This window comes from Mirounga angustirostris, unplaced genomic scaffold (assembly GCF_029215605.1).
Source record: "Mirounga angustirostris isolate CCGP_5_RB_7025 unplaced genomic scaffold, mMirAng1.0.hap1 SCAF_17, whole genome shotgun sequence".
Lineage (NCBI taxonomy): Eukaryota > Metazoa > Chordata > Mammalia > Carnivora > Phocidae > Mirounga > Mirounga angustirostris.
The window spans coordinates 22,278,564-22,348,350 of NW_026991725.1; the positions used below are offsets into that span (position 1 = coordinate 22,278,564).

At 56.1% G+C, this 69,787-nt stretch overlaps 1 protein-coding gene across 1 annotated transcript; it reads right to left on the reverse strand.

Annotated features, from left to right (window-relative positions):
- Positions 1–1,136: 1,136 nt before the first annotated feature.
- NGFR (nerve growth factor receptor) lies at positions 1,137–20,864 on the reverse strand. The gene is made up of 6 exons (XM_045889097.3): positions 20,689–20,864; positions 13,763–13,904; positions 9,750–10,109; positions 5,922–6,174; positions 4,099–4,259; positions 1,137–3,428 (listed from the first exon to the last, which is right to left on the reverse strand). Exons 1-6 carry the CDS (start codon positions 20,725–20,727, stop codon positions 3,127–3,129), a joined length of 1,257 nt encoding a protein of 418 aa, XP_045745053.1. The 5' UTR covers positions 20,728–20,864; the 3' UTR covers positions 1,137–3,126.
- Positions 20,865–69,787: the final 48,923 nt, after the last annotated feature.

The following is a 69,787-nucleotide window of genomic DNA, read 5'->3' on the forward strand; positions in this document are numbered from 1 at the left end:
GGGCCCCCCTTGGGATCGCTGGAGTGTGTCTCCCTTATTCCCACAAGCAGCATCTGGCTCTCCCCCACCAAATTAGAGGCATTTCCCCCATCAGAATGGGGGCTATCTTAGGGCGGGAATTGTACCTCCCTCATCAGATTAGAGGTACCCAAAGTCTGGGACTGTGTTTTCTCCAGCAGACAGGAGGCTCCCTCAAGACAGACAGAGCTCCCTCCCTCGTTACACTGGGGGTTATCCAAGTACCAGATCTCTGAATCACCCCCCTCCACATAAGCTCCTCACAGCCCTCACAGACGGACATGGGGGGTGGGAGATGGCAGACAGCTCCCCCTCTGCCTCATGCCTAACCCTTGGCTGGGGCCCGGCTGACCCCTGCCATGATCCTGAGACCAGGAAGGTTTGTTTGCTGTTCTTTCCGGGAAGAGCAAGCCTCCCATGACCTTCCGCAGCAGCCACGAGCCAGCCCCACCAGAAGACCTGGCCGAGTGACCAGCAGAGGCTGAGCTGCTCTGGACCAGCAGCCGGACCAGCCTTGGAGACGGGCACAGGCCTGGGGCCGGAAACCCTGCGGCTCCTGGGCCAGGCGGGGCTCAAAGCCAGGCTGCCAGGAGCCGGGGTTGGGACCTGCCCCAGAGAGCCGCCAGGGAGGGGCCTGCCTCACTGCAGGCCAAGCAGCCAGGCTCCTGCCAGGCCATCTGGAGCCAGCCCCCGTGTGTGTGCATGTGTGTGGGTGTGAGTGCGCATCTCCCAGGCCATGTGGGTGGCTGGGAGCTGCGGGGTTGCGACCCGGCCCTCCTAGCAAGCCTCTGGCTCCCCTGTGGTCAGTTTCACTTCTGACATCTGGTCAAGTTCACAGCTGGCCGGCTTCCTGCGCGGTCATTTTCACTTTTCCTCTCCAAAACCTGGGGGCAGAGGGCCCCCACTCCTTCCCTATCCCACTTAACTTCATGGCTACACATGTGGATTTGCTCGATTTCTGTGAACACTCCCCATTTTGTGGGGGGCGGGTGGAGAAACAATAGGACAGGAACTCACCAAATTAGAAATTATACCTGCCCCCCCCGCCCCCCGCCACACACAGCCCCCACTGGCTCCAATCATGTGCGTTTCCAGAAAATCTCTTTGCACTGGTTTTCTTTCTTTGCTATTATAATATTCGTCATTTATGTTTTATGTGTAGGTTTTAGGAAGGCCCAAGAAATGATTACACAGGATGCAAAGGGGAGGTGACAGGGAGTCTGGAGCTCACAGCCCCCAGCTGGGGGGCCGAAAGAGTTTCATCTCGGCCCAAAGGGAGGCGGAGGGGGCCCCAGAACCAAACACATGCTAAAACATACTTGTGGTACCCCAACCCCCTCCCCAGCTGCTGGGGAGGAAAATAAATACACTCAGATCCTGCCCTGCTCTCCAGGTACACAGGTGAGGGGCCAGGAGGTGAGTTTCCTCCCCTCATCAGATGGAGGTCACAGAAATGCCATCTACTTACAATGCTCCCAGTCCCTTACACGGAGCTGGGAGAACCCTGGGCAGGGGAGGGGGTGGCCCCCAGGGCACACCCTGCTTGGGGCTCGGGGCTTGGTCATGCTAAATAGAGGGGTGCCACACTCATTCCAATGTCAAGCAAAACAGAACATGCCAGGAAGGACCTCATGAGACCTCACAGCCCCTTTCTGGCACCAAGCTAGGGAATAAACGGTCCTTCACAGGGTCCTCTGAACTTGGGAGAGGCCCTCTGCGGGCCACAGTCTCCCTCAGTTCCTTCTTGCTGCATTCCCACACTGGTCCAGTTTTCTTCACTGCGACCGTCGGAGCCCAGCCAAACCCTGTGCTTGCAGGAAAAGGAAGGACGGGGGCGGTGGGGGGGGTGCGGGGGGGGGGGGGAACATTCCTCCACGTGCAGGCCCTCGGAAGCCAGACGCCAGCTCAAGCCTCAGCCGAGCTTGGCCCGCCAAACCAGGGGCGAGGGAAGAGGGCAAGCTGAGTTCAAATCCCTTCAGTGCTTCTCTGCCAGCCGTCCTGGGCAGGATCCGGGCCCAGCCCAAGAGAAAAAACTTGGGGAGAAAAGCAGGATTTCTCATCCTCTGCGTCTGTGTGTCTATGGATCTGTTTGTCGTGGGTCCGGGGCCCTTAGTCCCTGACCCCGGGGCTGGCTCTAGAAGATACTGCCTGTGTTGGCTCTGGGTCTGTGCCAGGATGGAGGGCACCTGCAGGCTGGGCCACACCATGGGTGCCACACTGACGTGCCTGAGCAGAACTGGCAAAGGGAAGTGGCACCCCTTTCCACAAACCCCAATCCATGTTCAGTCAAGTCCATCTCTGACGGATCAGTGCACCAGACCTTGGGTGAAAGCCTCCCATCTCCACAGGGGTTGGACGGGCCTGGAGATGGTGGAGGGCAGACTGGATTTGGCTTCGAGACATTTCCCAGAGGGTTGCCTGCCCCCTACCCCCCACCCAGCTCCCTGCCCTCAAGCAAACCTGAGGCCTGCACTCCCTAATTCAGAGACTGGGGGGCAGCCCACATTTGTCCTCCCCATTGCTGGGTGGCTTTGGGCAAGTCACTCCCCCTCTCTGGGCCTGACTCTCCTATATGTAAAACAACGGGGTGGACTAGACTTCAAAACCCCCTTTCAGCTCTGACAAGCCTCTGGTGGTCTTCATCTTGGGCCAGAGAGGAGGGTGAGGGGGCTGAGGGAGGACGTAGGCCACAATGATGGTCCCTCATTCCCCAAGTTCACAGTGTAGAGCCCATGGCTCTGGTTCCTCAGTCTCTCCCTTCGAGTCTCTGGGGCTTTGTCATCGTCCCCAGCACCATCCTTGGTGTCAGCCCCCAGGCCTGACACCTGCTGAGATGGGAGGGGCTGGCCCACCCAGAAGTGCGGGGAGAAGGGCGAAGATGTGAGATGTGATGTTAGGGGCGGGGTGGGAGAGGCAGCAGGGGCCCTTCTGGCGCTGGAGAGAGCGATCAGAAGCGATGGGGCCACACGGGAGCAGGGACAGGGCTGCGGTGGAGGGGCCCGGGCTCCACGGCCCTGCCCGGAGTTCAGCTCTGACGCTGGCCGGTGGGGGTGGCTGGAGCATCAGCCGTCAGAATGTGGGGGCAGGGCAGGGGCTCCGGGGGGCGGCTCACACCGGGGACGTGGCCGTGGACTCGCTACACAGGCTCTCGACGATGTCAGCTCGCTGGATGCGGCGCAGGGCAGCCAGAAGGGCGTCGAGTGTCGCGCTGTCCTGGGCGGCCCAGCTGGCAAGCAGGGCTCGGACGGGGCAGGCCTCGTGGGTGAAGGAGTCTATGTGCTCAGGCTGGTAGCCCAGCTCGCCTGCCAGGTGCCGCCAGGTGTCCCCCGCAGAGCCATTGAGCAGCTTCTCCACCTCCTCCCGCTTGGCCGGTGGCAGACTGCTGTAGAGACCTCCATCCCCCTTGAGGGCTGCCAAGAACCCAGGGGGCGTCAGAGGCTACCCTCCAGACCCCCTTTTTCCCTCAGTGGGCATGGGGGCCCCAGGGTAAGACCAAAGACAGGCTGAGGCATTTCTCCTCCCACGGTGGGTAAACCCCAAGGGCCTGGAGGCAGAGGGGTGGTCAAGATGAGGTCGTGGATGGGGGGCTGGGGAGGGGCCTGGGGGTGCTGACTCACATCCTCTCTGGCCCGCAGCTCCAGCACTATCCCCCCCATCTCACCCCGCCCCGCCCCGCAGCAATTAGGCAAGACAGGGGAGGGACAGGACCTAGCCCCAGACTCCACCACAGCAAGTGTCCTGGAGCTGGGACACTAATTAGGGTCCATAATTAACTACTTGCTCCCCAGAAGTCCGGAGCAGGAGGCTAATTGCAGCCACTCTGGGGAGTAATTAGCCCTGGGGGGGGGACAATTAGCTTGATGAGTCTGGATGCTCTACTTTGTCAAAGCTCCCCCTCTCCCACGCCTCTCCACTGGAAAGACCTCTCCTCCCCGTTTGCGCACCCTGTTCTCCTGTCCTACACAGAGGCCCCGTTCCCTGTGAGCCAGCCCCTCCGGCAGTCCTTCCTACGGTCTACCCTTAATCACTCCTTTCCTCCCTACCTCAGCAACCCCCCCCCCGCCCCGCCTCCCTGCTCACCCTGGCCTGCGGCCGTCTGTGTGTGGGGCTGCTGGTCGTGCAGGCTCTGGCTGTCCACAGAGATGCCACTGTCACTGTGGAGCTTTTCTCCCTCCGGCGGCGGCGTCTGGTTCGCGGGCCGGCTGTTGGCTCCTTGCTTGTTCTGTTTGCAGCTGTTCCACCTGGTGCCAGAGGACGGGCCCAGTCTCAGGGGGCGAGGGCCGGCACCATCCAGGTGCCTAAGGGATCTGTGCTCTGATGTGTGGGGGCTGGGGCCCTGGCAGGTGCCCAAGCATAGCCCCCCACCAGAGCACCTATGGTTCTTCTTTCCGTCCATCTCCGCCCGCCCCTGGCCTGCACCGAAAGCACCGTGCGGGCCGACCGGCTCCCAGGGCTCGGTGCACGGCACAAAGGTTCAGCGAATGTTCACGGAATGAATGGTGCGTCCAGTGATTTCTCAGGAATTCCACTGTTCCCAGTCTACCCTGCTAAACTACTCCCACATATGTGCAGGGATATACACAAAGATTTCCTCTGCTATTATTAGCAACAAGAAAAAGCTGGAAACAAATCAAATGTGCATCAAAAGAAGACTGTTCAAATAAATTAGGATCCATCCATATCCTGAGTGAGCGGTTACAAACAACCAGATAATCTGTATGTCCTGGGGAAAGCTCTCCCAAGGGAGATTAAGTGAAAAGGTAAGTTGTAGAGTATGGATAGTGGGATCCCATAGATGCTTTAAAAAAAAAACAAAACAAAACCCTCTGTGTGTTTACGTATAACTATAAAAAGTTTTATGTACACGTGTTTATAAAGGCACAGAAAATGGCTGGAAAGGATCCATTCCAAACAGATTCCAATGAGGAGAGAGGTAGGATTTGGGGAGATAAAAGAGGGCTTTTACTTTTTGCTTTATAAGACATTGGTCTTGTTTGCATTTACCCAAACAAGCATGTATTACTTTGAAGATTTTCTTTTTAAGAATGGAAAATGCATTGAAACACTTAAAATACTTTCCAGGGGCGCCTGGGTGGCTCAGTCCATTGAGCGTCTGACCCTTGGTTTCGGCTCAGGTCATGATCTCAGGGTCGTGAGATGGAGCCCCACGTGGGGCTCCAACCTCAGCATGGAGTCTGCTTGAGATTCTCTCTCTCTCCCTCTCCCTCCCTTTCGGCTCCTCCCCCAGCTCATGCTCTCCCCCGCTCATACAAATAAGTAAAATCTTCAAAAATAAATAAATAAGTAAAACACTTTCCAGAAGTTCTTGCACGTCCTGAATTTCTGGATGTGGGTGCCATAACATCCCCAATGTGACATGGGAAGGGACACATGCACACATAGGTCACTGGGGGTCAATGGGGTTTGAGGGACGAGGGCACAGGTGGCTGGTAAAGAAAGCTCGGTGTGCAGCTGGGGGTGTGCAGTCAGGGAGGGGAGCAGTTTCATGGGAGTGGGGAGGTGCTGGGGCCAGAGCAGGACAGGGACCATTCCCCCGCCGGCATGGGGCAGCTGGTGGTGAGGATGAGCGTGGTTTGGGGTTGACTCTAAAAAGTGTGTGTAGGGGTGCCTGGGTGGCTCAGATGGTTAAGCCTCTGCCTTCGGCTCAGGTCATGATCCCGGGGTCCTGGGATCGAGCCCCGCATCGGGCTCCCTGCTCCGCGGGAAGCCTGCTTCTCCCCCTCCTTCCTGCTCGAGCTCTCTCTCACTATCTCTGTCTCTCTCAAATAAATAAATAAAATATTAAAAAAAAAAAAAGTGTGTGTATTTTCAGGTCAAGTTCACGGTAAAGCCCTCCGTGAGAGCAAAGGCCCTGCTCTCTGTCCCCTGTGCCCCCCTCTCACCTCTTGAAGGCAATGTAGGCCACTAGGCCCACAACCACAGCGGCCAGGATGGAGCAGTAGACAGGGATGAGGTTGTCCGTGGTGCCTCGGGTCACTACGGGCTGAGAGCTGCCCATCACTGTGGTCACCACATCTGCCACTGTGCTGGCTATGACATCTTGCTCTGGAGGTCCCTCGGGCTCCTCCGTGCTGGGGGCAGTGCTGTCCGAGCCTTCCGAGGGCGTGGACCGGGTAATCCAACGGCCAGGGATCTCTGGGGGAAGGAGCTACAGGAATGAGGGCCCGCACCCCCCCGCCACCAGCCCCGCTCCAGCACTTCATCCCCAGGCCCTTCCCCGTGCCAGGCCATTACACACGGGGGTGAGGGCCAGGATTGTGTGTATGAGTCATGATGGTGGAGGACAGCAAGGGCCTGGGTCCCCTCCGGCTCTGTCACTGATGGACGGTGTGACCCTGGACCAGTCCCTTCACCTCTCAAGATCTCAATTCCCCATCTATTGAATGGGGATGCTGTGAGAGATGGTCTCTAAGCTCCCCTCCATCTGAAGTGCAGCTGTGACCCTAGGACTCTATTCTGCCTCCCTGGGTACCCAGAAGCCTGGCAAACACACAAAGAAGAGAGAGTGGGCACCAGGAGGCCTCTAGCTGGAATCACTCTGGGAAAATGTTGTAACCCCCCTCGTCCCAGTTTGTCCCAATGGCCCCAGTCATCCCGGTCCTAGGGAAGGATGAGGGTACTCAGGTCTGGACAGAGAGATACCTCCCTGCAAACCACTTCTCCAAGAACTGGCCCTCAGCCTCCCTTCTGGTCTCTGATGGCCTAGCTCTCAGCTCAGACAGGGTAGGGGGTGCCCAGCTGGCTGGCTTCCCTCCAGCCAGTCCTTAGCCAGTGGCCAGCCTCTGTTTCCTGCCCTGTGTGGCCCCCAAACCAAACCATCTGATCTCACTGCCCAGAGAAGACAGTGTTGGGCAGCCCAACCCTTCCAGGGCAGAAGCAGACTGCTGGTGCGGAGAAGGCCTCCAAAGAAGGTACTGCCTGCTGCCTGAGGTGGGGAGGCGGGGAGGACTGTGCCTTGCCACCCACCTGGGCCCTTTCATGCCAGTGGGCACTGCCAGCCTCCCCGACAGGGGACCTGGCACCACTGGGTGGGATTTTCCATCCTGCCACCCAGTCAGGGGCAGTCCCAGGGACTGTGGGCTCCAGACGGCCTGGGGGTACCTGTCCAGGCAAAGTTGCCTAGGCCATCTGTCCTCACTTCCCACGCCTGGGGCAGGGAGGGGAAGCAGACAGGACATGCCAATGGGGTGAAGGGGAGGCACCTTGCTCCCTAGCTCCACCCTACCCCACTCCCAGTTTGCCCACCCAAGTCGAAGTGGAAACTGCCCCCTGGTCTCTCGGCCCTTCACGGCTCAAGACGAAGATGGTTCAAAGGCCCCCATTTTCAGCACCTTCTGAGGGGTAAGGCCCCCAGATGTGAATCTGGAATCCATCTGGCTGGCACTAGGGAGGGGGCCGCCGCCTGTTGCCCCATCTTCCCCCTCCCCCCGCTCAGTCCTGGGGGGCAGGGGTAGGGTGGGAGTGGAGCCCCAGACAGGGTGACGGACTGGGGTCTTCTCTCGCCCTGCTAGGGGACTGGGCAAGCTGCCAGTGCCATCTAAGCCCTGAGGCTGAGATACAACTGGCTAGGATCCCCCCGACCCCAGAGGTGAAGGTATGTTGGGGGGTGTTGGTGAACCAGGCCATCACAGAGATTCCAGAAATCTCAAATGGGAAAGTTTGACAGTGGACATTAAGGGACAGATCAGGCTGAAGACAGGGCTGTCCAGGGCACTTTCTCCTCATCTCTCCAGTCCCCTCTGGGGCAGGGCTAGGAGGGGGGGACAGCAGGATGAGATCCAGATGTGGCCATGTCCACCAGCATTCCAACCCCCTAAGCCCTTGGCGAGTCCTGACAGCCATTTCCGGAATGGGAGCTGTCAGACTTGGGGGTGGAAAGAGGGACCAGGTTACTCCTAAACCCAAATTTCACTGGGGCGAGGAGTGGAGAGGGGGAGTATCCTTCTGCCCCAAGGCTGAGTGAGTCACCATGTTGACACCTGAAATGTATATGCAAGGAAGTACAATGCACTGGAAGGGGGGGGGGGGGGCAACCAAACCACGCATCCAATTCCATTTCCTGAAGTGTTCCCTCTGTTCCGGAGCTGACATTTAACCCTTCAGAGGCTAGAGCAGAGAACGGAAGACGGGCAGCGATAAACACAGCCCTCAGGGGTACCCTCTTCCTTCAGGACGGCTGGCAAAGTAGGGTGGTATCTGAGAGCAATCTGTGAACGCCTCAAAAGGCAGGGCCCACCCCTCCCCCAGCTGCCACCTTTCTTTGCTCCATCCACGCCCCTGACTAAGTCCCCCCACTGGCTGGTCCAGACTTGCCCGTGAACTGTGCTGCCCGCCTGCCCCCTGACAGCTGCTGAAACTCCCTCCCCGCTCTGCCCTGTGCCTGACACCACTTGCCTGTCTCCGGGCTGAGGGCGATCGCCACCGGAACCACTATGTTCTGGGCCCCACTCCCCCCACCCCTCCCAACCCCCATGCAGGAGGCTTCACACACATACCTGGCCTCAGCCCAGTTTAACCACCCTCCCCAGCCTGAGCTCCCCGAGCCAGGGATCATGGGGTGTGGAAAGCAGGCATGCTCCCCACGGCAGGGGATCTGTCTCGCCCCCATCTGACTGGGGACTGACTGGGGGTAGAGGCTGTGCTGCTTCCCCCAGAATGGGGGACCTCCTGGGAACTGGGACAACGTCTACCTCATCAGACTGGGGCAAGGGCCGTCTTTTTCCGGCAAACTTGGGGCTCCCTGAAGGAGGCACTGGTTGCTCAGAGTGAGGGCACCCTGAGGGAGAAGTCCCAAAGGGAAGTAGCTAAGTGGGGGCCCAGCCACAGGGGGATGCACAGAAAGTAAAGGCACTGTCTCCCTCTCCCTGCAATGGAAAAGCCCACTTGCCTCCCTGCAGATGGATGTCACCAACCAGAATCCAAGAGTTCTGTCCTGGCTGCCATCCTGCTTCCTCCTCCCATCCCAGGAACTGGGTGCACTCTTGGGGGCCCATGCCCAGCTAAGGTGAGTGCACCCAGCTCCTACCCACTCTGGGGCCGACAGCCCTCCATGTGCGCCTGCCCCTCCATGTGCGCCCGTCTCCTCCTTGGGCTCCTGAAGCCTGGGCCGGCTGCTGCCCTTCTTTCTCCGCCCCCACCACCTCCTTAGCATTCCGGGAGTCCAACGTCATCCTTGGCGAAAGGGTAACAACCACTGTTGACCCCGCCCCCAGATCCCACCAGTTAAAGCGGGCCAGCCACCTTCCCTAACCCACGACATCCCTGAAAACTGTATGACCAATGAGGAAACTGAGGTCCAGAGACCAGAGTGACCTCCCTACCATCACTCGGAGAGTGACGGGGCAGACTCCATCCCGGGTCCCAGAGCCATAAACCACTGTGGACCCAGACCAGGCCTCCGAGCCAAAGGGCCCCAACTCCTGAGGGTCCTCAAGCCCCTTTCTCCAGTCCAGAGAGCCTGCTCAAGGATCAAACATGCCCCGACGGGGGAAGAAAGCCCTAGAAACTGAGTTGGAGTGTCGTAGCTGCGGCCTGGGAGGAGGATTGGGGCTTTCCAAACACGCAGCGCACGGAAGGACACGGTGAGAGGGGTCCTTTGGGCCTGGGGTTTCGGGGAGGGCGGCGGCGGGCTCGAGGCCGGCGAGCCCCCCCCATCCCCCCCCCCCGCTGCCCCTGGCCCCCAGGGGGCGCCCTCGGCCCGGCGCGCTCACCCTCGCACTCGGCGTCGGCCCAGCGCGTGCACTCGCGCAGCTGGCGCTCGGTGTCCTCGCACACGGTGCAGGGCAGGCACGGGTCCACGTGGTTGGCCTCGTCCGAGTACGTGCCGTCGGGACACTCCTCGCACACGGTGTTCTGCCTGTCCTGGCACGAGAACACGAGGCCCGAGCCCGCCTCGCACACGCGGCACGCCTCGCAGCGGCCCGTCACCTCGTCCTGGTAGTAGCCGTAGGCGCAGCGGCACACGGCATCGTCCGCCTCCACGCACGGCGCCGACATGCTCTGCAGGCCCACGCACTCGGTGCACGGCTTGCACGGCTCGGTGGCGCTCACCACGTCCGAGAAGGTCACGCCTGTGGGCAGAGGGACGCGCCGGGCAGCTGCGGGGCCCGGAAGGTCGCCCCCTCGCCGGCCCTCCACCGGGGCACCTGGGACGCAGAGGCTGGGAGCGCCCCGCGGGACCCTCGCCCCTCGGGATCCGCGGTCTGTGAGCGCTCCTGGCAGCCGTCGCGGGGAAGGGGGCAGGGGGCCAGGAGCCCCCGGTGCCCCAGGCCTGGAAGCGCTGACTGGGAGGCCTCGCGGGGTAACCCAGCTGGAGGCCGGTACATTTCTTGGCAAATTCGCTTGGAGAGTTCGCAGCCCGGTACCCTTGTTCCCAGCATGATTAAGGAATAATCTGAGCGTGGTTCCCACCCAGCCCTCCCCGCCGGCCAGAGCTGGGCTGTGAACCCAACCCAGGCTTGGGCGGGCCTTCACGAGGGAGCCTCCGGCCTCCGCCGCCCTTCTCGTCCTCTCCGCGCAGGTGGGGGCTCAGGTGTGGCCTGACAGGGTTAGACCGCAGAATTTCCCACCCATGGCGCTACCCCACGCTGCTGAAGGGCTTGGCTCTTGAGGGTGGGGATGGACTTCTCGACGAGGTAACAACAGCAGGAGGGATTGGAGCTAGAAAGCAAGAAGGACTTGCCTCTATATAATATAGTCCTCTGCCCTTCCCAATGGCACAAAGGGGAGATTTCCAAGCTCACTCTTGACTCATGCTCTCTTAATGGATGTGAGGTCTAATCTAATAAGGGGAGGAACACCAGGGGATGCCAGGGTCCTCTCCTCCGTGTGCAAGGAGAGGGAAGGCACAGAGCCAAATCTTCTCCATCCCTACCCGCCCAGGTGCAGAACTCTGCGCCAGTCGGAATCCAAGAGGATGTACGCTTGCTCCAAGGGCAGAAAGAGCAGGATTTAGGAACCGGGAACCAGGGAAAGAGGGAGTGTTCAGAATGTGGAAGCAGAAGTAAAGACTAGGATCCCACTGGAGGGAAATCGAGGCCTGCCGTGGGTTCTGATCTCAACCTTCTCTAAAGGAATCGAGAGACCAGATGGAGCACAGAGTCATTATCTTCGGAGTGTCAGTGGAGAAGCAAATGCAAAGAAAGAAAAGCAGAGAGAAATGAAAAGCAAAGCAGCCGAGGGGGACGAGAAGACAAGACAGGGGTGGGCCTGGAGGGAGACCAGTTTCAAGCCAGTTCTGGCAGAGGAACGAACCCCTGTGTCTCTCTTCCCAGGGACGGGGTCAACCTGGACCCAAAACCTGCTTCCACCACTTATTAGCTATGTGACTCTGGATGTTTTACTTCACCTCTTTGAGCTTTTTTTCTTTCTCTGTAAAACCGAGAATAATTTCTCCACTCACAGGGTTGTGGTGAGGAAGAAATGAAATTCTACCATAAAGCATTAGACACACCGCAGGGATCCTGCAATGGTTGGGCCCCCTGGGGTGGGCTACGGCAAGTCTGGTGAACGTGGGTCACAGGGATATAGTCTACAGAAAGGACTTCCAAACATAAACAGCCAAGGCAGGATGTCCAGTTTATACAAACAGGAGGATTCGCTCTGGTTGGCATGTGGCAGGGGGGTGGGTTTAGTCACAGTGGAGGGGGAGAGAAAATGGGGGGGCTACCCATGGGAAAATACAGAAAGTTAGTAGAAAAGTCCTGGGAGACAGTTTTAGGGGGTGGGAAAAATGTGGTCTTTTTTGGCAGAGAATGAAGGCAGAGCTTAAGGGGTTTCCTTGTGGAAACATTTTGAGGCTAGAGGGAAAGTCCACTGGGGTCTCCATGCCATAAAGTGAGCTTATAAAGGCGGCCTGTTAACGCAGCTGGAGGTGGGGAGGGGAACAGAGGGAGCAAATGGGAGGGACGCCTCCCGCCACCACCTCCTAGCTGGTCTCCAGCTCCTGTCTCCCTTTCTCTGGAGATGCCAGAGACTCTCTCCCCCAGGCTCCTCTACCCCATCTCTTGCTTTGACAGAAGGGAGTGGGTAGGGCACCTGGGTGGCTCAGTTGGTTAAGCGACTGCCTTCGGCTCAGGTCATGATCCTGGAGTCCCTGGATCGAGTCCCACATCGGGCTCCCTGCTCGGCAGGGAGTCTGCTTCTCCCTCTGACCCTCCCCCCTCTCATGTGCTCTCTCTCATTCTCTCTCTCTCAAATAAATAAATAAAATCTTTAAAAAAAAAAAAAAAAGAAGGGAGTGGGTACCCATCCTGGGACACTTAGGGTCCAGGCCAGAGAGGACCTAGGCAGGAGTCTAGGAAATGAGAGAGGCAAACTCGGGAGGTTCCAGCATAGCCAATGATTGGCCAACCCTGCTGGGAAGGAAACCCTGGTAGGCCAGGGCAGGTGGCCAGATGGCAAGGTGGCAAAGGCATTACAGGATGTCCTTCTAGCCTCGCCATCTAGGCCCAGGCCTTTCCTGCTGCGGGATGGAATTACAGGATCCACAGGCACAGAGAGAGGAAAACTGTGTGTCTGGGAACACCAAGGAGCTGGGGTTGTCTGGTAGATAGGCTGTGGGGGGTGGGGGGGAGGGCGGTAGAGAGGAATCCAGAGGTCAGTCTAGGCAGTTGGGTTCAGAGTTCCCAGTTCCTGGGACACATGGGTGGCTCAGTTGGTTAAGCGTAGGACTCTTGGTTTCTGCTCGGGTCATGATCTCAGGGTTGTGGGATCGAGCCCCGCATCGGGCTCTGCGCTCAGCGGGGAGTCTGTTTAGGATTCTCTCTCTCTCTTCCTCTACCCGCCCCCATGTTCTCTCTCTCTCTCAAATAAATAAATAAATCTTAAAAAAAAAAAAAAAAGAGTCCCCAGTTCCTATGCCCTTGTTCCTATCATGATTAAAGAAGAATCTGGTATGGTTCCCACCGGCCCTCCAGGTAGGCAGTGCGTGCCAGGTAGAAGGCAGGATGTGACTCTAGGCAGGGAGGAAAGGTTTCTGGGCAGGAAAAGAGCACTGAGCCCGTGGCCTGAAGGCAGCAACTGAGGCTGGGGGCATCCAGCAGGGATAGAGAGTCCTGGGTGAAAAGCACACAGAATTCAGTCCCCAGACCTCCCATCCTTCTGAATCCCCTAGCAGCAGCCCCAGAAGATGGGGTTCTCTCCCCTTCCTGAGGAAATCCCAGGTAGGACAGGCCCCTCTCCCCTCTGACACAGTGAGGACTGCCCCCACTCCTGCTACCTCTGGAAAGCCCTGCTTCCTTGGTCAGAGCTGGGGAACAGCTGGCCTTGGGGGGAAGGGTAGCGACACCCTCCCAGGATCCCCCAAGGTCAGTTTCCAGGGCAGCCAGGACTTGATCCTCTTTCCCTCCCCCCAAACACACTGAGGGTAAGTGGCAGCCATTGATTTTACAGTGCAGATGATATTTTTAGCTGGTCTTAGCATCAGCTACTCCTCCCACCTGGCCACATTCTTCTACCCGGCCTCTCCACCTGGGGGCTGGGAAGGGGCACCCGCTGGGGATCCCTCCTCATGAGGTCCCCCTCCTCCCTCTGCTGACTTCCCTCAACCATTCTCAGCTTCTCTTCTCGCCTCCTATACTGGGTCAGACCCATTCCGGTGCCCACACAGAGGTGGGCAGGAGACCCTGCCAGGAGGCAGAGCCCTTGTCAGGCTTCCAGTGGGCATGCGCCTCCCAGCCCTCCCTTCCCCCCTCGCCCCACCCCCAGCGGCCCCTGTACTCACTGTCCAGGCAGGGCTCACACACGGTCTGGTTGGCTCTGCAAGGCTGGGCCACCCCCTCACCCAGGTTGCAGGCTTTGCAGCACTCCCCGCTGTGGGTGTACAGGCCCGTGGGACATGCCTCCTTGGCACTTCCGAGGGACACCTGGGCGGGGGGGATAGATCAGAAGGTCAGAATGGCAAGAGAAGTGAGAGGGGGTGTCTTCCAAGAGATCAAACACCCCCTCCTAAAGCCTTCTATTGGAACCACCTGGGCCGGGATGAGCTCAGCACGGAGGCATCAGACACATCAAAGCTGGCGGGGAAGAAAGGCAGTGGGGGACAGGGCGCCCCTGCAGGCTGCCAGGGGGGTGTGAGGTCAGAGCCCCGGATGCTGACATTCTACAGAGTTCATCTTGGGGTTAATGGCAACTCCTGGAATCCCGAGGACACACCACATGGGGAAGGTGGCCTCTGGCCAGTACAGGTTACGGCTCCCATGGGGGAGCACAGGGCTCCCCGCCAAGGGGGCAACTGGAAGCTAAACTCTGGCTCAAATGCTACTTAGCGGGAGGCACAGCTGCAGGGCTCCGTCTACCCAGAGGGACGCCTTTTTCTAGCAAAGGCTAGTAGGGCCCTTCTCCAGGTCCTTAATTCTACCATTCCACATATCAAATATTCAATGAGCGGTGTCTGTACACAAGAACAGAAGGCAGAGGGCTGGGGTCTTGGGTTCGAATCCTGATGCTGCCCTGGAGTTCTGACCTGCTCTGCTTTCCCTCTGAGTCCTCACCTCTCCTCACCCACGGAGATAGAGACCACTCAGGGCCAGAGCAAAGAACCGGCCAATTGGCGAGAGTCTGGCACCAAGCAGGGAGAAAGGGGTGCCTGTTAGCGATGATGAGGAACATCTCTTGCCACCCAGCAGCCCAGCTCACCACCCAGCAGCCCAGCTCTGGATTTTCCAAGAAATCCAGAGTCGGATTTCCAGCCACCAGCCCTCTCCTCTCCCTCTCCCTGGCCCCATGCAGCTGGTGGGAATAGCGCTAGAACCAAGGGAAAGGGGAGTCAGATTCCTGCCACCGAGGCATCTTTGCTCTTTGCTCATGGATGGAATGATTTAGCACCAGATTCCCTGGGAGGGTGGGGGGAGTGCTGGCCGATGCTTTATGTTTCTATTCCTAAAAAAAAAAATTCTTCGTGTCTAATAAAACTCCAAGGCCTGTTTCCCTGGCCTCAGACCATGCAGCTCCCATTTGGTACCAAGAGGAAGTATGGGCTCTGGGGTCATGGGACTAGAGGGGAGTGTTAAAGGTCCTTTTGGACATTCCTCTGCTTCCACGTTGGCGAGATCATAGCCAAAAATACTCCCTTTCCCTCCAGTCCTTTAAAATATCCTGAGGTCTAAACAGGGTTTTGTGGAAGGGGGTGGGGGGGGATGGACAGGTTGGATCAGTCTAGGAGGCAGCTGGTGGTCCTCAGGAGACCAGCAGGGAGGGTGCGGTGAGCAGCATAGGAGGGGGGTCCTTGGGTATTTGCCACCATCTCCTCCCAGGTGGTAGGAACACAGGTCTGGGAACATCTGCAGGCCAGAAACCGGGAGGGGTGGGGGCAGGGGGTTCCCAGATGCAGGCTTTCCCCTAGGAAGGAGAGCAAGATTCCAGAAGGGTCTGTTTGGATTTCTTTTCATCCTTGAGGATTCATGCTGAAATGTCACTTCTTCAAGGAAGTGATCCTGTGGCCCCCACGCCTCCCAGATGAGGCTGAGTGGCCCTGTGACATGTTCCCCTTGTTTACAGAGCTCATCTGGTCTGAGCGCTGCAATGTCCCCCACTAGACTGTCAGCTCCCAGAGGGCAAGACTGTGGTTGCCCCAGCGCCTGGTACCCAACCTGTATATTTATGGGATTTCAGAAGGTGAAAATACAATACGACCTCAATTACCTAGAACGCCGGGCCGGGGAATGTGGGATGGGGGTGACTTTCTGGATAGTGGAATTTCCATTTTAACCACGGTGGCTTCATCCTTCTGACTCCAGAACATACCTTCACAGTTTCCCTGTGACTCAGGGACTCTGATTATTCTGGGCAGCAGTGCAGTGAAGCCCTTTGTGTTCTTTATCCCAAATCACCATACTTTTGTCTCAGAGTTCTTCCGTCAGCTTTTTTTTTTTTTTTTTTTTTTAGTGTTTCTGTCTCTCTGCTTCCTGTCGAGGTATCAGTTGTCAATTTTCGCTGCTACTAGAGTGTGACCTGAGCAGCCCCACCCCTACCATTCTAACTCATTAGGTCAAATTGAATCTGTAGAAACCATGTAACTAGCCTAGGTAGGAAGATGTACATCGTGAGTGTAGGTAGGATCTGAACCAGGAGGGGGCCATTCTCTGAGTCAAAAGCGTGACCTACACTCCCTTCCTCCTCACGGCCCCCATGGCTCTGGCTCATGGCTTAGAGCTGGGTGACCCGGGACAGGTTGAAATCTCCCTGTGCCTCAGCCTTTTCATCTTTAGGTAATGGTGACAGTACCTGCCTCATTAGATTGCTGTAGGCATCAAATGATGAAGGTGTTTATACACTTCAGGATCCCTCTGTTTTCTTTCCCAAGGTCTTTCTTGCCTCTTTTGTGGCTTTTGGCTGGATTCCAGTTGGTTGAGGTCAGCAGAGAGCTGGGCTGCGGAGAGCTGAGAGGGTCGGTCCATGGGACTCGAGCGGCCTCTGCATGCCCCTCTTCCTCGAGGCCTGCTCTCCCCGCTGCAGCCTGCCTACCTCTCTCTTCTCCCGAGTCCTGCATTTGGACTCCAGGCCACATAATTAGCATCCATGTGTTTCCTGTGCTCGTTTTATGTGTCCTATTTCAAAACACCCCAGACCGGCTACCTAACAGTCTGCTACTTTGGGGGCAATTCCCAGCCTCTCTAAGCCTGCATTTTCCCACCTAAAACGTTGGGTCGGTAATATTTAGTGCTCAGGGTTGCCATGAAAATTACATGAAGTAATTCAGGCAAGCCTGTCCGGTGTATAGTAGAAGTTCAATAAATGTTAGTTATCAAGGAAGTGTCTTGTCTCAGGCTGAGCTGCTGAGCCTGGCTGGGAGGCAGTAGGAGGGGCGAGCAGTAGTTGGGCCCAAAGAGAGGAAACTACCTAGAGGAGGGGCAGGCTAGGCATGAAGAAAGACCCACCAGGAAGAGTCTGAAGAGGGCACGGGGAAAGGAGAATGGGAATTGCTCTCCTCGCAGTTAACTAATTAACCTATTTACTAGTTGACAACTATTGCTCAGCATTGAACTAAGTGTTTCCAATGACACATGGTCCCCGATCCCCCGGGGAAGTCACAGTCCCATGAGGGAGAGGAGATATCACTCCACACCGCTACTCCAGAAGCCAAGATGCTGAGGCGGAAGGACTTGAGGGACTGCCTTCATCTCCTCTCTGATAGCTGGGGAAACTGAGGCTCACAGAGACAATTCTGCTAAGTGGCTTAATGCCTGGCCCCTGCCACACCCTCTATTGGTCCAGGGCGGGGCAATCTTGGGAAGCAAGGAGGGATGACACGGATTCAGGTTTATTGCTCCAAAATGATCAATTTACCAAAATGATAGACCCATGTGCCTGAAATCTACATTTATTACACTTACTCATTTCCAATTTGATGGGATGATTTCATCCCATTTTTGAAAATGTTTGCAATCCTTTTGCCATTTCAAGGTTTTCAAAAAACGAAGGTGGAATCACCCTTAAATGAACTGACTTTTAGAAACCTTAAAATTTTTAAAAAATTGGACAAAATAGAAAACGCAACAAAATGGTTGAAAGAATTTGAAACTACGTGAATGCTTCAGTATGATGAGCCCTAACCACTCACAACAGTTTCAGCAAAGAGGTTCCTTAGGTGAATGGAGCCATTAGCCACCGCCATGGCATCGGAGAGTTTTCGAATATGTGGAGGGTCTTTTGAGGTCAATGCAAACCCGGGGAGACTCTGGCACATGCACTTTACTCCTTTAGGTAGTGGTTGAATTTGGGGTAGGAGACAAGCTAATTACTGAGGTTGAGGCTGCATGAACACTTTGAGAGGGGCCTGGGGACTATGGGGGGAAGGGGCTCAGTTCCAAATTTGTGGCGCCAAGGACATAGGACACAGATCTAATAGTCAGAGCTAGTGATGGTTAAGGTCCTCCTGTCCCTCCGTGATCTAGAAGGCTGGGGCGCGGCGGGGGGGGGGGGGGGGGGGGAGGCGGTGTAGAGACTGGGACACAGAGGACAGAATAAACTCCAAGCCAAGCATTCTGGGTTCCAACAAGGGCGCCACCACGCACGGACTGGGGGAAGCCTGCTTTCATACCCTGAAAGTCTGGGAGGTTCAACTCCCTCAACTGTAAAATGGGCATAACTAGATTTACTCTGCGGGGATCTTATAAGGATTAAATGACACAAGAGAAATTACCCAGGGCAGTGCGTGGCCCATCATAGGCACTCAGCCAATTTTATTCCCACCTCCCCACCCTGCACAGCACCCCCCCCCTCCCCGGGAAGAATCTAGGCGCGTGAATGGGCCCTGGCTGGTACGGGGAGGGTGGGGACCCCTTCCATCCCGGAGCCGCCTCCCTCGCCCGGCCGCTCCTGTCCTCCCATTTGCGGCCCTCGTTGCATCCCTATTAGGCGCATTAGCCAGCCCGGCGGCTCCGGTTACAGACGTCTGAATGACAAAGTGCCTCCATTACCGGCGCTGCCCGCCAGCCGAGCCGCCGGGACGCGCTCTGGTTTCAGCACTCCCGCCGCGGCCCAGGAAGAAACTCGCACCGCCGCGGTGCGCAGAGCCGGCCCGCAGACAGCAGCCCCGCGGCGAGGCGGAGGCAAGAGCCGCAGGGGCCGCGGGAGCCGGCTCTGCGCGGGGTCCACCTTCCCGAGCCCCCAGGACCTCCGCGCGCAGCCCTCCTCTTCCCTCGCCTCTTCTCTACTGGGAGGACGCTCTCCCCAGCCCCAGTCCGGAGCCCAGTCCCTCGCCGCTCCGGGGGCCGCACTACGGGCCGGCCCAGTCCCACCTCCCCGGTCCAGAAGCATCTCTAACCCGCCGCGTTGGTCAGCGAACGTGCCCGCAGTCGCTCCCAAATCTCCGGAGAAGCCGGAGATACTGACTGCTCCAGCGAGCTGAGCTCCGGGGATGGGGCCAGCGCCCGGAGAGGCTCTCTGCCCACCCCAGCCCCCACATTCCACAGCCCGCCTGACTCAGGGGATGCTGCCCAGCCCGCCCCCCGCCGAGAAACGCGGCTCTCGTACCGCGCTGGGACGCTGGGCTGTCCCCCTACGGGGTATGGGGAGTACCGCGCTGGGAATCAGGTGCGGGACAGCCTGGCCAGCGCTCTGGTTTAACTTGCTTTGGGATCTTGGCCAAGTCGTTTAAACTCTCAGAGCCTCAGTTTTCCTTCCTGTAAAATGGGGGTTGGGGATGCAACGCTCAGGAGAAATGAAGATGGCAGGGAGAGTGAGGACACCTCTTTCATTGCCAAACTCCGTGTGGCACTCCGTTCCTGGGCCCACACAGGTCACATCTCCTGAATATCTTGGGACTATGAGACGGACTTAGATGCTTAAGAGGACCCGCAGTCCCCTGCGGAGGCGGAATCCGCGGCGTCCGACCGCCTCCGTCCCGTTCGGTGCCCGGCGTCTTCCACCGAAAGTTGGGGTGGGGCTGGGGGGCGCAGGCGGAATCCCGACCCGCCAGGGCGCTGGACCCGTGAGAACTGCGGGCGCCGCGCTCGGGCGGCTTAACTTAATGGGGGGTCCGCGTGGAGGCGCGGCGCGCAGCCCCAGTCGCGCCGGCAGCTACGGGTGGCACAGCCCTCGCCTCTCAGCGCCCCCTGCGGGCCGCCTCGGCTGCCGCGACCCCGGGCTGCGCGCCGCCCGGACCGTCCCCGCCTCGCGAGTCCCAGCGCTCTGCACCCTGAGACTTGGCTGCGGCCGGACCGGGTCGCACGATGCCCGCTCCATCCCTTCCGGCCCCCGGCGCGCCTTCAAACCGCGAGAATGAGCGCGTCGGAGGAGCCCGCCGGTGGCGGGGGAGGCAGGGAGCGGGTTCGCCCCGGCGAAGTGGGCGCTCCCTTCCCAGCCTCGGATCCCCAGCCGCAGTTCCCAGACTGGGCGAGGCCGCGAGAAAGGGCGCGCGGCAGGCGCGGGAAACGTCCGTCCCTCTGCTCTGTCTGCTCGTCCCACTGTCCCTCGGCGGGCAGGCGTGGCCCCGACCACTTCGGGGTCCGCTCTCCCTCTCCGCCCTCTTTCATTTCGGGGGGCATCTCTCTCTCTCTCCCCCTCGCTGTCGTCCTTTTTCTGCCCTCCCTAGCCCGCTTCTCTCTCTTCAGACGACCCCCGCTCCCCGAAGCTCTCCCTCCCACGCCCCTCCCCCCCCATTGTCTGGCTGGCCCTCATTGTCCGATGCCCGGACCCCTCTGCCTCCAATCCCTCCGACTTCCCCCATTGTTCTATCTCCTTGTCTCCGGTTCCCCGCCCCAGCCCCGCTCGCCCCTCATATCTCTGATCCCCGTCCCATTCCTCTTCCTTCAGCCTGGCTTCCGTCCCACGACCCTCAAGAGATCAAGATGCTCAGGAGGAAAGTCGCCTCGAGATCCCAGCATCTAAACTCCCTCTTCAGAACCCAGGCATCCGAGAGACCGCCTCTCAGCTCCTCCATACGCACCCTCCGCGTACCTGAGGACCCGCATCCGTGCGCCCCTCTCCCCGCATCTCTACCCTTGGTCTCAGGGTCGCCCCTGCGCTCCGAGAACCCTAGACGCTCCTCCGTGGATCCTGGCAGCGGAGCTCCTCTCCCGCCATCCCCCCCCCCCCCCCCGCATCTGGGACGCCAACGCTCCGTTCTCTTTTCCCTCGCGGAAACCTGAACCCATTGGGGTTCCAGTCCGGGGAGAGGGCGCGGGCTGCCCTCCAGCTAGCACTCACCCCCAGGAGCAGCAGCAGCAGCAGGCGCGGCCCGTCCATGGCGCAGCCGCCGCACCTGCCCCGGTCGCCCGCCTCCCGCGGCAGCGCTCGGCTTCCAGTTGAGTCCGCTCGGCGGTCGGAGAGGGCTGCGCGGCGCTGCGCCCCAGCGCCCGCCCCCCGGAGCCGGCCGAGACTCCGCTCGCTCTGGCTGCGGCCGGGAGGGGCTGGGAGAAGCCAGTGCGGCGGCCCCGCCTCCTCCCCGCCCAGCCCGCCCACCCCCGGAACCGCGCCCGCCCGCCCCGCCGCCTCCGGGAGGGGAGAGGAGGGGAAGGGAAGGCTTGCGGGGAGCTGGGCGCCCGCGCGCCCCGCTGCCGCTTTTCCGCGCACGGGCCCTCGCAGCCTCTCCCTACTCCGCCCCGGTACCCAGGGCCGGGTCCGCGCTAGTGCGCGCCGCTCCCGGATGCTGTGGGCTCAGGGACCAGGGCATCCCCTCTGCGGCTCCCGGTCCTCTCGGCTGCAGACCCCCCGCAGCGTTCACTCCCTCACCCATCTTCCTCTGCCTCCAACTTCAGCTTCTCCCCCCCCCACCTCCCCCCCCCCCAGCCCCGGCCCTGCTCCCTACCCAGCCGTTGTCAGCAAGAATGCCCACTGTCCGCCCCGCCCTTCACCTCCGGGTCCACACCCGACCCCTACCTCTGTCCCTTCCCAGTGCAAAGGCCTAGGAGAAGGGGAGGGGAGGAGTAGCAGGTGGCCTGACTCCGACAGTGTGCAGAAGGGACATTAAGGTGGAGTCCATCCCGATGTTATTTGAATTCTCAAAAGATGGGTTTGAAGGGGTAACAGGTGTGCACACAAGACACGGGAATACACCCACTCTCAAGCTCACACGTCTATGCGCTTACGCACTGCATGTGTTCACATCCCCCTCATGCACTCGTGTAAGCCTGTGCGTTCTACACATGCATGTGCACCTGCACACCCATGCACATTTGCACACTCATCGCGCATGTGGTCATAACATTCAAACACACATGCACGTATACATGTGCAGTCCCCTCCACACAAGCCCTCACGTGTACTGTCTGTCACACAAGTACACACACATTCAGGGACACGCGCGCCCATACACAAACATACAGTTACATCCTCAACAATATAGCCTTCACTAGACTGTATTTCCATTGGCTTATGAGCTCCCGGCAGACAGGGACTATGGTTCCTTATCTGAATGCCTGGTACACGGCCGGTGTTCAATAAAGGCCTGAAGGGAATAAAAGGAAAAGTGGCTGGATGGACTCACATCCATGTACCATGTACTACGATGGCATCCCCAGGACCACACTTACTATGCCCTAGAAACCAGAGCAGGTCCCAATCACAGGTCCCTGGCAACCCGGGGAGAGTACCACCAGTCTTTCGGTGGGAAGCACCCCCACCTCAGTGCTTGCTCCCTGCCTGTCCCCACCCTTTCTTGATCCCCTGGCAAGGAGGCCATGGAACAGAGAGCTTGTAAGGGGCAAGTCTACAAAGCCCATCCCCACACCCTGATCTTGGCCATTTGTGGACCTCAGTTTTGACTTAGAAAAAAATAGTACTGCCCTCCCACATTACAGGAAGAGGGGGAGATCAAGTGCACTTGTGAAGGGAGCATCTAAGCAGTTGGTAGGTGATTCCCTAGATCAGCTGAAGCTAATTTATTCACTCATGGGGGGGTCGAATCTGCCCTGCAAACGTCTTTCCTGTGTATCCAACGAAGTCCAGGAGACAGCCTCTGAAAAAAACAGGTGGACATCACTGTGTCCTTGGGCATGAGTGTGGATGATTCACCACCTCCAAGGCCAGGCAGCTAGAAATCCCTGAGGAGTCCCTCTCCCTGGCAGGGACCACCTCTAAGCTGTCTCCTCCTCCAGCAGCTTTTACGGCCCTGCCTCTCCTCTCCGCTGAATTCATGGAAGGCAGGAAAAGCCAATGTTAGTCCTAACAGCAGCATCGAGCTGCTTACTACCAAGGGTATCGACAGTGTGGCATTAATTTAAATACTCCTGTTATTAATTTATGATCCCGGTTACTATCATTGCCAAGGTTATCCATCTCAACACGATTTAATATGACCCACACTACCATGGCTGGGTCTGGGTTATTAATAATTTCCACGGTCTTGATCATTTATGCCTTACTCGAACAATTACACACAGCAATTGTTACTATTATTAGCAGTATTTCTATGATTAAGCCCAAGTTCAAGACCACGATGGAATGCTGAGAGCTGGTGGGGAGAGCGGCTGCAAAGTGCTAGGGGAGAGAGAGCACCGAACTGAGAGTCAGATAGGCCTGGCTATAAATGCCCACATACTCTACCTCCCCATCACTTACTCCCCCCCCCATGTCTTAGATGGGTTATGTCATCGCTCTCAGACTCAGTGTCCTCATCGATCAAGTGGGAATGTCTTTAGAAAGATCTTGAACGAGCATGGTGAAGAACAAATGAAGTAACATAGTGTTTATCACCACGAGAGACTTGATCTCTTTGCACTCATTTGGCACACATTTATCGAGCACCTACTGTGTGCCCCACGTTGGAGGCACTGGGGATACAGCGGTGAATTGCCCTCGTGGAGCTGATGTTCCAGGGTGCTGGTTATTTGATGTGAAGTATTATTTTATAATGTGACACCTTGGCTTGACCATGCCATAAATAGCATGGCTGTGATCAGGATGTTCCTTTGTGGGGGCCATCACCATCATCACGGCTGTCACCATCACGGCCACCTATACCCACACCATCACCGCTGTGACCACCGTCACCATGACACCACCATCACTACCACACCCACAATCCTCCTCATCACTACTGTGAGCACCCCACAATTGTCACCACCGTCACCATCATCACCATGACCGCCAGGCCATGGCCACCACCGCCAGCCACCACCTGCCGTCCCGCATCTGCACCGCCCCCAGCAGGGATTCCTGTGCCTAACGAGTGCGGGATACTTGGGTCTGTCCCTTGGCCTTGGAACAATATTGGAGGCCCTACGGAGCCACTGGTGGCCTCAGCCTAACTCCCTAACGGTTGTGACTCCTGACCCCAGACACAAGTGCCTTTCAAAACTTTCTCCCTTGACTCAGCTCTCTGTCCCCAGCCCTCGGCACTTACAGCCATGGCTGTGGGATGGGGCATGAGAAGTGGGCTCTTAGGAGCTGACCAGCAAGTGAGATCGGACAGACAGTGCCGGGTGTGTGGGGCGGGGGCAGCCGTTTCATGGAGGATCCCCCAGAACCATTTCCCATAACAGCTGCACATATAGAGGGCCCTGTCCCCACCACACACACTCCAAGTCTTCTTGGACTAACAGTGAGCCTAAGGGGAGAGGGTGGAGAATGTCAATGCCATTCTACATGGGGCTGGGAGTGGCCCTGGTGGTCCAATTGCATCTTCAGAAGTCCAATTGGGTGGGGTTTGGCCCTCCCCCATGCACCCTGCCACCCCTCCATCACCCCGCCCCCTCAGGAAGGCAAGCTCCTAACACACACTTCCTGTCCTCCCGTCCCATTGGGACCCCTCACCTCAGCAGCCCCCCACCCCACTCAGGATGTTGCTCACAGCTCCCTGCGCGCATCCCCAGCAGTCGCTGGGAAACCAGCCTGCCTCCCCAACCAGACAATGAGAACTCACATCTATTGAGACATCCTATGGGTGGGGAGAGCCACACATTATCTCCTTTAACCCCCACTGTCTTCCCATGAAGGAGATGTTGGCATTGCCATTTTACAGATAAGAGATTGAGGCTTGAAGCGGTTAAGCCATTCTGTCCCAGGACCCCCTGGAAGGAAGCAGTGGTACCATAAGGGGCCGGTGTGAGTGAGCACTCCCCACTGCTAACCCTCAGGTCCTGGTCTCTCCTTCCCTCCATCCCTGCCCCTCTGGTCCTCACCTGGAGTTGAGTTGGGGAGCTAGAACCTGCCTGTCAGAGCGGCTGTACTCTGCCCCTCGATTCTACCTACCACCCAGGTGCCCCCTCCTGACACGCATTCAGAGAACCTGGGCTTGGGGGCACAGGCAGATGGGTGGAGGCAAGCCGGGGGATGATCTTTGTCTTCTGATCCAAGGTATGATTTTCAAGCTCACTCAGGGAGCGCTCCCTTTTCCTGCTTTGGGGGAATCGCCTCCCCTATCCTCCAGTTCCAAAGACCAATCAGAGAAGGGGTGATGGGAGATGGGCAAGAGGATGACAATTTCTGAGGGGGAGGGGAGGGAGGAGGAGGAGGTTGCCGGCCTCCCCCAGCTGCATCCCATCTGCCCCCGCCAGGAGGCCAGGCAAGGTAAGTGAAACCCGCTGCCCCCCATTAGGAGCTGGCTCGGTGGCTTTGAAGCGATTACCTCTGAGCTGCCCTGTGAGCTGCCAGGGGGTCCTGACCAATGAGGGGGCAGGACGGGGCCCTGGGGCTGCGCCCTGGGACAGGTCTGGGTCGGTGCAGTTTGGCGACTGAGATGCAGGGGTAGGAGAAATCAGCCAATTTTGGAGTCCAGTTAGATTAACTGGAGCGTCAAAGTGGGCTGGTCCACAGTGCCCTCCCTCACCGCCTGCCCCGGCCTCAGAGGCCCGCGCTCCCTTCCTGCCTCCAGCTTCGTCAGCTGCTCCCACCCCCAGGCCCTTGCATGGGTTCCTTGAGAGTTGTCTTCTCTTCCTTTGACATAATTTCTCCCTTTGAATTGGTCAAGGCTTCCATCTTCCCATCTGCCCTGTTCCACACCCGTATCTCTCATCGAGGGATCACAAGATCTGATCAATTCATCAGACACAGGTGGTAGGGACTTCATGTCCCCAGACTTCGTGTCTTGGGGAAGGGGAGCCCAGAGAGGGCAATGCTATACCTGAGTGCTTGAGCCCAGTGTTCCCAGCCTGGTAGTAAGGGCACAGGGGGAGATTCTGGGTAGCCTGTGCCTCAGGGAGGCAGTCTTTTTTGCTGACTCCAGGGCCCAAACCTCCCTGGCCTTTTGTTTCAGCCTCTGCCCTAGTCTCTGCAGCACCCACTCCCCTGTGAGTGGCTATCCTCCAGAAAGCTCCTCCTGACTCTCAGCTTTGCTCCTTGCCAGCCCTTCAGGATCGCAGAGCTGCCCTGCAGTTCTGAAGGACTCAGTCATCTTTCTCACTTTTTATCCTGCATCCAAAGACAGTCAAGAACATTTTAAAGAAAAAACAAGTAGGCTTACCCCCTGGCTGGAGCAGGGTGAAGCCAGCAAGTGGGAAGGTAAGAAGACGGGGCATCTGAAGACCGGGTACTGGTCTACCATTTTTTTGCCATGTGCCCTGGGGCCAGTCCCCTCCCTCTTTCCCTCCCCTCAGCCTCAGTCTCCTCATCAGTAAAATGAATGTGAGATACCAATCTCCCAGAACTACTGCAAGGAGTCAAAGCAGTATTGAGTGAGTGTGCTCTGAAAGTCAAGGGAGTTTGAGAGATGTCAGTTTACTCTTGTCCTGTTTGATGCTGCTGATGGTGGCTTCTGGCCTTCAGGCTAGAGACCGGATGAGGGGTGAGATGACATTTCATCACTAGAGACCCAGGCTCCGGGGCCTTCCTGCTGCAGATAAGAACCAGAGCCGTGACAGCCTTGGGCTCTGCACAATTCCCACGGGAATCACTGGGGGAGGAGATATCTCAGGCTCAAGCTTATCTTCTCTCTGGCGCGTCTGGGAAGTGGGGTCAAGTGCAATTGTCTGGGTTGGTTTCCAGCAGGGGAGGGTAAAGGGCATAGATGCACAGTCTGGTAAGTCTCCCAGTCAAGGGAAGACCCCCAAGAGGGCCCAGGAAGGAGGAGGAGCAGAAGGAAGAGCATCCCTTCCCCCGCCGCCGTCCATCCCAACCTCCCAAGGTTGGGGGGCCCCTGAGACAGGGCTGAACATTTAAGAACAGAGGGCCCAGGTTTCCAGTTGTCCCTACATCCGCTCTCTCAGTCCCATCCACTCCACCGGCCATGAGTGCCCCCTCTGGAGAAAGAGAAGAGACAGCCCTGCCCTGAGTGAAGTTCCAGTCTGAGGCAGGAGACAGACCCCTGGCCCTGGAAGTCCCCCTACCCTGATGAGGGAGACATGGTCTCTAGGCTTCGGTCTGCTGTCCCATGGGAGTGGAGAGGTGGGTCTGAAACATGGAGAGGAACTTCAATGCCACTTTCCTCCCCTCTGCTGGGCCGGACATGGGCGGGGCAGGGAGGGCAACGCATGGCCTTAGGGATCTCCCGGTCTAAGGGGTTGCCCAGTCAGTGTCTCACACCCGGAACAGGAGCACAAGAGTGTTCCTAGTTACACACTCGAAGCCAGGACTCCGATCTCAGAAGTGGAAGCCACCCCCAGGGGTCATCTACAATTGGGGAAACTGAGGCCCAGTGAAGCGCACAGCATATTCTAAGTCATTCAGTGGGTCCATTGCAAAGAAGGGGATTACAGACCAGTTTGGGCCATTCCAGCACGGTAAGCCGAAGGAGACAGGAGGTCAGGGTTCTCCCCTCAGCTTGCCCCTGCTCCTTGTGTGACCAGGGACCACTCACAATGCCTCTCCAGGAGTTTCCCCACCTGTGAGGAGAGAGAAGTGGTCCTTCCCCGACCGCCCCTGCTCCCCACCCCTGGGGAGTCTGAGGCCAGGTTCTTGTCCAGCCCCAGCCTGGTCCAGCCCACAGGGTGCCCCGGGGAGGGGAGGCAGGTGCGGGCGGGGGCATCTCCTGGAGGAGCCAGCGGGCGCGGAGGAAAGTGCTGAGTCGGTACTCAGAGCCCCAGCCACCTCCGCTCCTGTTCCATTATTCATCCCTGTAAGAGGCTCTCCATCCTCCTCCCTGACCCAGGCCCAGTCTCCAGAAACGCCTTTGCCCACCCCCCAACATCCCCTCTCAGATGGAAACTCTTAAGCAAAAAGGTCGTCAAGATGATTAAATGCGAACAGATTTTCAGCTCTTTTTCCACTTTAATTAAAAATGGGCTCTCGGTTCAGAGGAAGCTGGAGACAGAATAGCAGCTCCCTGAAGGCCCCCGGGCTGAAAAAGTGAGGGAAAACCACTCAGAGATGTCTGAAGGTTGGCCTTTGGTGCCCTGGGGTCAGGGGCCTAGCCTGCAGCTGCCATGTGCCCACAGGCCCTGCCCCCCAGAGGGCCGCAGGGGCCTGGAGTCCTCCTGGTACAGGGACAGAGCAGGGGCAGAGGCAGGTGGTGGGTGGTCATGGGCGGGGGTGGGCAGAGCAGGGACAGAGGCAGGTGGCTGAGCAAACAGGTCTGCTCCCTAGGCTTAGGGTGGGGATGGGGTGGGAAGCAGAAGGGGTTCCATTTCCACAAACCCTCATTGTTGGGGAGCCCCCAGTGTGAGGTGGAAACAGGCCACTGCCCTCAAGAAGGGGTGGGGTCTGACCCGGAGAACTCAGGATAGAACACGAGCAATGGATAAGTAACTTCCAAACAACCTAGAAGCAAACCCAGCAGTGGCCCAGCAGAACTAAAAGAACAATGGTGTGCGAGTGGGAGGGCAGCGGGGCAGCCTCTGGCAGGCTTCCTGCAGGAGGACTTCAGATCCAAAGGTAGAGAGGCACGCGGGGCTGGGAGGGCAGCGTGCTCGTGGTGGGAAGCCTAGGGGAAGCGAAGCGAGACCAGGACACAGTGCATTTTGTTACGAAGATGGAGCGCAAGGAAAAGCCAGCAGGAGGACTCTCTCTCTCTCTCTCTCTCTCTCTCTCTCTCTCTCTCTCTCTCTCTCTGTGTCTCCCTCCCTCCTATCAGGGATCAGGAGTTGGAGAGAAGGGGGGCAGTGGCAGGGGAAGGGATTTGGTGGAGACACCTGAGAACATCCGCAGGGGAGGAAGGAGGGAGGTGGGGGAGCTGTGGCAGGCGGCAGGAACAACAGGAGGCCAGGGGCCCTGGGTCCCTGACGCCATTTCTGGTCTGGCCCTGGCCCTTGGCGAGCCCCGGGAGCAGAGCCTCCCTCCGGAGAGTGAGAGAGGGCCGCTGTGTTTGAAGTTCCTCCCGGTGTTCCAGACCGCCTCTGCGCTCCGGAGAGCAGGCTGCAGACGAAGTAGACTCCGGCCCAGAGAGAAAGCCTCCCACCACTTCCTGTACCTGCGCTGGGTGGTCCCACCTGCCTTCCACTCAGGGGACAGCAGTTGGTCCTTATCCCGGGAAGAAAGGCGATCCCTTCCTGGTGAACCACGCTGGTGCCTGGGGGCAGTCCAGAACCCACCGCACTGCCCAGCTCCGGGGGAGGGAGGGAGGCACAGCTGGGCCCTTCACAGTCCGCTCCCCCTGCCACCACTGAGAATTGCACCTGACAAAGTTAGGGAACCCCCAACTCAGCAAAGCCTCCCAAGGGAGATCCCGGGTGTGCTGCGCCTTGTCCAAGGAAAGGACCTTCCCAGGGCAGGGAGGGGAGGACGTTCTGAGCAGAGGGTGTAAGAGCCTGACAGGGAGCTGTCGGTGTGGGGGTTGGGTAAGGGATGGGGGAGCAAATGGGCCCAGATGGAGCTGGCCACGCATGGTGGGAGCGCTCAGAAGCTCCCTTGTCATTGTTGGTGATAGATCATTTTCTCCTTGAAATGCCCATCCTGCTCCCCGGATGGCAGTCAGCAGGATCCAAGTCCAAACCTCCTGCGTCTCTACAAATCTCTTCCTGATCCACCCTTTCTCTCCTTCCAAACCAGGTGGCTGCAGAATGGCTGTCTTTGGTCCCATCACCCTCGTCCACGGGCTCCTCCGTCCCCTGCTGCTTTGGTAGAAGCAGCACCTATGCCCAGACTTTGGGTGCAGGCTTCCCCACTCTCCTAGGTCCGTGGGCCCCGCAGAGCACCACCCAGACCCTCAGACTGGCACCTACTCCTCCAGGAAGGACATGTGGCCAGGACAGGAGGGGACGCTGGCCTGATGCCAGATGGATGGGACATCTGACACCTGCATCCCCGACAGCCTAGGTCCCCCACTTCTCAGAAGCAGCTATTCGCCCAAGCAGTCCCCCAGCCTTTGGCCTTCTCTCCTCCGTTCTACTTTTAGAAAAACCAGGGACTCCGCGACAGGGAGTAGCCTATTTAGACAGAGTCCAAATGGAGCAGCATGGGGAGGGGGGCAGACGGGGCGGGAAGCGAGTCTCTGTTGGCGGGCACTGCTTTGCCCGGAACTCGCTTTTCCTCCCCAGTGTTAATTATCAAAATTAACCGAACACTATAAATAACCCAACTCGGAGACTTGAAGAGCCTCACTTCTAATTAATTCATTTCCAATCAAGACACTTCCATGCCCCCCTACCCTGGAATCTGAGGGATGGGAAGCTCAGGGTGCAGCTTTTCAAATAATGAATCCAACCGGCCCCTTGCTCCTGAGATGCAAAAGCTCGCAGAGAAAAGAGAGGAGGAAAAACACTCTGCTTTCTTGGAAGGGGGTAGCCTATAAATAACCCCATATTGGTGCATTTGATGGACGACATTCGTGTCTAGATTGGCTTTTGTTGGGATGAGGAGACACAGTGGGTGGGGGTGGGGGTGGGGTGGTGGAGACTTCCATCTGCTGCCTCCTTTACTGGGCAATAAATTTAAAGCAGGACTGTGAGCACCGTCCAAGGCTTCCGTGTTGGCTAGAGCTGGGGAGACTGATCGATAGAGGAGGAAGAGGGATGGGGAAGGGGGAGAGAGAGAGAGAGAGAGAGAGAGAGAGAGAGAGAAAATGCAAGCCTAGGGTAAGTGCAGGGAGGGGGAAGAAATGAGAAGGGGAGAGGATAAATATGAGGATAAAAGGAGGAGGAAGAAAGATAAGAAAGGGAAAGGGCAGGAAGGAAGGATTGTAGGGAGGAGAAGGGGCCGAGCAGCATTTTCCTCTCCCCCTTGTAAGTGACCCTCGCCCGGAGATCCACCCAGCTGCCCCGGCCTTGTGCCCAACTGCCTCCTGCCAAGATCCGCCTGGAGTCTCCTGTCCTGGGGCTGTTGGCGTCCTTCGAGAAGGAGCCATGTGGCCTGTGTGCTCCACCCAGTTCCCCCCCACCCCACCGCTGGCCAGTCCTGGCTCCTGGCTCCCTGCTGCAAGGGAAGGGGCAGGCCCAGAGCAGGCAGGAGGGCTGCTCAGGGCCTTCCAGGACCAAGTACCCTGCTGGACAGTCCCCGGGATGGGGGGGCGGGTGCGGGATGGAACGGAGTCAGGGGAGGAGAGACAGAGAAGGAGACAGAGATGCCAAGTCAGAGAAGAGACAAGAGGAAGGAGCAAAAAGCAGAGACTAGAGACAGAGGGAGGGACAGAGGTGGAAGGGGAGGAGAGCGAGTGGGCTTTTGGCTCCAGGGCCCTGGAGCTGAAGCCAGGGAGGCCAGGGCTGGGAGCACCTCATTTCCATCCTCTGAGCTCCAGCTTCCCTACCTGCAAAATGGCCTTAAAGGTCAGCCCTTTCCCCCTCCTGAGGTGGTCATGAAGACTGATGAGGTTAAATGTGCACAACACTCTCCCCCCCCCGGGGGTCTGGCCCCAAAGGAGTGCTCACCTCATTAGGCTGTGGTTATTATTAGTAACAGTACTGGTTATTACTATGGCAGTCCTGGTTCCTCATCCCGGCCCTTGTTGTGAGCGCCTCCCGGCGGACACCATCTACTCTGCCAGGCAGGTGGAGCTTGGGGCCAGCCCCCTAGCTCACCAGCCTGCGGTCCAGAGCGCAGGGCTGTGGCCCCCGCCCCAGAATGGGGACTTGCTGGACCGTATCTCTCCCCTCAGGCTGGGAATGCCCCCAGGGGCGCAGCCCACTCTTTCTTCTCCCTCTGAGCGCTCTGCTCTGGCCCTTCGTGGCCAGAGGGTCCGTGTGTGGGGCAGGTTGTTGACTGACTCACTGAGTGGCCGCCCATGGAACCCACGGAACCCACAGCCTAGGGGGCTGGCTTTGGCCGGCCTGGCCTCCTCCCGTTGGATGCAGCCCACCTGGTCTGGCTCCTCCAGCTTTAAGCCCCTCAACTCCGGCTGAGATTAAGGGATGGACCAGGTGGGGAGAGTGGCTCTTTCCCACCTACATCCTGTCCCTGGGCCTCTCCTTTCTGAAAGCTGGGGAGGGGGTTGCTGGGGGCCGGCCCCCGGGCAATCTGATCTCCATTAGCCTTTCCTCTGGTTCTCATTACTGCAGCCCCCGAGTCTTCAGAAACGGGCCATTTCCCCGGCAGCTTTTCTCTCCTTCCTCCACCTTTTGAGGTCCATCTCCCACCCCAGTCGTGTTTGGAGACCCTTCTTCTAGTGGGCCAGCAGTGGGGGGTAAGTGTCCCCCAAGCTCTATGGGGAGGGCCTATGACATGCCCCTCAGTCTCGGCCCGACTCCCGCAGCGAGCAGAACGCCGGCTTTCTTCCTAAATAACAAATAACTCCCTTGTCACCCCTTTCTTCTGCTCGGATCCCCTGTCCTCACCTCCCCCACTTGCAGCATACACCCCCAGAGTCCGAGAGAGAGGGGGCTGTGGGCTGGGCCCTGCGCCTGGCACTGAGGGAGGCGGGCCGGAGCGCAGGAGCTGCAAGAATGGTCAAGCACACAAATGCATGGAGACAGGGCAGCCAGGGAGGGGAAAGAGCTCAGCCAAAGAAAGAACCTGAAGCCAATGATGCTCATCACCCCCCTGGATTTCCCCAGCCCCGTCACCTCACCGTGTCCCCCTTTGGAACCGTCTCACTCCCTCCTACCCACCAGCACAACTTGGCACAGGAATCACCTCTTCTGGGAAGTCCTCCATTTTATTCCAGCCTGGGTGACCCCACGTAGACCTCAGGCGCCCTGCTTCCCTCCCCACCACCAGCACACCGGGCCGTGGTTGGAGATGGCCTTCTCTCTCTCCGTCTGGGTGCTGAGCTCCTTGGGGAGGGGAGTGATTGTGTCTGTCATCCATCCGGGGGTCCGCCCAGCCTAGCACAGGCCTGGGTTCAAGAGCTCAGTAGCGGTGGGCGAATGAATGCACAGGTAAAGGAATGAATGAAGGAAGGAGTGGATGAACCGACAGTAGCCTAAACCACCACCCGGCAGAGGGTGAGGGAAGTCAAAGACATGCCCCTCTGTGAACGTGAAGTGGCCATCAGACGCTGTAATTAGGAGGCAAGGGGCAGCACAGGCAGAGTAGGAAGTGGGAAAAAGTGAAATTGTAACTCTCTAAATTCAATATGCCATGTGCTCAAGGGCCAGAAGGAGCAATTGTATGACATGTTTTTTCCTTTTCAAAAAGCCTCCTTTAAAATGTCAGATTATTATGTTTACAATTCACAAATGACTTTTTAAGGACTTTCTGCTGCCATCAGGGGAAGGAGTAAGCCCCAGAAGAATGGGAGAGATCGTGGGCAGAGGTCTCCCCATCATCCCCTTCTCATGTCTCTGGCTCTTCACTGTCCCCACCCACTCCTCCAGGACTGGACAGTGGCCTAGCCTAGCCCAGATCTACTGGAGGAGGGAGAGAGCACCCTGCTTGCAGGGGAGGGTGGCCGCAGAGCCTGAACAGCCTTGATTAAGTGTCTAAATGGACAGGCCTGGGCAGTGCCCAGATGGAGTGTGGCAGACATTGTCCCTGCCCTCTGGGGCTTCCAAGATGATCCAGACACACAGATGGGAACAGACATGGATGGGCAGCTAGGAACAAAAATAAAACAGAATGTTAAATCAGACTCTGTATGTCTACACACACATATAAGGTGACCCTCTCTCTTCTCGCTACCTAGTGAACTCCTATTCACCCTTCAAGGCCCAAGTCATTTAACCAATCATTCATGTATTCATTCGTCATGGACATCTGTGGTCTAGCACCACTTCGCCCTTTTTAGCCTATGGGAAACCTCCTCCTCCCAACTCTTTTGCGGGGAGAGGGTTACTTTCACTCTACCTTCAACTCTCTGTCCACTCTGCGAATGGCCATATGGCCAAAGCCTGGTAAATTAGTGTATACAATACCCCTAGTCATGTGATTGGTTCAAGAATGAGCATGTCACTAAAGCCATGGGCTTCCTCTGGGACTACGGGGAAAGAAGTACTTTCTTCCTGTTATCTAGGGTGCTGAGCTAGAGTACTCTAAGCCTTCTTTCCATCCCTTGGGGAGAGCCTAAGAATGAAAGCCTGATTGAGTTGGCCTGAGAGAAGCCAAACAAGAAGAAAGCAGAGAGAAGAGGGGCTCAGTGACAACAGGTAGCACCTGCAACTAGCTTTGCCTGGACCTTGTCTCTAACCCTCCTCCAGGAAATTTCCATTATGATGAACTATATTCTTCCTCTCCCTCTTTTTGTTCTTCCTTAAGCTAGTTTGAGATGTCTTTCTGTCACTGACAACCCAAGAGCTCCAGACTAACGCTCATTCATGTGTCCAACACCGTGCACCTGCTCTGGGCCAGGAGCTGGTTGGTGGAATCCAAGGGTGACTAAGCACAGCTCCTGCCTTCAAGGAGCTCAGAGTTGCCTGAGCTTTTCCACATGCCACCCCTCTGTTTTACCTGGCCAGCTTCTGTGGACAGCGAGCCCCTTCTCCCCTCCGCTCCTGGCAGTGTGCTCACGTTATTCATTCAACAAATATTCCTTGGCCACCTACTACACTCCAGGCTCTGGGTTTCCTCCTACCATCCTATTGTCCTAGACTTTGTCCACATCCGTCCCTGCCTCTGCCTCTTAGACTGTGAGCTCTCTGATGATGGGGTGCCATGTTGGTGAATCCCCAGTGCCTACGGCAGCGCTTGACACCTGCTTCTCCCTTGCGTTTGTTTTGAACGAATGAACGAGTGCTTGTCTCCCTGGTGTTTATGTGCGCTGAGGCAGTGGACAGCCAAGGAGAATTACAATATGATGTAGAGCAGAGGGGCCTGGAGAGTTCTAGATCCAGAAAAGCCGGCCCACTGCTCTGCTCAATCCAATAAGCCTTCCTACAGAAGCATTCCACACAGTTGCACCAGAGGCAGCCGTGTCTCTGCACTAATCCTGGAAATTCTGCCCTGCCCCCAGCCCACCCATGGTGTGTCCCACCGGGCCACTACCTGGACCTGGGGGAACTGTCATTGCAGCCTCTCCCTCCTAGGCTCACTGGCACTCTCTCGCCAACATGGCGCTGGGGCCCCACTGACTGATGAGGACTGATGAGGACTGACTCACTCCGCCTCCAGACTGTCCCTCCTGCCTTCTCTTCCTTGCATCCCTCTCCTCTTTTTTTCTCTCCCCCTTCCCTTCCCATCTGTCCGTCATCCTCCACCCTTTCCCTTCCCCTCATCTCTTTCTCCGGCTCTTCTGTTTTCCCACTGGGTCAGTCCTCCCTGCCCATGTCTGCAGCTGGGTAAATTTCTGTAAACAATTAAGTTTGTAATAAATTCAATTGTATTACATCCTTATTAGAAGCTTATAGCATTTGGGAAGAGGGACTCGGGGCGGCTAAGAGGCTGGTAGCCTCTCTGACTGCTGAGTGCCTGGAAGTGGAGTGCTCCGATTTTCAAATTAACTTGGGCTCCACGTATTTCATGATCTCCCCCCATTTCCCCCTGTTGAATCATCCGGAGCATCTCTCTTTCCTTCCTCTCTGCTTGAGAGAGTTTCTCTCCCTCTACCTTTGTCCAGTCCCAGGAGATAGTCCCCGAGAGCAGGAAGGATGCAGGCTCTACAGCAAGACGGAATTCCCAGTGGGTAGGGCATGAAAGACTCCTTGGAAGGAAGGAGAGCAATGGAGGAAGGTGAGAGAGGCTCCATCAGTGGAAAACTGTGGTCACGGGTGGGAGAAGGCGAGGCCAGCCTCCCCAGCCCAAAATCTGGTGCCCTGGGACCCACAGAGCCGCTGACTTGGGTCTCCAACTCAAGACTCTGGATGGGGAGTGGGAGAAGACAGCTGCACACATCTGGAAGACGCTTGCCCAGCTCCATTAGCCCAGGCACCAGCCGGGGCCGCGTTTGATGTTTGATCTTGCCCTCAGCACAGGGAGGAAGCCAATGAGATGGCAGACACTGCTCATGGAGCCACCCCCTGCCACCAGCCTGGCTCCCCTCCCCAGATCCCCTGACAGCCCAAACCCAACTTCCAAGGCATAAATGAAATGCCAGAAAACCAAACACTGACCCCACCCCCACCCCATCCGCGGAACAGTGGAGCCAAAGCCAATTCCCCGTGGGTGGGGGTGGGGTGCTGGAGCCTCCTCCCCACCTGCACCCCTCCCCATGCCTTTCTTGTCTGTCCCAGGCCCTAGGAGAGAGGCTGAGCGCCAGACCACAGTCACGCCTCATTTTGGTTCCTTTTTCCGGAGGGCAGGTAATTGATCGAGATGTTGGGGGGGGAGGGGGGAGGCGGCGGTGGTGGCAGGGAGTGAATCCTAAAGACTTATTTGGAAGAGGAAGTGTTTGTGGATAGCAAGGAAAAGCAGCAGGCTGCTATTAAGTAGGACTGGAATGTATAGCAGGGAATGCAAAGCTAATGTTCATTTATTGAGTGCCTGCTGCATGCATACAATCAGAGGTGAATAAGATGTTCCACTGGGGGAGGTAGACATACAAGCAGACATAAGTAGGGTGATAAGGACAGTAAAGGCACCCATGGAGTGGATGGAAGGCATTAATTCCACAAGGGAGAGAAGCGGAGGGCTTCATGGGGGCAGTGACACTTGAGCTGGGCTGAGAAGGAGCAAGCCAGGCAGAGTCAAAAGGGGACAGCTTTCCAGGCTGTGAAGCAGCGTGAACAAAGACTTGGGGGTGTTTGGGGGGAACTAATGTAATCCCTGGACCCTAGCAAAGGGTATGAAGGTGTGCATGGTGGGGCGGGCAGAGGCAGGGTTGGAGAAAGCTCAACTTACCAACCCCCTCACATTTATACAACACTTTACAATCGGTAAGGTGCTTTCCAAAGTCATGATCTTCTCACACCATCACCACAAGCAGTGCAAGGCAGATTTTAGATGTCCAGTATAGGCATGAGGAACCCCAGGCTCAGAGAAATCAAGTGATTGACCCGATGTTAATCTGCCGCTGGGGCTGGATCTGAACTGTGTAAGCCCGATGCAGAGTCTCCGGCCCTTGTGAAAGACGGGGGTGAGATGGGGCATCCAGACAGATGCACCCACGGGGCCCCCAGCCCAGACCCAGAAACAGAGAAGCAGTGGAGAGAATGCAGGGACAACCCAGGGAGGCTCCCTGGCAGAGGGAGCCATGAGTTTGGTTGGGATGCAGAAGAGGAGTGGAGGCAGGGAATACCAGTGTGAAATAGTGAGGGCAGTGGCTGGGAGACAGGCAGGAGAGGTGCCAGTGCTCTCTGTATTGGCTGGAATAGAGCCAAAGTGGGATGAGCTAGCTGGTATGACAGCAAGAGAAGGGCCTGACGGCATTCCTGAGAGACACCAGACACAGTGGGCTTCACGAGGGAGAGTGGTTAGGGTGGGCTTCAGAGAAGGAAGGAGTTGGGTTCAAATCCCAGCTTCACAGCTTTCTAGCATCCACCACCTCAGAGGAGAGAGAATTACATAGGGTTAACACTTAGCACAGCCCCTGGTCCGTGGCAGGTGTTCATGATGGCACATCCCAGGAGAGGATAATGGTAGAAACAGAACTTTTGAGAAAATAAATATTTATTGAATAACTGCTATGTGCTAAGAACTGTGTGAGAAGCTTCTACACAAGTTAGAGTTTTCCAGAGTTGTTGGGTCCTAAGACTCTCTGGGGTGACCTAGATCCTCTGGGGGGACTAAATGTTTTTGTTTTGTTTTTGTTTTTTAAGATTTTATTTATTTATTTGACAGAGAGAGAGAGCGAGAGAGGGAACACAAGTGAGGGAGTGGGAGAGGGAGAAGCAGGCTCCTCGCCCAGCAGGGAGCCCGATGCGGGGCTCGATCCCAGGACCCTGGGACCATGACCTGAGCCGAAGGCAGACGCTTAATGACTGAGCCACCCAGGTGCCCCGGGACTAAATGTTTTTTAGCAAGAGTCCCAGCTGATTGTTAAGCTCAGGCAAGTTTGAGAAACACTAACAGGGGAGAAAAGCTGAAGAAGGGTGGTTGTAGCAAGGAGGGGGTTATAAGACTGGGAGAAAGGGACCCAAGGCTCGCAGATGAGGAGGGCAGCTGCTGGTGTGGCCCAAGCCAGAAGGAAAGGGGACTGTAGGTCCTGGGATCGAGTACCACATTGGGCTCCCTGCTCCGCGGGAAGCCTGCTTCTTCCTCTCCCTCCGCCTGCTGCTCCCTCTGCTTGGGCTCTCTCTGTCAAATAAATAAATAAAATCTTAAAAAAAGAAAGAAAGAAAGAAAGAAAGAAAGCAACAAATTCTTGGGCGCCTGGGTGGCTCAGTTGGTTAAGCGACTGCCTTCGGCTCAGGTCATGATCCTGGAGTCCCTGGATCGAGTCCCGCATCAGGCTCCCTGCTTGGCAGGGAGTCTGCTTCTCCCTCTCCCGCTCCCCCCTCTTGTGCTCTCTCTCACTCTCTCTCTCAAATAAATAAATAAATAAAATCTTAAAAAAAAAAAAAAGAAAGCAACAAATTCTTTAAAAAAGGGGGGGGTACTGTGAGGGTCTATTCGTTATCTATTGCTCCGTAACAAAATACCCCCTACAACTTAAAGGCCTAAAACCATCTCAACCATTCATTATTCCACATAGTTTCTGTGTTTAGGAATTTGGGAGAAGTTTAGCTGGGTAGTGCTGGCTAAAGGTCTCCTGGAAGGTCACAGTCAGATGTCATTCGGAGGGGCAGTCATCTGAAGGCTCGACTGGAGCTGGAGGACCCACTTCTCAAGATGGCATGCACACCTGATGCTGGCTGTTGGCTGGAGGCCTCAGCAGCTCAGCACATGGGCCTCTCCATAGGGCTGCTTGAGTGTTCTCGCAACATGGTGGCTAGTGTCCCCCCAAACAAGTGATCTAGGAGAGAATAAGGAGGAAGTCACATGAAGTCACACTCTGTCATTTCTGCAAGACTACTGGTTACACCCCTTGGCCCTATTCCATGTGGGAGGGGACTTGAACCATGAAAACCAGGAGGTGAGGTTCGTGGGCACCACACTGGAGGCTGGCTGCCACAGGACAGTCGATCACCCCCATTTCACAGTTGGAGAAACCTGAGGCTCACCCGGAGTTACTCCGGTCACCCAAAGCAGAGGCTTGACCCCTGATTTTCCCCTCTCTGAGCCCAGCAACTTTGTACCACTCCCAAGCTCCTGGAGAAGAACCCACTGATGGGGAAGCCTAGATCTGCGTGCCCCCAGCTGGGTGGAGGGGAGGGGTGACAGTCAGGCCTCCCAAGGCCTATGAAATAAATATAATCACATGTTCGCTTAGGCAGAAAGAAAGCTTCCAGGCGGGTAGGGGAGGGAGAGGGCTTGCTTCATCTAAACAAGCTTCTGCCCTGATGGGCTGTGTTTTTCATTTAAAACCACATTTAGGATGGCTGGGAAAATATGCATGATCCTGGTGCATTTTTCGGAAATTCAACCTGTTGGGTTTCTTGCCCCTTTCCTGGTGCCCCCGAGAGTGGGCTTATCCCACCCTCCCCAGCCTTCGTGGCTCACTCGCAGGGTGGTCTCAGACCCCTGTCTCACCCTCTCTGAGCCCCCAGGAGCTGGGGTGGCTGCCAAGTCTCTCCCTGGGCTGGAGTGACATCAGTCTTCCTGTCTTGAAGTCAGTAGACTCTGAGGAAGAGCTGCCTTAAGCCAGGGAGATGTCTGACTGCAAGAGGACCTGAGGGCAGGGGTTATGCCCCCCCCGCCACTAGACTGAGGCTCCGGCAGGGGCAGGGCCTGTGTGTCCGGATCAGTGGGAGCCCCCAATGTGCGGCCGCACCTCCTTCCTCAGGGGTCGGTGGATGAGGGAGGGAAGGTCCCTGGCTGACAGCTAGAGCAAGATGGGGGTTGGTTAGCATCCTTCTGCTGCTTTCCTCCACAGCCCTCTGCCTGGTTTCCCTTCACCCAGCTAGCAGGGTGGGCCCGGAGAAGGAGAGGGTCAGTAAAGGGAGACAGCGAGGTAGAGCAGAGAGTAGCCACGGTGGGTGACAGGTCTCAGAATGGCACCACAGTCTCCACCCTGCTCTGCTTTATGAGCACTCCCCACCCCCTTGTTATGTGCATCGTCCTCCCTCCCCCAGAACGGCAGCTAGACAGGCTTCACAGAAGGAAAACTCATAGAACTAGAAGGCGCCCTTGGACCCACTGTGCAAATGGAGAAACTGAGGCTCAGAGAAGGACCAGCGTTTGCGTCAGGGTGCCACTGAGTCAGCCACAGAGGCGAGCAGCCTTCCCCAGGTGTCAGCAGCGGCCACCGTCAGGGTTAAAACATTCCCCATTCCTTCAGGAAGCCCGACCCTCCTGAGGAGAGAGAGAAGGAGGAAGAAGCACAGGGGCACAGAAATCCCAGGGGCATCCCCTTGGGGTGGGGTCTGCAGTGGAAGCCTGAAGAAATTGGAGCCCTTGGGGGAGGGGGCAGGCAGGAGCAGCAGGAGAAACCTGGTCCCCTGGCTGTAGACAGGTAGAAGGAACCCTCCAGGCCTCAGTCTTTCCATCTGGAAAATGGGGATGTGTTTTTCCAGGTTGGCCCTGCTGCTAATTGTAGATCAGAGCTTTTCCCCGTAGACCCTGGCCTCTAAGCCCTGAGGACATGAACTTGCCCTCCTCTCTCCTGAGCCCTGACCTCCAGTTTCCTCCGTGGTGGGGTTGGAGGAAGGGAAATCAGTCCTATGTGAGGATTAGAGTCACTCAGGTCACTTGAGAGCTCAAATTGCAGAGTGGATGAATACTAGGTTAGAAGGACTTCCTGGCCTAGCCAGCAGTGATCCTGCTGGGACAGAGATCCTCTCTCTAGACACAGCCTCCTTGTGCCCCTCCTCCCTGGGGGCAGGAGAGGCTGTGGCGTGGTGGAGGGTACTAGACTCCTGGACACTGCTGGGATGCCTCTCCCTCCAGCTTCGCAAAACCGCAAGCCATCTGTCCCATTACAAAGCCACAGAGACCTGGAGCGGAGGGGGACCACCCTCCCGTGACTGCCCTCCCACCACAGCTCTGACCCCAGACTTCCTGCTAGGGGGAGGCAGTGGGGCGAGATGAGGTAGGGGGAGAGAAGGTGGCTGTGAAGAAGATGCATCTGGCCACAGAGAGGGCCCGCTGTCCAACTATGGGGGGAAGACAACTTTTCCACGTGCAGAAAGAAAAATACTCCATTAGGAAGAGCTGGTGGCAAGGCCTGCCCTGTGAGTCCTTCATTCAAGCCTCAGAATGCTAGCAGAGCCCCGCACATCCCTGAAACATAGTGGTCAGTGCAGGGAAGCCTCAGGAGACAGGACTCTCGGGCGGGGGTGGGTGGGGGCGGTGGGGGGCAGATTTTTAAGCAAATAAATGAGAATTTATCAGGTAGTTTTAAGGGTTGAAGATAATAAAATAGATTGCCATGATAGGTAGAGAGTGCCTGGGGGCTATGACAGATGGAGCGGTCAAGGAGGGCCTCTTTGAGGAAGTGACATTTGAGGTGACATCTGTAGGCCAAGAAGGAGCCAGCCATGTGCAGGACTGGGTGTGTGTCGGGGAGGGGGGTGCGGGGGAGCATACTGGGCAGAAGGAACACCAGTGCAAAGGCCCTGAAATGGAAACAAACCGGCTAGATTTTGAGCTGGAGCAGGAAGGCCAGAGTGAGGGGGGGGTCAGGAAAGCAGGGGCTAGATCACCAAGGGCCTCATAAGGTAAGGCAAGAAGGCTGAATTTTCTGCTAAATGTGATGGAAAACCACGAGAGGGTTTTGAATAGGGGAGTGATGAGATCTGATTTATGTCTTTAAAAGATCCGGCTGCTGAGTGGAGAATGGATTAGAGGTGCCAGGCTGGGGGCTGGGAGGGGAGGCCAGACCCGGGCTGGCGGCGGAGTCCGGCCTGCAGCGGCTGGCCGCAGTGAAGACAGACAGAAGAACCCGAAACGGGTTTGGTTTAGAATGAACAGGCCCCGCTGACAACTGGATGTGGCTGAGGGTCAAAAGGAGTGGAGATGGCGCCTGGGCTTTTGGCTGGAGCAGCTGAGAGGCTGGTGGTGCCTGGCGGCGGACTCTTCCCCATTCATCTCCTGCTGCGCGGGCTCAGGCCTCCCTCTGCAGAGGCTGCAGGACATTTGTTCATTCATGGATTCCCGCAGGTTATTTGTTAAGCTTCAGGCTAGGCTCCTTCCAGCCCCCAGTCCTCCCCTGACCAGCCCCCTGGCCTGTTTCTGACACTCGGGCTGGACAGCTGGGCCCCCTTGAGCCCGGTGGGTGTGGCCTCATCTGCGACCTCAGCCCAGATGTGGGGCAGACATCAGGGGCCTTGGAGAGCTTGAAAATCTGTGCAGTGAGATGCTCTGGCGGAGATGGTAGTGGGAGGATGGCCCTGTCCAGGGAGTACCGCCCCCCACCGATCCCTGGAGGAAAGAGGGCAGACAACGGCGTACACTTTCTGTCATTGAGGATTATAATGAATGACAGGCGATAGTCCTAGGGATCCTGGATGCCTAGACCAAGACACTGCCAGAGGTTAGTCCCCAAGAGTGCCGATGCCTGGGCGCCATTGTCTTCTGCTAAAAGGTCCTAAGATGTGGAGGCTCAGACTGGTTACGTGACTCGGCATAGGTCTCACAGCAATTTCTCAAACAAAGCCTTGGGTCTCTTTGGTCTTCTTCTGGGCAGCCTACGAGGAAGCTTCCGAGTGACTTCTATGCCACAGATCTCTGCTCTCAGTCACCAGACTCACCTCTCGCAATTCTCTGCTGCCTCTGAGCCCGACCCTCACCTGCTTCCAAGTCTTTTCTCCTGCCCGCAGTGTTCTTCCCATTTCCCACTGATTGCCATCTCTCCTCCTCTAGGAAACCAGCCCTCACCGCTCACACCTGGATACCCCGTGTGGCTCCCTAAGGCCCGGCGCAAGCACCTGCTGCCCTCGGATGCCCCTCAGTGGCTGGGGTGGGGTCGGAAGCATCAGCGGGCAACTCGGCGCCGGCGTCCCGCCCCCACCCCAAGCCCCAGTCTGTCAGCAGTGATGGATGCCCGGCAGCAGTCCCTTGGAACGGATCCTGGATCTAAAAGCCTCACGCAGCCATCCTGCGCGGGCGGCGGGGGAGGGACACGGGGGTCCCCCAGAGCCCGGCTCCCTGCCATGAATCAGGCGGCCCGGCAGAGCCAATTAGCGCAGACAAGAGCCCAGCGATGAATCACGAGCCCATTAGTCGGACGGACTCGCCCCTCCCCCCCACCCAAGTGGGGTCGTGGCGGGGGCAGGGTCTTTCCTCCCTCCGGCCAGCCTCCTCCTCCCCAGAGCCCCTCTCTCTCAGAACTGCTGAGACCCTCCTATCGCAGAAGGGGGGGACGGGGGGGGGGCGGCGAGGGGCCCTGCGGGACACGCGGTCATTTGCATGTCATCTGCATGGCGCGGGGGCATTGGACACGCCCCCTCCACCCCTCCAGCTCACCCCCGTCAGACCTGAGAAAACACGTGGTGGGTGACCCCAGATCCAGGCGCTCTCTTCCATGCTCCAGGGACAGAGGGCTAAATCCCGGTGGTCCGGTGGTATGAAATATGAGCCCCGGACTCAGCTTCAGGGATCGCCCGGGTGAGCCCCCATCACCCAAACCTGCCCCTCCGGACAGAAGGTAAGCGTCCTGTCAGGGACCCAGCTCAGCCTGGCAGCGGAACACGCACCCTGTCAGCCTCGCCAGTGCCTAGAGCCACCTCCCTAAGCCCTTGGGGGTCCCTGGGTTGTCATCCCCAGCAGGCCAAATTGAGGCCCCAAAGCTCGACTCTGGTGACTGGTCGGTGGTTGGCAGGGAGTCCATGCTGGGCAGCGGCAGAGGAGGACGGGCGTGCCCCATGTCTGGACACTCAGGACCACTGCTGCAGGACTAGCGATGGGACTAAGGGAGACAGAGAAGGTGGAGGGGAAAACATCCAGAACTTTGGATGCCACATGACAAGTGCCGGCCAAATGTCTCATTTGATGTTCCCTATTACTTTGTCCATTTTACAGATGAGGTTACTAAGGATTGGAGAGGTTCAGGGACTTGTCCAAGGTCCCAGAACAAGAACGTGGGATCAGGATTTAAACCCCGGTCTGGCTGACTTCAGTGCCTCAGAGCAGATAACCTCTGAGCCACACGACTCTGATTCTGTCCCGAACTCAGCCTCATTCATCTGGCGATCCAGAGTCTGCACCTGCCTAGTTGACATCGCCAAGCATCTGTGCCACAGGGGCCTCTCAGTATGTTGAATTCAAAGCTCATTATCCCTCTCTCCCTCGCAGCCCATCCTGCTCTCCTGTGAAAGGTACCTCCAACCACTGGCCGCCCAAGCCAGCAACATGGAGACATCCCCCGTCCTCCCTCTCTTCCTCCGTATCTGACCAGGTGTGCAAGTGTGCAATCTGTTCTGTCTGAGAAATGGGCCCCCTTGAGGCCCTTGCTTCCCAGCTGTCTGACAGGTGTAGGACTCAGGCCCTGGGCCTCTCTCTACCGGACAATTCCAGAACTCTTCCAGTGGGCCTCCCACTCAATTCCTTCCTCCATGCTGCCGCCAGAGTCTGCTTCCCCAAATACAATCTAATCCTCACTTCCTATCTTAAAAATATTGGCTCCCCTTTGCTTTCAAGAGGAAGCATTACAAGGCCTCCACAAGGAGGCCCGGCATACCTTTCTTTTTTTTTTTTTTTTTAAAGATTTTATTTATTTATTTGACAGAGAGACACAGTGAGAGAGGGAACACAAGCAGGGGGAGTGGGAGAGGGAGAAGCAGGCTTCCCGCCAAGCAGGGAGCCCGATGTGGGGCTCGATCCCAGGACCCTGGGATCATGACCTGAGCCAAAGGCAGACGCTTAACGACTGAGCCACCCAGGCGCCCCCCGGCATACCTTTCTAAACCCACCTCTGGCCCTGTCTTCTCAACAGCTACTAGCCACGGGGGCTTCTCACCTCCCCAGGATATACCAAGGTTTTCACTCCTCTTAGCATTTGCTCCTGCAGTCCCTCCACCAGGGATGCCCCTTTCCCCATCTCCCACCTGGCAAACGTGTACTCCCTCCTCCAAGATCCGCGAAGCCTCCCCTGCCCCGCCCCAGCAGGATGAATTGCTCCCTCCTCTGCGCTCCCACAGCACTTTGCTCAAAACTGCTAGCCTGGCGCTTCCACCCCAGCAGCGCAGCGAGCGGGGGTCTGCCCCCCCTCTTGTCTGAGAGGCAGGGGCCACGGAGTGCTCGGCGCTGCTTCCCTGATAGGGTCTGGTACGCCAGAGATGGTCAATAAAGGTTTGATAGATGGAGGGACTGCCCTCTCTCTCCTCTTTCTCTATCCTCCAGCTTCCTGTTTTTCTGGCCTCGCTCCCAAGTTGAAACCATCCAGTTAAAGGAGCCTCGTGGAAGGCAATCCTGGGAGTCTATGTGACCCTTGGAACAGCGAATACCTAATCTGGAGAACCACATGGACCAGAAAACACAGATTGGAGTCAGACGATTCAGATTCTGAACCGAAGTACATGACCTTGAACAACTCACTTCTCATCTGTGAGCCTCAGCGTCCTTATGTCGAGTGAGGGTACGGATAGAGGAGAGGACATTTCTAAAATCCCTTCCAGCTCTGATGCTGTATGAATGTGTTGCATTATGATGCCATGGCCTGTGGAGGGACCTGGGTGGTTGGTGTGTGAATGAGAAGCAAAAGCTGTATTTGGGGGCAGGCTGCCCAGAGCAGACAAGCCACTGTCCCGGGAGGCGGCTCCTGGAAGAAGGAGGGATCAGTGGGAGAGAAGGTCTCCACACTGAGAGGACGGATCTAGCTGCTGTGATTCAGTTCATTGTGGAAATCACTGGCCTGGCCAGAGGCAGGGGACAGGAAAAGACCTGGGGGCTGGAGAGTCCCAGGGAATGAATAGGGTGGGGCGGGGCATCCCTTTGCGTCTACTCCCAGGGCTGGCCCCGCCCTACTGGGTTCGGAGCAGAGGCCTGGAGGGCTGGAGAGCAATGCAAGGGGGAAAGCCTGCTATTAGAATGGGGAGGGGGGAGGTCGGGGAGAATTGGTGGTGCAATGAAAATAGTCCTCATATGCAAACGAAAGAAAACCCCATCGCTGCGCGTTTATGTGGACATGTGGTGCTGGAGACAAGGCCTCCCTCCCCCGCAACCTCAAATCCTGACCTGGGGTCTAGTCCCGGCTCTGCCGCTGACTCATGGTGGTGTGACCTTGAGCAAGTCCCTCTTTGTCTTTGAGCCTCTGTTTCCTCATTTGTAAAAATAATAGGTTGTTCTTGACCACCCCTAAGGGCCATGGGCCTGGCACACGAATTCCATGGTCCCACCAAGGGTCCTGCCAGCCTTAGGCCCCAACCCTCATGTTTACCACCTCTGACCCTCTACCCAAGTGTCTACCCAGGCCCTGGGCTGGCTGGCTTTCCTGGGCTCCTCTCCAAAGCAGTCCCTGCCCCACTGTTTCCCTACTTCCTACTTTCAAGCAGGCCTTCTAGCCTCCGCAAGACCCTGGTTTTGAATTGGTCAGCCAGGAGAGCCAACTGCTTTTGATTTTCCTAGTCAGGCTGGTGGGAGCACAGGTTGTTGTAAACCAGCCCAACCTCCTACCCTTTCCCCTCCGCATCTCCCAGCTGATAGCACCCCATCCTCTCTCCCTCCTCAGGAGAGGAACAGCTGCTGGGTGTTGGGGCGGGGGGGGGGAAGTGGACCCTGTGGGTGGTAGAGACCATGAGGGCCCTGGTGGGGGAGTAAGGGAGGAAGGGGGAGTGGGAGACTGGAATAAATCATTCTCCTTCAATCAGTAGCCTCCTAGGATGAAATACTCCAAATGCTAGGGCAGAAAGGAGGTGCCAATGTTAACCCACAAGCTGGAAGGAGCCGTTCCCTCCTTCCCTCAGCAGTGAGCCCCCGGCACACCCCTTTGATCGACCCTCACTTGCTCCCTAAGAGGCCGTTAACATCCTTCTTTATGGGCCTGGGGACACAGCCAAGACTCTCACCTCATCTGGGGCCCCAGGCGGCTGCCTTTGTACTTCTCCCCTTGCCCAGCGCCTGCCATGGACACCAGACTGGCCCCCCTGCACGGGGACTGTAAGCAAGCTGCCCTCAACCTCAGAGCAGTTAGGTGATCTGATGTGAGGGGCAGTTGGAGTTCATAGTGGGCTTCCCGTCTGATCGGGGGGTGTGTGTGTGCAGGTGACAGATTGAAGGGACAGACTACCTAGCAGGACAGAGCTGAGTGAGGGCTTCAGGTGGGCTTCCTGGAGGAGGCGGCAAGGTGAGGACAGAGCAGCAAGGCCAAGGAAAAAGAGGAAGGGTCTAAGGTGAGACCGGGAGAAGGAGAGGGACATGCAGGAGGGCTGTGGGTGCTTGATCCATCCGGAGTGTGGACTCAATGGGAAGGGGTTGGGCAGGGAGGTGGGTAATCTCAGACCCTGTGATGGTAGTGCTGAGTTTCACTTGACTCATCTGTAAAAATGGGCCTCCCCAGTTGCTGTGAGGCTTAGCTGAGACCCCTGGCTAGAGATCACACTCCCTCCTTGCTCATTTCCTGTACCTCCTCCATCCCCCCATCCTTCCAAGCCCACAGGGGCCAGGCGCTCCCCGATTCTCAGCATCTGGCCTCCTTTGGAAACATCTGCCTCTCCTGCATGAGGTCCAGGCTACAGCTCTGTAGGAAGAGCCAGTGGAGGCAAGGGCTGAAGCGGGGGGCAGTGGATGGAAAGAGTGGGAGCTGCATCGTCCTCATCCCCCACCTCCCTGGGGGCCCCATTCAACACAGATTTGCCCTTAATCTCCTCTGTTCCCTCCCTCCCGGCTGCCCCCAGGACACACCTGTTTTCTCTCTCAACTCCTCCGTGTGGCCCCTCCAGGGCCCCCAGGAGGGGCCTCTACTTTGCTTCCTCCAGCTTTTCCTTCAGTGGCTGCCCCACGATGGATTCTCCAGTTTTGTTTCCAAAATTCTAGCCAATTTGTATCTGACTCCATAACACATCCATGTTGTTCTCTGTGAAAATATTTCACCTCCCGGTTAAATTACAAACATTTCCCTGAAAAATCTTTGAGGGAGAAGCAGTGCCACTTTTGCCCTCTAGCTGTGCCAACTGAAGGCACCTGAGGCAGACCCAGGGGGACCTGGGCCCCCATTTGAGCCAAGTATCAGGGCTCCAGGGGCACACAGAACACCCGGACAGAGCCCTCCGTCCTGCCCCAGGAGCAGGAGGCAAAGGCACTGGGGAGGGAGTGGTTCCGGCACCAGCCTTGGTCTCAGGAGCAGGTTGGTGGGGGTGAGGGAGTGCAGTGAGGGGGCTTTGGGGATAGTCAGAGTTAAAGTTGGATGGGCATCTGTCCCCTGTGGCAGGAGGAAGTGGTCCTCGTGTGTTCTGACCTCATCCCCTCCTGCTTCAGAGGCAGAATCTTTGGCTCATAAGATGTCCCCCAAGAGTACATTGGGGGTCCTGCAGTTCCTTTTCTCTGATTACAAATGAAGAAACTTGAGGCCAGGCAGGGATCTCCTTTGAGAATCTAAAAACATTCTTTCTTTATTATTTTTTTAAGATTTTATTTATATATTTATTTGACAGAGAGAGAGAGAGACAGCGAGAGAGGGAACACAAGCAGGGGGAGTGGGAGAGGGAGAAGCAGGCTTCCCGCGGAGCAGGGAGCCCAACGCGAGGCTCGATCCCAGGACCCTGGGATCATGACCTGCGGGGGAAGGCAGACGCTTAACGCTTAAGGACTGAGCCACCCAGGCGCCCCCTATTTTAGATTTCTGAACTCTGACCTGAATTTACGTTTTTTAAGTCCCTGAATTTGTGGTGATTAGTGACCGCAGGAATCGGTAACTCACTGCTAATTAATTACTAATTACGCAGGGCTTTGTTGGCTCGAGTGGGGACCCAGATGAGCCCTCCCCTCAAATTCATTCCCCCAGCATTAATAGCACACCTCTGTTCTATCAGGCACATTCCAGATTAATCATCACAGCCCCTGCCTTCGAGAAACTGACAGTTCAGTGGGACTACAGAAGCGCAAGCATGAGAAGCATAGAGCACAAGAGTGACCTTCAGTGGGGGTATGTGCAAGCTGCCATTTGACAGGACAGGGAGCTGGAAGGAGGTGGGCGCTTGGGCGCCTGGGGACAGGAAGAAGTGAGCTTGAATCCTGAGCGGCTCAGCTTAGTGACCATGGGCAAGTTGCTTCTCCTCTCTAAGCCTCAGTTTCCATATCTGTAAAGTAGGCAAAATTATAGCACTTACCTGGGGGATTATGAAAATTAAATTGTGGTTCATAGAGAGTGCTTGGTACAGTGCCTGGCACATACATAGGAAGCGCTCAGAAAACAGGGGAGGCCTCACAGAGGAGTTAGAACTTGAGCCCAGAACTGAAAGCCAAATAGCAATCTGCTGGGTAAACCAGTAGGAAGAAACTGTCCCAGGCAGAAAAAACAGCGAGGCCCAGGGGGTGGGCCATGGAACTGTCGGGGAGGGGGTGGGGGGCGGCAATTGCAATGAGATTCAGGACCCAAACCAAGATATTGATGCCGCCAAAGCCAGGAGTTCATGGGGTTCATTGCTCTGTGGTTGTCTCATCACCTCCAAAGTTCTAGAGGTTTCCAAGGGTGGGATTAAGTCTCATCATTCATTCATTCATTCAATCAATCCAAATATTTGGAGCCTAAAGTGGCTGAGAAGCAGTAGAGATGCTTTAAGAGTAAGCAGGAGCTGAGTGACCAAGGGCTTCTTATGGCAATCTAAGGATAATTCCATCCCGAAGCCAATAGGGAGCCACCGACGGTTGTTGAAGAGGGGAGTGACCCAATCAGATTTTATGCTGGAAAACAGACCTGTTTTCTGGGTTGGTTCCAAAGAGAGAGGGGAGCCTGGGGGAGGGAACTCCACTCAAATTCAGCCTGTAGGCACAGGGAGGAAAAGGAGTTTCTAATACCTCCAACTGTGAACCCAGAGAAGACCTTTAAGGAGAAAGGGGCTTCAGGATCTCAGCAAATCGGAAGACAAGACCCCAATACCCATCGTCCACATGAGGTGCAGGGAATCCCAACAGCCACAACAGCTGGACAAATATCCAAGCTGGATCCTGAGATTTATGCAGAACTTACTGTCTTCCACATTGATTCTTTTTTTTTTTTTTTTAAGATTTTATTTATTTGAGAGAGAGAGAATGAGAGAGAAAGAACACATGAGAGGGGATAGGGTCAGAGGGCGAAGCAGACTCCCTGCCGAGCAGGGAGCCCGATGCGGGACTCGATCCCGGGACTCCAGGATCATGACCTGAGCCGAAGGCAGTCGCCTAACCAACTGAGCCACCCAGGTGCCCCTTCCACATTGACTCTTGGGACAGTGAAGGGAGTCTATGCTCTCGTCCAGTTTTTCTGGGGACCTGGTAGCTGCCAGGGGAGATGGAACGGGCGTGGCATTAGTCCATTTCCCCATGAACTGGAGCTGCAGAGCGGAAGTGGGATAGGGCAGAGGCAGCGAGAGGGGAGGATTCTGGGATTACTGTGTCCGGCCCTCCAGCCCTAAACTGGCCTCAGTGTGCCAAGGCACTGGACCTTTGACAGCATGATAGACTAAAAATAAACTAGGCATTGCCACTTACAACTTAGAACTGAGTCTCGCAACTTGGATTTCAGTGCCCCAGTGAGGAGGTAGGCTGACCCCATGTAACTTCGGGGGATGAATGCTGAGACCATCGACCCCATCAATGATGGTGAGAGAGCAACAAAAGGCCACCTGATTTAATCTCAAATAATTTATTGATTCTTGAAAAGAGGACAGGAAGCTGGCCAAAGCTCTGAGCTGCCAATTGAGTAAGTCACCAGGAGTCTTCTTGGATCCGGGATGCTTGCAGCACTTAGCCTCTTCTGCCTTGGAGAATTCCTGGTAGGACCTTGGCCTCTCCAGCCCCACCACAACTGCAAGCTCACTGAGGACAGAGACGCAGTGGTCTTCTGAAACACCAGTCAGATCCTCTGACTCTACTTATGGGCCTTCAAGGACTCTTTACAGCGACAGCCATAATCCCTGAAGTGTGCCCTGGAGCACATCAATCCCGAGAGATGCTCCTAAAGAAACAGTTCAGGGGCTAAATAAGTTTGGAAGAATCTCTTTCCTGGAGCTCCCCAGCCCTCGGAGATTCCCATTCCAACATGAGCATAATTAAAGGCCCAAAGAAGTCCTGTAAGGTTAGCGTACAGCCAGGTTAACCTATTTGACACAGCTTTCCCAAACTTATTCCATCACATGCCATCTTTTTTGCAAGAAATACCTATCAACAGCCAAAAAATAGCCCCATAGAACATACTTTGGGAAGCAGGGACCTGAATGGTAAAGCCCCAAGTCCATTCAGGGAGAGGAAGGGCAGCTGGGACAGGACAAGTCCCTGCCTGAGGGAGCATCAGGGAGCACTCTGGGAGCCGTGCTGGCCCAAGGTGCCAGAGAGGAGGCATGGCTATGGGCCAGGAGAGCCCACCCACAGCTCCCGTCCATAGGTGGTCTCTTCATCTGCACACGATGTCCTGGGCAAGTGTGGGCATTTCTGGACCCGGCACATCCTGAATGAATCTTGGCCCCTCATTTTTCCCAGCAGCACCTGACCAGAGGGTCATTGAGATGGTACACAATTGTGAGATCTCTCCCCAAAAAGAATATTCCAGCTTGTCAAGTAGATAGTCATAGAGGCCATTGTCCCAGTGGATCAGTTACAGCTGGAACCTTCTATGGGAGGAAAAGCACAGGCTTCAGAGGCAGAATCCTGGGCTCCCATTCTGATCCCCCTACTTACTAGGAGCTGTGGGGCCTTGGCTAAGTCATCCAGTCTCTCTGAGCCTGTTTCCTCCTGTGGAAAATGGGGAAATAACAGCTGCTTTCAAGCTGGTTGGTGAAGTCAGGGTTCAGACCGAGATCCTGATGCCTCCTAAGCCAGTTGCATTCACTGCCCTGTGGTTTGTCTCATCACCTCCAAAGTTCTAGAAGTTTCCAAGGGTAAGATTCAGTCTCATCATTCATTCATTCATTCATTCAATCTGAATATTTATTGGGCACCTACCATGTGCCAGGCACTGGGGAAACAATACAGAGGAAAAACAAGCCAGGTCTCTGCCCACATGGAGCTCCCATCCGGTGGAGACTGAATCATTGACTCATTTATTCAGTGCTGAGCCACCGCGACAGGCCCGGCACTGTGCCGGGCTCCCGCCTGTGTATTGTGTTCACAGAGCACTTTTGCCGTCATTGTTCCTTTGGTTCCCCACAACACTGCGATGAGACAGGAAGTACAAGGATAGGGAACTAGAGGTTCAGGAAAACCAAATGGGAAGCTGAGCTGGGAACCAAAACTCTTCTGTCTGCAGGAATTCACTGAAGGCCTCTTCTGGGCCAGGTGCTCTGTGCACAGTGCAGTGCAGATGCCCAGTCTGGCTGCGGGGAGGTAACAGCCTTTGCCGGTCTGTCGCTGTGGTCCCTAGTCCTCTCTGAGTCCCTGAGCCTCCCCAACCGCGTCCTCAGCCATGGACCTGCCGCGCAACGGACTGCACACGAACTGATTCCCCGAACTGCAGCCCCTCAGCTGTCCCCCTTCGCAGCCCAGGAAATCCTTCCTGCTCTTCAACTTCCCTACCTTGCAGGCCAAGGCTGGCCCCTCCCGGGGGGGCCTCTTTTAAGTGGAGCAATGCTCAGGGAGGACTGGGATAACTGAGTCTCTCCCCAGATGCCAGTGTGTGAGCCCAAGGCACAGCAGACCCCGCGCCACCAACCAACGGGGTGCTCACTGTGGGGCCACCCTTGGGCTAGGGGGAGGAGCAGGGAGCCAAGCAGATCTTTCAAAGCCAATAGGGGGAACAACTAAAGTAGGACGGGAAGAGAGTAGTGAGGGGACAAAGTGATGAGCCACCATCATTTCACTGGGGGCCTGGGAACTAAAGGCAAGATGGGATTCTGGAGGGAGGTGCTGCATGGGGGGCGGGGGGGCAGCGGCAATGGTACCAAATGCCCAACCCCCTTCAGCTTAAATGAGCATTTTCCAGCTGGGCCAGAGAAGGCTGACAAATCCAGCATTCCCCAAACCCCCTCTGAGTACCCCTCCCTCCTCCCTCTTCATCCCCCATTCCTCTCCCTCCTCCTCCTTCTCTCCCCCCTCCTCTTCCCCTTCCTTCCTCATCTGCGCACCACTGGAGTATAACCTGTATGTCTGTCCAGCTCCTGTACCTCCACCCTCTGTCTCTCTGTGTCCTGGGCACGCTCTATCTCCTCCATGGAGCAGGGGCTCCAGGAGGTGGGCCAACACTGGTGAGACTGTGGAGGTTTCTGGAGAGCGCCCCCTCTGCCAGTACAGAGAACCAATGTCCTTTGAAGCTTCCATCCCCTGACCTCTCCTGCGTCCCGGGGCCAGCACCAGCTCCAGAAACCTTCACCTCCACCAGATCCTGACTGTTCCGCAGGTGTTTACAGCCTCTCTCCTGTGCTCCTGGCACATGGCCCTCTGCCTGGATCCTGTCTCCTCTTTCATCCCCTGTCCCTGGTTCTTACCAGCATTATTCCTCTAGCCCTACTGGTAGCGAGCAGTCTAACCTAAATCATGCTCACCCCACTTTTCCGGGCACTTCCTCTTACCTGCCAGGTTCTGTAGGGGCATGCAGAGCCTGAAGGACCTGGGGGTAGATCCAAGGTAAAACTATCTGGTTCAAGGGAGTATTCTTTTTTTTTTTTTAAGATTTTATTTACTTATTTGACAGAGAGAGACACAGCGAGAGAGGGAACACAAGCAGGAGGAGTGGGAGAGGGAGAAGCAGGCTTCCTGCAGAGCAGGGAACCCAATGCGGGGCTCGATCTCAGGACCCTGGGATCGTGACCTGAGCCAAAGGCAGACACTTAACGACTGAGCCACCCAGGCGCCCTCAGGGGAATATTCTATGCTATTCCTATAGTTGACTCCCATGCCTTCCCAAGGAGAATTTTTGTCTCCATGAATTAGCTCATTTCCAGGAGAAAGTAGAGCTGCTTCTTTCCTCTTTACAGGTGAGAAACCCTGCAGGCAGGGATCCAGAAGTCACCCTCGACACCATCCTCCTCCTCTTATGAATCCTCTGCCAACTCCTAGTTCAAGCCAACGTCAACCCTCACCTGGACCACTGCCGTCACCTCCTGACAGGTTTCCCCACCTCTACTCTCATACCCCCAATCTGCAGCCAACCTGAGATGCTCCTGTCACCCCCAACACAACCCCCCAATGCTAAATGGTTACCTCTGCTCTTAGATCAGGCTTTAAACATGACCTAGAAGACTCCGCGTGGTCAGCCTCTGCCCACCTCTCACTGCTCATTCCCTTTACTCTTTGCACCATAGCCATGTCTGTTTCTTGCAGCTGCTTGGACATGTTCCCTCCTACCACAGGGCCTTTGCATATACTATTTTCTCTACAATGGTCTCTCTGGACCATTCTTCCATTCCCTCAAGTGTCAACTTGGGCATTGCCTCCTTGGGGAAGCCCCCAGCTTCCCTGGCTTCTCAAATGCTGCTTACATACTCTCAGGGCATTACGTTCTTCCTTTTCTTTGCACTGATCACAGTTGTCACTCTGACTGCATTTGGCTGGCTATTTAATTGATGTCTGCTCCCCATTAGATTGTGAGCTCCACATGGGCAAGACCCAAGTCGGCTCTGCTCTCTCCGTATCCTCAAGCTAGCACAGTGCCCAGCACGTAGTAGGCCCTCAATAAACAGTTGTAGTATGAATGAGTGAGGCCCGGATGTGTGATGCACCTGGTGGAAAGTCACCCAGTGAGGCCTTAGCCAAGCCAGGACCAGGGACTCAGAGCCCTTGGGCTAATTCCCAGGGGCTAGCTGGGGAAGCTATGCTCCCATGCCCGACTCTCCATCTCTCTGCTTGCTGGCCAGCAAATAGTCGCTATTTGAAAACAGAGTTTGCTACATAGCAAAGCAGTGTCCGGGGACTGGGTGCAGAGGAGGGTGCAGGCTAGAGAAATGAAGCCCACCATCTCCCCACTACTGCTGCTTCCCTTGGCCTTGGGAAACCAGCGCTTGCTACACCTTTCCGTCTGCAGTGGTGCTCTCCAGGCCCATCCCAAAGCAGAGAAGTGGGAGACTTCAGTCCCTTGCCCATAGGGCAGAGACCTGGTGGGAGGGAGAAGGATGGAAAGGAAGGAAAGGGAAGACAGAGCCTCCATGAAAAACCTGGGGTGACAGGAGAAGGGTTCATGGGAGGCAGGATATTGGCCATTTGGGGACACACCTTGGGAAAGTGACTCACCCTCTCTGGTCCTTGGGTTGCCACAGGGCGGACATCACAACCTTCTTCTTTAGCATCTCTCTCATGGGAAGGGTAGAGACAATGAAAAGGCCATCTACTGTCCAGACAGAGCCAGGCAGGCTCCTCTGAGCAATCCTGGAGGGCTTCCTGGAGTAGAGGAGTTTTATGGAAGCCATGGGCAACCTGGTAGGGTAGTTGAGAAGCAGGAGGCAGCAGGCAAGGAGAAGTGGGGTGGCCAGAGTGTAGGAGAGCATACAAGGCAGGCAGGAGTCACCCTGTTGTCCGGTCATGTCACTGTCCGCTGAGAACCTTCAGAGGCCCCCATGTCACTCAGAGAAAAACCGAAGCCCTTGCTCCCTGCCTTCATCTCCTATCCCCACCGCTCTGACTCTCACTGCTCGTCCACACTGTCCTCCTGTCCGGTCTTCAAACACGTCACCACGCTTCTCAGGCTGTTCCCTCCGTCCGGCTTTCTCCGGCCCCTCAAATCATTCCCTCACCCCCTGCAAGGCTTTGCTCAAGTGTCACCTTCTCCATGAAGCCTCCCCTGAGGATGTTATTTAAAATCATACCCCTTCCCCAGCCCCCCTCTGGCATTCCCCATTCCCTTTACCTTGCTTCTTCCTCCCCATGGCACTTAAAACACCCTCACCCACTCCATGATTGACTCATTATCTCAGGAGAAAGCGCGCTCCACAGGGCAAGAATAATCGTCTGTTGTTTGCTGCCGTCCCGTCAGCACCTGGGACAGTGCCTGGCACGTAGTAGGTGCCCCATCTAGACTGCTAGAATAACTAAGACGCTTGGCGGGGAGAAGGGGCTCTGGTAGCCTGGGAATAGAGTGGGAAATCATTTCTTCAGGCTCTTTGGTCAGCTGGTGGTAAGGAGGCCCAGAGTGGTTGGTCAGCTCGTGAGTAGTCACCCAGCACGCCTGTCCCACTCGTTGTCACGTCTGTCCCAGCTCTCCCTCCTCTCTCTTCAGAGCCCTCCCTGGGTGACGGTGCTCCTGGCATCTGGCATCCATCAGTCCCTTCCAGAAGTCCCTGTGAAACAAGGGGGGTGGCTAAAACGATCCCAGATTGGGGGCAGGCGGGGATGTGTGGGCGAGCTGCTCCTGTTCCCGAACCCCCCGCCCCCAACAGCTCTGCCCGGAGCTGCCAGCCCACTGCCTTCACCACCCCCAACACCCACGGGCCTGGAGGAGGTTGTTGCCAACCACACACAACTCCTGGCTCCGGATTTGACGGGGGAGGAGGGGAGTTGGCAGGAGGGAACCAGGGCAAGCAAATGGGACCTGACAGGGGCTGGGCACCTCGGGCAAAGAATGTAAATAAAAATCAGTAAATATTTAGGGGAAGTGGAACGGGAAGTGGGAGAGGGAGGGGTGGAGGGGACGTGTTGGATTTCCAACAACATCTGGAGGGCAGTCCCCTCCACCTCCTCCCCCACATCGCACCCCACCCCACGTGGGGGCTCGCAGCTCGAGAGAGGGTGCTGGCTCGCGGATGTGCGCATGTCTACGCCGGGCTGTCTGGATGCATGTGTGCTCGGGGGCAAGTTTGACGGTCTGGAGTGTTCGCTTGGCCAAGCGCACACAAGGCCAGCCTCACCCAGTCCCAAACTGAGTGCCTCCCTCTGGGTCGTTCCTTCCACAAGGCCCTGCTGTGAGCCAGGTCGTAGACATTCCGGGATGAAAAGACAGGGTCCCTAGTCTCAGAAAGCTTCTAATTGAAAGGATGGTGACAACACATGAGGAGGGCCTTGACAGCCCTCAGCTCAGGGGGTCTCTGAACCGAGGCCAAGGGGGAGTGACATGAAGTGGAGATCAGGGACAACTTCCAGGAGGAGGGGGATTATGAAAGTGCAGGGAGACATGGATGAGAAAAGAATGGGTATGTTGGAGGGAAGTTCATTTTCAGGGAGAGGTAGGATTTTAGAACATCTACGGGCAAGGTGACAAAAGGATGATAGAGCAGGGGGACAAATAGTATTGACGTTCTCCCAGCCCCAGGAGAAAATCTAAGCCAAGAGCCCAGCTGTGCAACCAAGGGCACGAGAGAGAACACTGTAGGAAGGGCCAGGCTGTCTCACCATCCTTCTCTTCTATGACTTCCTGATGAACCTTTTCCTGGACAAAGATTATATCTCTCCTTTTCTCTGTCACCTCCCCTTCCAGCCTAGCAACCAATTCCGGGCTTTGCCCCCGGCCCCTGTCCAGCCCTGGGAGCCCAGCTCAGAACCTGAAGGCTGGAGTGTCCCATTAGCCCTACTCTCTCCATTTTACAGGGCAGGACTCTGAGGCCCAGAGAAGGGAAATGACCTGCCCAAGGGTCCATGGCAGTAAATGGTAGAGCCAGGGCTAGAATCTGGAGCCCCTGACTCATGTGGGAGGAAGTGGGGGTGGGGGAGAGTTCCTCATTGCTTTGTGATGCTTCGGGCTCGGCTTTCAGGAATCATCTGTGTCTGGGCTGTTGGCAGATTATGTGCGCGAACCAGTGACCAGCCCACCTCTGCACACTTGTCCCCACTTTGCTTGCTTTGTCAGCAGCCCCCATTGATGTCCTTCGCTCTGGGGACATTGGGTAGCTCTGGCATAATTGAGAGGGAACCCCTGAGCTGGGGACAGACATGCCAGGATCCCAACTGTGCCTAGAGCAGAGACAGGGGAGAGGCCCCGGCCCAGGCCCTTATGGGAACCCAGCCCATAAGGGAGGGGACAGAGCTTATTTATTTATCAACTAGATTTCAAGTACTTACACAGGCCTGGCCCCAGGATGCTTGAGGAGCAGCAAGGTACACAAGTGTTTAAAGCGGTGGTTTTTATTTTATTTTTTATTTTTTTATTTTTTTATTTTTTAAAGATTTTATTTATTTATTTGACAGAGAGAGACACAGCGAGAGAGGGAACACAAGCAGTGGGAGTGGGAGAGGGAGAAGCAGGCTTCCCGCGGAGCAGGGAGCCCGATGCAGGGCTCGATCCCAGGACTCTGGGATCATGACCTGAGCCAAAGGCAGACGCTTAACGACTGAGCCACCCAGGCGCCCCTAAAGCAGTGGTTTTTAAACAATGCTTTGGCTACCCCCCCACACACACTTAGATGCTGCTGTAGGCGGGGTGAGAGGGAAGAGAGATGGGAGGGTCCTGCCTCTACCCCACGCTTCCCACCACCTCAACCAAAGTAGTTCCCACTTTCACCTGCTTTACTGATCAGAGTTCTAGGAAGATTTCATTTGAAGGCACACGATACTATTGGGGGAAAAAAATTGCAAACCACTGCTCTCCCAGGGAATGGAAGAAAAGCCCCTGATCCTGCCCCCAAAGAGAGGTCACTGCTGGAAAAAAGGAAAGCAGAGCATGTCTGCCTCTAACTTCAGAGCTGTGGGCTTCAGCGTCTTTTGAGATGGAGGTGAGATTCTAGGAAGGACTTAGCAGATATTCCAAGCTTTTCTCTTGCCATCCAAATTGGGTCAGCCTCCCTCCGAGGGGCCTGTCTCCCCGCACTGGCCCACCCACCCCCACGCTGAGGCTGCAGCAGTCCAAAGTGCAGGGTGTCTAAAGAGGGTCCAAGGATTGAAGTGTCATCCTCCTACCTCCTGCTTCCAGGCTGAGGAACAATCGGGCCCTTTGTCCATCAGGAGGATGCCCAAAGGGTGAGGTCACCCCCAACATGGGTCTCTTTGTCCCATAGCCAAGGAGACACCAAGGCTGAGTCCAGGCCCTGCCCTTACCCCCTGTCCCTAAGCCTTTGGCTTAGGGCCCCACCAAAGAAGGGCTTTCCTGGGGGTGGGGGGATAGGAAGGACCTCCAACAAGGAAGGAGGTTGGTGTAGTGGGCATCGGTGGAGGTAGGAAGGGTTGGAATGGGTACACCCAGAGAAGGGGGCCAAGAAAAAGTCCCCAGCTCAGAGGGTGACCCTGCCTCACAAAGTTCTCCAGGCTCTCCTGTGGCTTGGCCTACAAAGATGGTTCCAAACCCAAAATGCAAAACTAAAGAGTCTGACTCTAGGAGCCCCAGTAGCTTGCTTCAGCTTTTGACCAATAGGCGTTTGGGAAAAGGGGGTAAACTGAAAGTCCCCACAGGTACAGCCATGGGGAGGCTGCCCCGGTACCCCCTCTATAGAGGAAGAGTCTGGGGTCCGGAGGACAGGAAAACCTGGGGGTAGAGAAGGCAGGGGAGCATGTCCATGGCCTGGAAGAACAACAGAGCCAGAGTCTGAACCAGAGAGTTTCTGAGGGGCTGAGAAGGGAGGCCTTCCGGAGGCTCTGTTGTCAGGATGGCGTAAAGGCGGATAAGAAGGGCAGACCAGAGGAAGGGGTGGTCTAAAAGGAGTTTGAAGGAGATGTCATTGTGGTATCGCTGAGCACTAGGCTGGGAATCAAGGGCACTGGATTCCAGTCCTGCTCTGCCTCTAACTTCACCCAGGAACCCTGGGCTTGTTTTCTTCTCTTGGAGTCTCAGTTTCTGCCATCCACGCAATGAGATCCTTCTGGAGCCAAACTTCTAGTAGCCCTGACTAAGAAGTTCTAGGAAGCAGAGCACAGGAATGTAGATCTGAGGCACAGAATGAGGGGGTCCCTGTAGCCACCTGGTAAGACACGGTTCCTAGTGGTCACACAGGAAGGGCCCTCCTGAGAGCTTCTGCTATTGGAGCAGCTGCCCGTGGGGGGGGAGGGGCCAGAGCTCGGCAGGAGCCAACCGTGACTGGGGGCCGGTCAGGAAGACAGAAGTGCCATTGGTGGAGAGTGCCGTGTCCCGAGGCCGCCGACATTGGGAGTGTGGAGGAGCGGGTCCACTCTTGGAGCTGAATGAGGGGCCAGAGAGGGCCAAGAGCATGCTGGGAGCAGGGGCCAGTGACAGGACATGGAATGGTCTGACCAGGTCAGCCTCTAACTAGGGATTCTCAGACTTTGGGAGCTTCTCAGACTTTAGGAGCACCCTGCCTCCCTGCCCCGCCTCACCCCATTCATTCTGGACCAGGCCCCACCCCAAATGGGTGGAATGTTGTGTGAGCTGAGAATAGTCATTGCTGGGGTCAAGGAAGGGAGGATCGCAAGGGACTAATTGCCCTAAATAAATGAGCAATTAAGGCTGTTACAGGAAGTCTCCAGGCCCCCCCTCCACCCACCACTCCAAAGACCGCCCTGGCAACCACTGCTGGCTCCGCCCCAGGGGAGGCTGAGCCACTTGGTTGGCCCACGTGGTTGTCACTCAAACAGTGGAGGGTGGAAAGGGCGTGGCTTCGCTCCAGGGAAGCGGAGAGGGTCAAGAAGACTGCACTGAAGGGAAAGACGCAGAGGGACGACTGGGGTGACCTCTGGCTGGGGATTCTGGGTAATTCGTCCCAGCAGTGAGGAGAGGACGAGCCTGGAGCACACTCCGTGACTGCAGCCTGCAGAACAGCTGCCCCTGTGCTAGGGGCTGGGGGCGGCCACCAGGAGAAGTAAACCTTGCCAGGTCCCCGTCTCCGTTCAGCACCCCGGCCCCTCCCCCTACACTTCTTGTAATGGCGTCTCCAATGGGGAGGCCATTAGTCCTGCTCAGGGCAGCGCCTAAGTACTGTGGCTGATAAATATAACATGAGCCCATCGATTAGATGCAGCAACTCAGCTCCCTAATGGCTCCCCCTCCCCTCCACACACTGACTACCCACCCCCACCCCCGCCGGGGCAGCTTTTCTTGCTTACTTGGGGCTATGAGGCAGTCCTGGCTAGAGGAGCAGAGCGAGGGGATGGCGGAAACACGCAGGGCCCAGCCGGAGGCTATTTGGAGACTGAGCCAGTCTGGGCAAGTCTGGGCCCTAAGGCGGCCTGGAAGCCCCTCTGTCAGTCGGGGGAGCGAGGGAAGGAGCAGCCCTGGCCAGGCGCACAGGACATGGAGTGCACAAGGCAGAGCACCCCCCCTCAACTTCGCGCCCCAGGGGGACAGCACAGATCCTACCTTTGGGGCTTTCCTGGTGACTTTTAAAAGAAGTCTGCAGTGAAACCAACTTAGACCCTGTCACCATGCCCTCTTCCTCTGCGGCATCTCTCAGCCACCCCCTTCCCCCAGCACACCTGCCCCAGCCCAGCAGAGCTAGGGCCTCCCTGTCTCCCCCAGCCCTGAAGTTCCTGCCTTCATTTCACCCATCTTGAGGATGTCCACACTACCTGGTTAGACTGGGAACCCTGAGCTCAGGGGCTGTGTCTCCCCCTTGATACTGGGGCCCCCTGAGCAGTAGGGACTGTCTGTCTTCTCTGAGGGGAGGGAGGGGCACTCAGAAGTCCTGAGCTCCCTCCCCAAACCCTCAAATCCAATCTGGGAACTCATGGAGTGGGGTGTGCCATCCATAAGGTAATCAGACCAATTTGCCCTTTGGACTGTGATAAGCATCAGTACCGGGAGCTGAGATGGCAGAGCCCGGGCTCCGCACACCTCCCCCGCAACCCGAGACCCCTCAAGGCTCTGGCCAGCTCCTCCAAGACATCTGGAAAGGCCTTGGCAAGAGGTGCAGGAACAGCTCCTGCCTGGGTGCCAGAGGGGGCCTCGGTGGGCGAATGGGTGGCGCCCCAGGCCTGAGGGGGCTGTGGTTTTGCAGAACTGTGTCTCTGGGCGGAGGCTGCCCACAGAATCTTCTAACAGGAAGACTGAGCCAGGAAGTTAATCCTTAATGTGCCTGTGGCCTCCCTGCTGTGCAAATTCACCACTTAAACACTCCAGGCCAGTGGGGACAAGCCACAGAGCCCGCGCTCCTCAGGGTGGGGTTTGGTACCGAGCTGAGTACCAGGGATGCTGTATGTGGTACAGGGATGCTTGGCTGCCTGAGCGGCTTTGTCTAAGCGGAGTGGCTGTGCACGTGGCCGGGGCTGGGGCTGGCCCTGCCCTCCACGAGGTGGACAGCTGCGTCGCCCACCCCCACCTCCGTGCCCATCCAAAGCCTCTTGTAGGCAGAAATGTGTTCTCATGCGTTGGGAGGTTGGGCACCATTGTGGTTTCTGACATATCTAGTTGCAGCTGTAGAGATGGTGGCTAGCCTGCAAGAGGAACTTCCTCCCGTGTGTAGTGTGGAAACCGCAGAGAGCATCCCTTAGGGAAGTGAAAGATTACCCTCTGAAGAAGTTTCTGGAAGGGAAGTTGACTCTGGGAGAAATGGATGAAGGATGGTAAGGGGATGGGCAAGCAGGCTGTGCTTCTAAGGTATCTGAGCTCAGGCTGCCATAACAAAATACCACAGACGGGGTGGCTTAAAGCAACAGAAATATAATTTCTCACAGTTCTGGAGGCTACAAGTCCAAGAGCAAGGTTCCGGCCATTTCAGTTTCTGGTGAGAGCTCTCTTCCTGGCTTGCAGATGGCTTTTCCTTCCCTGTGTACGTGCACGGGGGGCATATTGGGGGCGAGCTATCTGGTGTCTCTTTTCACAAGGGCGCTAATCCTATGGGATCAAGGCCCCACCCTTGTGAACTTGTTTAACCTTGATTCCCTCCTTATAGGCTAAGTATAGATATCTCCAAGTACAGTCACATTAGGGATTAGGGCTTCAACATATGAATGGGGAGGGCACCCTTCAGTCCATAGCACAAGGTGAAGACTATCTCTCCTTTTTCCCCACATTACAGTACACCCTCATTTTTGAAAATGCGATAGCTCGGATTTCTGCTTTCAACTCGACAAGCTGATGCCACCCATCCACTCTATCTCCCATGCTCTGTCTCCCCACCCCTACTCCCTCCTTTCCCAGCCTCCTCTTCTCCAGCTCTTTGCAGCCCGGGGCCTGGGGCAGGGCCACAGAGAGGCCTGTTCCCTCAATAGCCTGAATTCAGCCCCCAGCCCAGGCTATATTTAGCTTTGTGCCTCAAACACTGGACAAAGCCACTTTCCAAGGGGCTGGTGGGGACAGAGTTGAGAGGGGGCTGCCCTTCCTGCCCCTTCCCCTTCCTGAAATGGATACCCCTCACTTGCCCTTCTGGGGTTACTAAGAATGCTGTTCATGGGGCCATGGGCTAGGACTATGTGTGGCTTGCATGCTATTTCTAGATGATCCACTGGGAAGGGAGTTCTGAATCCCCTGCCCCAGCCTGAATGGGCATATTCTGGAGCAGTTTTTCTCTGATGTCCTTACTGTGCATCAGGATCAGTTAGAGAGCTTTAAAACTATAGATGGCTCTACCCCTAAAAACCCTGATTTAATTGGTCTGGGGTGAGGCCCTGGTGTCCCTTTTTTTTTTCTTTCTTTTTACAATCTCCCCCAGGCGACTGTAATGTGCAGCCTGGATGGTGAGCTACTGTTCTAGATCCTTGCCACTCAAAATGTGGTTCCTGGGTCAACGGCATCAGCGTCAGGTGATCAGCATCACAGGGAAGGGGGAATTTCATTAGAAATGAAAATTCTCAGTCCCCATTCCTGCCTGCTGAATCAGAACCTGCATTTTAACAAGATGCCCTGGGAATTCCAATGCAGGCTGAAGTTTGAGAGTCACTGTTCTAGAACCTTCCACAGTAGCAAGCAAGACTCCAGGTCTGTACTTCCAAGTTGTTCGGGTAGCAAAAGATTCTATCAGGCTACAGAAGCGAGAGGTGCTCACCATCCCGTCTCTGCTTTATTCTTAGGAGAAGATTCTGGTTTCTTGAGATTCATTCCCTGTGGAGGGATGGCTGGGTACACCTCTTTCCTTCACTCCCCTACATGTCCTCATCCTCATATATGCACACACACACATCCCAGATCACAGTCCGTATCCCCAAGGTAGGCAGGATCTCCACTACCCACAGGCCACACACAGAGAGGTCCAGGAATGTGTCTGAAGTCTTATGGTTAAACTCTGTTCCTATGAGGAGCAACTTTTGGTGCTCAGCTCTCATTTCCACCAAAGAGCTGTCCATTTGCTCCTTCAGCATCAACAACAGTCTTCCCTATTTCTCCTGTATGAAATCCCCAGGGTCCCCAGTCATCAGAAATTCTTTCTCATGTCAAACCTAAATCTTAGGATCTGCTTCACGGAGAGCATCTTATATATAATTCAGTCCTTGCCTTTACTTAAAGCCCTTCACTGGTTTTCCCCTCGGGCATCAAGGCCCAGCAGGATCTCAGAGGGGTTGCCCCTGTATAAAGCCTCCCCTCCTGCTGCTATCCCTACCCCACACCTAACACTAGAGCCAGACCCAGCACCTTCTGGCTGCAAAACACACACTTTTCCCCTGATGTTGCTTCCTCTGCACCAGAGCACTTCACATTTGCTGTTCCCTAGCTAGGATGGCTTTTATCTCTTCTTTGTCTAGCTTCCTTGGCAAGCTCCTATTTATCCTTCAAGGCTCAAAAAAGGTCACCTCCTCCAGGAAGCCTTCCTTAATCATCCAGCACCATAAATGTGTCCAAAGCTGTTTGTACGGGCTCTCCCAGTACCTATTACACTGTGTCTGTCCATGTCTGCTTCTTCTACTAGTCTCTTCCAGGAAGAGGCAGCCCACTGATCTTTGTGACTTTGGCACCCTAGCCAAGCCCCTGGCAAGGAGAAGAAGTAACAACAACAGCTAACATTTTCTGAGCGTTCATTCTGTACTGAGCACCATCCGAGCCACTTCCTGTGTCATATATCCTACAGTATTTATAACAACCCTACTTTTATCATTGCTGCTTTTGTTTGCTTTAATATGTCAGGCACACTGTTAAGTAGTTTTTTCACGTGTGTATGATGGTTAATTTTATGTGTCAACTTGGCTGGGCCACAATGCCCAGAATTTTTGGCCAAACATTATTCTGGATGCGTTGTGGAAGGTATTTTTTTAGGTGAGATTTAACATTTAAATCCATAGGCTTTAGGTAAAACAGTTATCCTCCATAATGTGGGTGGGCCTCATCTAGTTAGTTGAAGACCTTAATAGAACAAAGACCGACTTCCCCTGAGCAAGAAGGACTTCGGTCAGCAAACAGCCTTTGGACTTGAACGGCAAGTCCTCCCTGGGTCTCCAGCCTGCCAGCTTACCCTGCAGATTTTAGATTTACCAATTCCTTAACACAAATCTCAACACATGGACAATCTTAACAATCTTAACACACACACACACACACATACACACACAGTTCTGTTTCTCTGGAGAACCCTGACTAGCACAATGTGTCAGATAGTACTCCAACAGCTCTATAAGGTAAATGCTACTGATATTCTAGATTTACTAAGAGACTTTTTAAAACTCAAGGTCACAAAGTTTCAATTTAGGTCTATCTACATCCAAAGCCTAAATTTTGCCTGCCATACTGTGTTGTAAAGTAATAAGTATGTATAGGAATATATGTGTACATGTGCGTGCATGTGTATGTGTGTTCACATGTATTTGTGTGTGTGTGTGTGTGTGTTGGGAGGGTGTTTTATTAATGCAGAATCTGAGGCTCAGAGACGTGAAGCAACTTGCTCAAGATCACACAGTGAATCATGGCAGAGATTTGAACTCAGCCTGTCAGGCTCCAGAGCTCATGTTCTTTACCACTGTACTCTACTGAGCTCATTCGATGGATGGTGGAATTAATGAATGAACAGCTTAATCACCCCTAGGCAGGAATTGCCTAGAATTACCTCTTCATCAATACATCCTTCTTTATTGGTATCAATCCCATCTTTCTGTCCTCCTTGTTACCTTCATTAGCAAGAATCCTTTGTAGGAGCCACGCTGCTATGGGTCCTGACACAGTTGGCCTGTTGCAGAGATTAGGACATCATTCCCCGGGCTTCTGCTTCAGATGAATGAATCTCAGGGGGCAGACAGCTTGGGTCCAGATCCCAGCTCTGCCACTTCCTATTTGTATGACCTTGGGCAAGTTGCTTCATATCCCTAAGCTTTGGTTTTATATATTGGAGATAATCATACTACCTATCTCCCGGGACCATCAGAGGATTAAATGAAGTAATGCACAGAAGGCCTGGTGCATAGTAACGGCTCGGTAAATGTTCGCTAGTGAGCTGGGGCCCGAAGGGGAGACGGTGCTATTAGGGGAAGGTGGACTTCCTGGTTCAGACTTCTCTTCACCCTGCCCGAGGGTGAGGAACGTGGCTATCTGGACACTGACCTTGATGAGGGAGGAGGGTTTTCACACGTTATGGAATTCCTTTGCTAAAACTGAGTAGAGCCTAGGGAAACCAACCCCTTGATTACTCCGGGAAGACCTGGGGGGGAGAGGAGAACTTTGAGAATGATGGAGATGGTGTCCAAGAGATGGTCCAGAGGCTGAGCATTGAGAATGCAGGGAAGGAGGCCAGGACCCCTGGATGGCTGCCTGCCCCGTCTCCACCTCCCCGCCACAGCGCTGTGGGTGCTCTGTTCCAACAGAGGTGGAGGTGACCCCTGCCACATGCCAGCCTCTTGTCTTCCTCCTTGGCCCTGGGACAGATCCTTGTTGGCCCCATTCCCTGGTGGGCGCCAAGAGGACAGAGAGCAGGAAGAGGGGACCTTTGTCCAAGCCCCCAGCAACAACCACTCCTCGGGTCAGGGCCAGGCCGAGGGGCCAGTGTGCAGCCCCCTCCCTTCGTCCTTGCCTGCCCCTTGAGGAATGTGTCCTCTGAGGCTCACCAGCTTGGCGGTCAGCTCCATTTCACAGAGGGGGCTGTGTCCTGCTACCCGTCCCCTCTGAAGCCCCCATTGTCAGGCTGGGGGGGGTGGGGGCAGGCTGGGGCCATGTCTCAAAGGCCTAATGTTCTCAGAGGTGGGAAGGCCGAGGGGTCTTCCGGAAGTACTAGGCCATGGGACACCTGGCTCTTCTCTGCTCTCTGCCTGGAGCCCGGACTGGCTGCTGGAATGAAGGCTTCCCCGGAAGTGGGGCAGATATCGGGGCATCCTCTGCCCTTGACCGCCTTGTGCCAAGTTGTTCCCTAGGCCTGGCAGAGAGGCTAGAGAGAATTTAAAAAAACACAAAAACAAGCAGACGATTAAAATAATACAAGTTCATTTCGTAAAGTCCCACTGAGAGCCGGACGTCATGCTATGGGTGTTAGAACCATCACAGCCCACGGTGAAGTGGATGCGATCATGCTCGTCCTCCCTATATTGCAGGTGAGCAAATGAGGCACAGAGAGGTTAGGGAGGCGTCCAGGTTTACACAGGCAGTAAGGGGCGGAGCCAGCCGGACCCAGGCAGCTTAGTGGCAGAGCCCATGTCTGCAATGACTCTGAGAGCCAGAGATGGAAGAACACTTCTGGGAAAAGACTAAGAAGGATGAGGCCCATTTACCCCCCTCAGCAGTTCCCAAGGCACCTCCGAGGACCCCGCAGCTCTCCCGATCACAGCAGAGAACACTGTTCTAAATCTTCTCCCAGGATCCTGCCTTCAGTGTGGTCTCCAATCCATGGCTTTTAGACTGCTTTGGTCTGGGGCCCTCTTAGGGGCCAAGGACAACGGGCCCATCTGCCTCCACGGCAGCTGCACCAGCTTCTACCAAAGGCCCCTCCAGGCTGGGTGGAAAGCTCTAGCGCATTTTTTTTTCCCCTGGGGCACGAAGCCAGCACTGCTGGAGGAAATAAAGGCCTTCAAGGAGAGCACAAGATGTCACTGATGGTTTGGATAAAAGCGCCAGGACTCACTCATCGAACCACGTGTAGTCCTTTTCACAGCAATCTTCCTGGTAGCCCCCCACCATTTGGGGGAGCTCCTGTTTACAGCTAGCCCCTCAGGCCTCTGGCTCTCCTGGACAAAGGGAAAGCTTCCTGCTTGTGCGGGGTAAACTTGAGTTTGAAGGACAACCAGGAGCCACTTGGGGCCAGGGTGGTGAGCAAGAGTTGCCTCCTGCCTTCAGGCAGGCCAGGATGATGCAGCACACAGCCCCAGGGCGGGCACTTACTTACCTAGGGCGTGGTGCCAGGCTGGGGTGGCAGACGGAGTGGCCCAAAGAGGACCAAGGGATCCGGGACACCCACCATTCAGTGGGAAGGGAAAGACCCATCCTGAGCAGTCCAGGGCAATGTGGACAACAGGTGTGGGGCCTCGTGCAGGGCAGGCCTTCCCCATCTAGGGGACTCCGGGGTGGGGGGCGGAGAAGTGCTGCCATGAGGTTCAAAATCAAGGACACTCAACAGCAAGGACACTTGACAGATTATCTCCAATGTGTGGAGAAGGCTTACAAAATCCAGGATGACCTCCTGGAAGCAGGAGGCTTTGCCCTGGGCTTAAAAGGATGAGCAGGATGTGGATAGGGTTGAACAGGGAAAGGATTCCAGGTGGAGGAGGCAAGCTGGTTGGTGCTATTTTGATTAAGATACATTAATCAAGGGGCGCTTGGGTGGCTCTGGTCATGATCCTAGGGTCCTGGAATCGGGCCCTGCATTGGGCTCCCTGCTCGGCAGGAAGCCTGCTTCTCCCTCTCCCACTCCGCCTGCTTGGGTTCCCTCTCTTGCTATGTCTCTCACTGTCAAATAAATAAATAAAATCTTAAAAAAAAAAAAAAGATACATTAATCAATAAAACAAACCCTAGCCCAGAATAGTTGTCACAGGAGGGTGGGACGTACTCGAAAGGCAACTTGAAGTTCTGGCTGAGCAGTTAGGCCCGAGTCTGCACCCAGCCTGGGTCATTCACTAGCTGTGTGGCCTGGGGCAAGTGGCCTCAGTTCTCCCAGCCGCAACTCTGTCATCCCCCAAATGAAGATAGTAATAGTGGTTTCCTCCTGGAATTATTAGAGCATGAAACAAGGTAAACTGAGAAGTGGGCACTCGGTGACTGACCCATGATAGGGGCCCAGCCAGTGCCAGTTCTCATGACAATGGCACCATCTCCTTAAAAGACTCCAAAATGATTGGAAGGGTTGGTTCTCAAAAAGAGGTCCCCAAGTGGGGCGCCTGGGTGGCTCAGATGGTTAAGCGTCTGCCTTCAGCTCGGGTCATGATCCCAGGGTCCTGGGATCAAGTCCCGCATTGGGCTCCCGGCTCAGTGGGGAGTCTGCTTCTCCCTCTCCCTCTGCTTGTGCTCTCTCTCTGTCTCTCTCTCTCTCAAAATGAATAAATAAAATCTTAAAAAAAAAAAAAAAAAAGAGGTCCCCAAGTGATTGAGTCATGGAAAACATCCGAGATGCGTCTTGCCCTGCTCCCCAAGAGGGCTACTGAAGAGGATGACCCCTTTGCGGGTCATCGTACCACAGGGTCCCCATCGATGACTCCGGCTTCTAATCCATCCAAAAGTCCCGTGGGGCCTTCCAAAACAATTCTCCACTCCTCCCCTCCTCTCTACTCCAGCGCCAAAGCAGTGGTGTCCTCCCTGTCCTCGTCTCTCCTCTCACCAAACTTTGTCCTCCCCATGGTCCCACAGTGACCCCTCAGAGCAGATCAGCTCATGCCTCTCCCCAGCTCCCCGCCCCGGAGCAGAGCAGGGGAGGGCTGTAGAAACCTCCCCTGGGGCTGGCATGGATGCCGGCAGCCCGGATAGAGCCCAGGCTGTGGTGTTGGCACAGCTCCCCGGCCAGAGATGAGGGTGAGACAAACAGCAATTAGCCAAGCACAGGCTGGGCTCTCAAGGCTAATTACCAATTAGATGGGGCTGGGCGATTAGCGACATGAAAGAGACAGTCAGCAAATAGTCACTGGCGTGGCAGAGCGGAAGGGGCTGGGGGGGTGTCTCTGTTCCTGCCAACAGGCCTGGGCTCCGAGTGGTTAGTGCAGTCCTGGCATGGGGAGCGGGTTCCCAGCCACGGAGGGGCTGAGCCCCCCGGGCACACCGGGACAGATCTGCCTTCTTTTGGATTTCCAGGATCATCCTCAGGGTGGGGCTCGCGGCATGGGTTCCTTGCTTGTGTCGGGGTGATGGGTGACGAGTCCCCCTGACACCCTTGCCCAGGTGAGCCCAGGAGGACCTCAGAGCAGTTAGGTACCAGACGCCCACCGGGATGCATTTGTGTCTGGAGCTTGGCCTGGCACTGCAGCGGGGCTGAAGGAGCTCCGGAGGGGTGCGCAGATAGCTTCCTCCCTCCCCATCT

Excerpts from the sequence above, each read along its gene's own strand:
- NGFR (XM_045889097.3), bottom strand. The coding sequence starts at position 20,727 with ATGGACGGGCCGCGCCTGCTGCTGCTGCTGCTCCTGGGG. Across the intron at positions 13,905-20,688 it reads TGCTGCTGCTGCTCCTGGGG|GTGTCCCTCGGAAGTGCCAA; the intron begins GTGAGTGCTAGC and ends CCCCCCGCCCAG. Across the intron at positions 6,175-9,749 it reads GGCCGACGCCGAGTGCGAGG|AGATCCCTGGCCGTTGGATT; the intron begins GTGAGCGCGCCG and ends TCCTTCCCCCAG.